At 47.0% G+C, this 60,948-nt stretch overlaps 1 protein-coding gene across 2 annotated transcripts; it reads left to right on the top strand.

Annotated features, from left to right (window-relative positions):
* Window positions 1-4,044: 4,044 nt before the first annotated feature.
* On the top strand, window positions 4,045-40,195 carry LOC120909324 (zinc finger protein 135-like). 2 transcript variants are annotated; one of them, XM_040321071.1, is made up of 5 exons: window positions 4,045-4,130; window positions 10,422-10,585; window positions 16,746-16,898; window positions 19,745-19,835; window positions 36,872-40,195. In XM_040321071.1, the coding sequence occupies exons 2-5, from the start codon at window positions 10,505-10,507 to the stop codon at window positions 39,298-39,300; spliced, it is 2,754 nt and encodes a 917-aa protein (XP_040177005.1). In that variant the 5' UTR covers window positions 4,045-4,130; window positions 10,422-10,504; the 3' UTR covers window positions 39,301-40,195. The 2 variants fall into 2 exon arrangements, with proteins under 2 accessions (XP_040177005.1, XP_040177004.1); XM_040321070.1 differs by having other exon boundaries at window positions 36,869-40,195.
* The last annotated feature ends 20,753 nt before the right edge of the window (window positions 40,196-60,948 follow it).

The raw sequence follows: 60,948 nt of genomic DNA, 5'->3' as shown, positions 1-60,948 counted from the left end.
ATGGAGGACGTGCAGGACACCGCCGCTGACCCGCTGAGAGACAGGTAAGTGCTGGGCAGCATTTAATGGGGCACAGTAGCGGCAATTGATGGGCACACTGGCAGCATTTGATGAGGCACAGTAGCGGCAATTGATGGGCACACTGGCAGCATTTGATGGGGCACAGTAGCGGCAATTGATGGGCACACTGGCAGCATTTGATGGGGCACAGTAGCGGAAATTGATGGGCACACTGGCAGCATTTGATGGGGCACAGTAGCGGAAATTGATGGGCACACTGACAGCATTTGATGAGGCACAGTAGCGGCAATTGATGGGCACACTGGTAGCATTTGATGGGGCACAGTAGCGGCAATTGATGGGCACACTGGCAGCATTTGATGGGGCACAGTAGCGGAAATTGATGGGCACACTTGCAGCATTTGATGGGGCACAGTAGTGGCAATTGATGGGCAAACTGGCAGCATTTCATGGGGCACAGTAGCGGCAATTGATGGGCACACTGGCAGCATTTGATGGGGCACAGTAGCGGCAATTGATGGCCACACTGGCAGCATTTGATGGGGCACAGTAGCGGTAATTGATGGGCACACTGACAGCATTTGATGGGGCACAGTAGCGGCAATTGATGGGCACACTGGCAGCATTTGATGGGGCACAGTAGCGGAAATTGATGGCCACACAGGCAGCATTTGATGGGGCACAGTAGCGGCAATTGATGGGCACACTGGCAGCATTTGATGGGGCACAGTAGCGGAAATTGATGGGCACACTGGCAGCATTTGATGGGGCACAGTAGCGGAAATTGATGGGCACACTGACAGCATTTGATGAGGCACAGTAGCGGCAATTGATGGGCACACTGGCAGCATTTGATGGGGCACAGTAGCGGCAATTGATGGGCACACTGACAGCATTTGATGGGCACAGTAGCGGCAATTGATGGGCACACTGGCAGCATTTGATGGGGCACAGTAGTGGCAATTGATGGGCACACTGGAATTAAATGATGGGCACAGTGTCAGCAATTGATGGGCACACTGGCAGCAACTGATGGGCACAGTAGCGGCAATTGATGGGCACACTGGCAGCAATTGAAGGGGACACTGGCAGCAATTGATGGGTACAGTAGCTGCGTTTTATGGCACAGTGGCGGCAATTTATGGGCACAGTGGCTGCGCTTAATGGGCACAGTGGCTGCGCTTTATGGGCACAGTGGCTGCGTTTGATGGCACAGTAGTTGCGTTTGATGGGCACGGTGGTTGCGCTTGATGGGCACAATAGTTGCGCTTGATGGGCACAGTGGCTACACTTAATGGCCACAGTGGCTGAGCTTGATGGGCACAGTGGCGGCAATTGATGGGCACAGTAGCTGCATTTGATGGGCACGGTGGTTGCGCTTGATAGGCACAATAGTTGCGCTTGATGGGCACAGTGGCTACGCTTAATGGCCACAGTGGCTGAGCTTGATGGGCACAGTGGCGGCAATTGATGGGCACAGTAGTTGCGTTTGATGGGCACGGTGGTTGCGCTTGATGGGCACAATAGTTGCGCTTGATGGGCACAGTGGCTACGCTTAATGGCCACAGTGGCTGAGCTTGATGGGCACAGTGGCGGCAATTGATGGGCACAGTAGTTGCGTTTGATGGGCACGGTGGTTGCGCTTGATGGGCACAATAGTTGCGCTTGATGGGCACAGTGGCTACGCTTAATGGCCACAGTGGCTGAGCTTGATGGGTACAGTGGCTGCAATTGATGTTTTTTTTTTTTCAGTTTGTTTGCCCCCCAAAAAAATTCCAATATTGAATGAGATCACACCAAGTCTGAGTTGCCTCTAAAATGAGGTCATGTTACTGACCGAACAGCGCTATAAAACGTTTCCACTTACAGCTCAGCCCGTACCCTTTGCAGCCCTTTGGACTTTAGCTGAATTATTATTTGCATATAAAGTTTTTTTATTACGACGCATGGCTGTGGCGTGGAAATATTTTGGCTCTTACGTGGCCGGGTGTGCAACGTATCTCAGGAGTAGTGGACCAGTCCTGTTCATTGTGCAACACTTGGCTGTGTAAAGAATGCAATAAATGGCTGGTTATGGACCGCGCCAACTTTACTAGAGTGGCAATGAGAAAAACAAACAACCTTCCACCTGCTTGGAGCCGAGAAATTCCACTGATGTCAGCATCTGACTTGTCATCACTACTTCTTAGAAAGGAGCTATTTAAAGCGGGAGTTCACCCAAAAATCAACTTTCTGCAGTTAGATCCAGCATACTGCTGACATCTGCAGTATGCTGGTCTTTTTTTTTTTTGGTACTTATCGTTTTAGCCGTATTTCTTCTATGGCTCCGAGTGGGGATTACGGCTGCATTCACACCTGAACGCGGCGTATTGTACCGCGATTTGCTGCGACAAATTGGCCACTAGTGAGGCTGCATTGCTGGGCACTGGTGAGGCTGCATTGCTGGGCAGTGGTGAGGCTGCATTTCTGGGCACGGGTGAGGGTCCATTGCTGGGCACGGGTGATGCTGCATTGCTGGGCACAGGTGATGCTGCATTGCTGGTCACAGGTGAGGCTGCATTGCTGGGCACAGGTGAGGCTGCATTGCTGGCCACTGGTGAGGCTCCATTGCTGGGCACAGGTGAGGCTGCATTGCTGTGCACTGGCGAGGCTGAATTGCTGGGCACTGCTGAGCCCTGCATGATTCTTTATGTAGTGCACTCCTGAGCCCTGGGGCTCTCTGTGGACCCTGATGTAATGAAGCCGGTCCTGGGGAACCTGATGTAAGTAGGGAGGCTCTCTGGGAGCTCTGATGTAAAGGAGGGCTCTCTAGGGAGCCTGATGTAAAGAAGGGGGCTCTGTGGACCCTGATGTAAGTAGGGAGGCTCTCTGGGGACTCTGATGTAAGATGGGGGGTCTCTGGGGACTCTGATGTAATCAAGGGGGCTCTGTGGACCCTGATGTAAGTAGGGAGGCTCTCTGGGAACTCTGATGTAAGATGGGGGGTCTCTGGGGACTCTGATGTAATCAAGGGGGCTCTGTGGACCCTGATGTAAGTAGGGAGGCTCTCTGGGAACTCTGATGTAAGATGGGGGGTCTCTGGGGACTCTGATGTAATCAAGGGGGCTCTGTGGACCCTGATGTAAGTAGGGAGGCTCTCTGGGAACTCTGATGTAAAGGAGGGCTCTCTAGGGAGCCTGATGTATATCAGTCATCCAATCATAGCAGGTGGTGGACAGCACCGTGACCCGAGACAGGTAAGTGCTGGGCGGGGGATGCACACTGGCAGCAATTGATGGGGCACAGTAGCGGCAATTGATGGGGCACACTGGCGGCAATTGATGGGGCACACTGGCGGCAAGTGATGGGGCACACTGGCAGCAATTGATGGGCACACTGGCAGCAATTCATGGGGCACACTGGCAGCAATTCATGGGCACAGTGGTGGCAGTTAATGGGCACAGTGGCAGCAATTGATGAGCACACTGGCAGCAATTGATGGGCACAGTGGTGGCAATTGATGGGCACACTGGCAACATTTGATGGGTACAGGAGTTGCATTTGATGGGCACAGTGGCAACAATTTATGGGCACAGTGACTGCGTTTGATGGGCACAGTGGCTGCGTTTGATGGCACAGTGGCAGCAATTTATGGGCACAGTGGCTGCGTTTGATGGGCACAGTGGCTGCAATTGATGTGTTTTTTTTTTTTTTTCAGTTTGTTTGCCCCCCCCCCTCCAAAAAAAAAAATTGAGCACCAGCTGCCACTGGTCAGTGGCACTTGTGTGATTATTCCTTCCTAATTACATATTTATTTATTACATTTTCTTATACACAAACTATTTACAGTATATATTATTATTATCAGAATTCATATTTGATTCTTCTACCCCCTGCAGCAGCTCAGTGATCTCCCTGTCCTCCCACCATCTGCCCCCACAAGCTCCTCCTCCCCCTGCAGAGCTGAGCGTCTCTTCGCCATAGCAACGAGGATGTGACGTCACGGGGCTCTGGATTCCCCGGACAAAACTACGTCTCCCGGCATCCCCCGCGATCCCCGGAGGCAGCTGGGCTGCTGCTGCTCCTCTGTGTGTCGGGGCCTTTGTGCGGAGGAGAACGGAGGAGGCCAGGTACACGGAGAGAGCTTACAGTGCTGGGACCGGGGATGGACAACCGCTGGAGGGAGGAGGGGGGCACCGGTCACCTTCATTGTGTGTCGCCACAGGGGGGCCTGTCTGCTATTATCTCCTTTACTGTTATTAGACAGGGTGGGCAGCTCCTCCCTTCACTCAGCCTGTCACCTTCCAAACACCTGCATTTATTACATTTCTGACAATATATATATATATATATATAATGGATATATATAATGGATCCCCTCCCCCAAAATGTATATAGAACTTTAATATAAATCTAATTTGCTGAGTTTGGGTCTCCCATGGAGCATCCTTTGCTCCATAATTGCTGCCATTGTTCAGGTGACCCCACAATGGGTCATATTCCAGGCTATACTCAAGGGAAGCCATAGATGAAGGACAGTGATGGTTGGGGAGATGTCATCCTATGGCGAAGGATCTCCAATTGTTGGGGAGATGTCATCCTATGGTGATGGGTATGGGTGAAGGATCTCCAATGGTTGGGGAGATGTCATCCTATGGTGATGGATATGGGGTAAGGAGCTCCAATGATTGGGGAGATGTCATCCTATGGTGATGGATATGGGGAAGGATCTACAATGGTTGGGGAGATGTCATCCTATGGTGATGGATATGGGTGAAGGATCTCCACAAGTTGGGGAGATGTCATCCTATGGTGATGGGTATGGGGGAAGGAGCTCCAATGGTTGGGGAGATGTCATACTATGATGATGGATATGGGTGAAGGATCTCCAATGGTTTGGGAGTTTTCCTCCTATGCTGATGGATATGGGTGAAGGATCTCCAATGGTTGGGGAGATGTCATCCTATGGTGATGGATATGGGGGAAGGATCCACAATGGTTGGGGAGATGTCATCCTATGGTGATGGATATGGGTGAAGGATCTCCAATGGTTGGGCAGATGTCATCCTATGGTGATGGATATGGGGGAAGGATCTACAATGGTTGGGGAGATGTCATCCTATGGTGATGGATATGGGGGAAGGAGCTCCAATGGTTGGGGAGATGTCATCCTATGGTGATGGATATGGGTGAAGGATCTCCACAAGTTGGGGAGATGTCATCCTATGGTGAAGGATCTCCACAAGTTGGGGGGATGTCATCCTATGGTGAAGGATCTCCACAAGTTGGGGAGATGTCATCCTATGGTGATGGATATGGGGGAATGATCTCCAATGGTTGGAGAGATTTCATCCTATGGTGAAGGATCTCCACAAGTTGGGGAGATGTCATCCTATGGTGATGGATATGGGGGAATGATCTCCAATGGTTGGAGAGATTTCATCCTATGGTGATGGATATGGGGGAATGATCTCCAATGGTTGGGCAGATGTCATCCTATGGTGATGAATATGGGTGAAGGATCTCCAATGGTTAGGGAGATTTCATCCTATGGTGATGGGTATGGAGGAAGGATCTCCAATGGTTGGGGAGATGTCATCCTATGGTGATGGATATGGGGGAATGATCTCCAATGGTTGGAGAGATTTCATCCTATGGTGATGGGTATGGGGGAAGGATCTCCAATGGTTAGGGAGATTTCATCCTATGGGTATGGGTGAAGGATCTCCAATGGTTGGGGAGATGTCATCCTATGGTAATGGACATGGGGTAAGGTTTTCCACTGGTCGGAGAGACGTCATCCTATGATGATGGACATGCATATAGGGTCAAGATTTCCACTGGTTGGAGAGATGTCATCCTTTGCTGATGGTAATGGATATAGGGTAAGGATCTCCACTGGTCGGAGAGATGTGCTCTCATGGTGATGGTAATAGACATGGGGTCAGTATTTCAAAGAGATTTTATCCAATGGTGATGGATATGGGGGAAGGATCTCCACTGGTCAGAGAGATTTCATCCTATGGTGATGGATATGGGTGAAGGATCTCCAATGGTTGGGCAGATGTCATCCTATGGTGATGGCGATTGGATATGGGGAACGATCTCCACTGGTCAGCTAGATTTCATTCTATGTTGGTGAGATGTTATGGTGATGGATATGGGGGAAGGATCTCCACTGGTTGGAGAATGTCATCCTATGGTGATGGTAATGAATATAGGGACAGGATCTCCACTGGTTAGAGAGATTTCATCCTATGGTGAAGAATATAGGGGATGGATCTCCACAAGTTGGAGAGATGTCATCCCATGGTTATGGTGATGGATATGGGGGAGAGATGTCATCTTATGACGATGGTCATGGACATGGGGAAAGATTTTCCACTGGTCAGAGAGACCTCATTCTATGGTGGTGTACATGGATATGGGGTCAGAATATCTATTGGTTGGAGAGATATCATCCTATGGTGATGGATATGGGGGAAGTATCTCCACTGGTCAGATCCCATCCTATTGTGATGGATATGGGGGAAGGATCTCCACTGGTTAGAGCAGGGCTCGACAAATCCCGGTCGCCAGGTCGCCATGGCGACTAGAAATAGCGTCCTGGCGACTTGGCTTGGAAGGTGGCGCCATCTGGTGGTGAGCCGTTGGTATTGGTATTACAAGTTATTACCACCAGATGTGTGAGCTGGCGCCATCTGGTGGTGGCCGTTGGTATTACCAGTTAAGCATTACAAGTTAAGCAGCAATTCTAATGTCATTTTTCACTATTTTCACTGCCATCTTCTTCCCTCTAATTAGAACCCCCAAACATTATATATTTTTTTTATCCTAACACCCTAGAGAATAAAATGGTGATCGTTGCAATACTTTCTGTCATGCCGTATTTGCGCAGCGGTCTTACAAGCGCACTTTTTTGGGAAAAAATTACACTTTTTTTAATTAAAAAATAAGACAACAGTAAAGTTATCCCCATTTTTTTTTAATATTATGAAAGATAATGTTACGCCGAGTAAATTCATACCCAACATGTCACGCTTCAAAATTGCGTCTGCTCGTGGAATGCCGACAAACTTTTACCCTTTAAAATCTTCATAGGCGACGTTTAAAAAAAATCTACAGGTTGCATGTTTTGAGTTACAGAGAAGGACTAGGGCTAGAATTATTGCTCTCGCTCTACCGATCGCGGCGATACCTCACGTGTGGTTTGAACACCGTTTACATATGCGGGCGCTGCTCACGTATGTGTTCGCTTCTGCGCGCAAGCTCGTCGGGACGGGGCGCGTTTTCTGGCTCCTAACATTTTTAGCTGGCTCCGAGATTCCAAGCAAATTTGTCAACCCCCGTATTATACAGTACAGACCAAAAGTTTGGACACCCCTTCTCATTCAAAGAGTTTTCTTTATTTTCATGACTATGAAAATTGTAGATTCACACTAAAGGCATCAAAACTATGAATGAACACATGTGGAATTATACAGAACAGAAAAGTGAGAAACAACTGAAAATATATTTCATATTCTAGGTTCTTCAAAGTAGCCACCTTTTGCTTTGATTACTGCTTGGCACACTCTTGGCATTCTCTTGATGAGCTTCAAGAGGTAGTCACCTGGCGCAGCGCCCCATCACTCTCCTTCTTGGTCAAATAGCCCTTCCCCCGCCTGGAGGTGTGTTTGGGGTCATTGTCCTGTTGAAAAATAAATGATGGTCCAACTAAACGCAAACCGGATGGAATAGCATGCCGCTGCAAGATGCTGTGGTAGCCATGCTGGTTCAGTATGCCTTCAATTTTGAAAAAAAAAAAGTGTCACCAGCAAAGCACCCCCACACCATCACACCTCCTCCTCCATGCTTCACAGTGGAAACCAGGCATGTAGAGTCCATCCGTTCACCTTTTCTGCGTCGCACAAAGACACGGGGGTTGGAACCAAAGATCTCAAGTTTGGACTCATCAGACCAAAGCACAGATTTCCACTGGTCTAATGTCCATCCCTTGTGTTCTTTAGCCCAAACAAGTCTCTTCTGCTTGTTGCCTTTCTTTAGCAGTGGTTTCCTAGCAGATATTCTACCGTGAAGGCCTGATTCACACAGTCTCCTCTTACCAGTTCTAGAGATGTGTCTGCTGCAAAAGGTGGCTACTTTGAAGAGCACCCTGTCCAGACGAGCTCGCGCTCAGAAGCGAACGCATACGTAAACGGTGTTAAAATCACACAAGTGAGGTATCGCCGCGATCGTTAGAGCGAGAGCAATAATTCTAGCCCTAGACCTACTCTGTAGCTCAAAAAATGCAACCTATAGAATTTTTTAAACGCCGCCTATCGAGATTTTTAAGTGTAAAAGTTTGACGCCATTCCACAAGCGGACGCAATTTTTAAGCGTGACATGTTGGGTATCATTTTACTTGGCGTAACATTATCTTTCACAATATATAAAAAAAATTGGGCCAAATTTATTGTTGTCTTATTTTTTAATACAAAAAAGTGAATTTTCTCAAAAAAAGTGCGCTTGTAAGACCGCTGCGCGAATACAGTGTGACAAAAAGTATTGCAATGACCGCCATTTTATTCTCTAGGGTGTTAGAAAAAAATATATATAATGTTTGGGGGTTTTAAGTAATTTTCTAGCAAAAAAAAAATGTTTTAGTCTTGTAAACGCCGAATCTGAAAAACAGGCTTGGGGCTTAAGTGGTTAAAGAGAGGTTGATTTAAAAAAAAAAAAAAAACCTTTTCCCTAGGGATTGTATGCATGTTTCCTTGTCAATATATCTTTATTTGAGTGAGAAAGAATTATACAGGTACTGTATGCATGTTTCACATAGTTTAGGGATTCTCATCATAATGTAAAAGCTTCTCGTCAGTAGACATCCAAAAGCCCTGAGACTGCTGCTGGGCGCCAGAACCCCAGCAGACTCAGATCTGACACTCTGTAGTATTTTTATTTACTCCTTCCCTAGTAGTGACATAAAATGTAATATACTGTATAGTGGTGAGGAGAGGGGCAGAGGAGCTGGGCCAGCACAGACAATTCCAGAAGAGGACAGCTGTGATGTGGCAGGAGGGAGGGAAAAGTATGGATTTGCTATGGAGTTGACTTTTCCTGGAGTGGTTTATTCCTTTAGCAAGTTCAGTCTCGCATCACAGGTGAATAAAACACTTTAGGGAAGCGCTGTATTAATCGATACCTTTTCCCCCTGAAAATAGGAGGAAAATCGCGGGTGCGTGTTATACGCCGATGGCGTACCTTGGAGTAGAAGGAGGGGGATGAGCGTCGCCGGAATCGCCGAGCCGTCATGTCCTGTTTACTCGGCTCTGACGTCGCACACATGTCCCATCTCCGCCACCGGCATTGGACCAGTGTTCTGTCAATCACATGAGCTGGTCCAATGGCGATGGCGGAGGTGGGACTGTGTATGTGAGAGCTGAGTACTGAAAACAGAAGATGACGGCTCTGATTGAGGCTGCAGGTGGGCATCAGGCTGCATTGGATGGGTGCAGATCAGGCTACAGATGGGCACAGAGGCTGCATTGAGGCTGCACATGGGCATCAGGCTGAATTGGATGGGAGCAGATCAGGCTGCAGATGGGCACAGAGGCTGCATTGAGGCTGAACATGGGCATCAGGCTGCATTGGATGGGAGCAGATCAGGCTGCAGATGGGCACAGAGGCTGCAGGTGGGCATCAGGCTGCATTGGATGGGTGCAGATCAGGCTACATGGGCACAGAGGCTGCACATGGGCATCAGGCTGCATTGGATGGGAGCAGATCAGGCTGCAGATGGGCACAGAGGCTGCATTGAGGCTGCAGGTGGGCATCAGGCTGCATTGGATGGGAGCAGATCAGGCTGCAGATGGGCACAGGGGCTGCATTGAGGCTGCACATGGGCATCAGGCTGCATTGGATGGGAGCATATCAGGCTGCAGATGGGCACAGGGGCTGCATTGAAGGCTGCACATGGGCATCAGGCTGCATTGGATGGGTGGAGATCAGGCTGCAGATGGGCACAGAGGCTGCACATGGGCATCAGGCTGCATTGGATGGGAGCAGATCAGGCTGCAGATGGGCATCAGGCTGCATTGAATGGGAGCAGATCAGGCTGCAGATGGGCACAGAGGCTGCAGATGGGCACTAATCAGGCTGCATTGATTGGCACTGACCACTATTTTGCTTCAAAGTGGTTTATTTGAAAAAATAAATAAAAATGTTTCCTGAAACTTCCCTCTTAAATTGAAGGTGCGTGTTATACGTCGATAAATACGGTAATTTACATACTTGATCTTTCTGTGGATTTACCTACAATTTTCTTGCTGTTGACACTGCGTCTTTGAAAGTGTAATATGTTGGAGGAAACAAGATGGATATTTGCTCTTTAAAAAATTAATTTGTAGCTAACTTTTTTTTTTTTATCTGTGGGTTTTTAGCTAAAAGATATTGAAGGCCACCCACACAGCCCCGCGACTACACGGACACAAGTCCACATTTGGAAATTCCTGAAGACTTCCAGATGATGAACAAGGAGAAGAGTAACATGACTGAAAGGATCTTGAGTCTGGTTTTAGAGATACTGTATCTGCTTATAGAAGAGGTGAACGGCTAAAGCTGACAAGACACTATACATTCTGATTGTAGATCTACAGTGGGGGAAATTATTATTTGATCCCCTGCAGATTTAGTGAGTTTGCCCACTTACGAAGAAATGAAGGGTCTATCATTTTTATCATAGGTGTATTTTAAATGATAGTGACAGAATATCAACCTAAAATCCAGAAAAAACACGATACAAAGGTTTTATAAATTGAGGTGCAGGTCAGGGAGTAAAATAAGTATTTGATCCCAGAGCAAAACATGACTTAGTACTTGGTGGAGAAACCCTTGTTGGCATGCATGTTACTTGTAGTTGGTTACCAGGTTTGCACACAGCTCAGGAGGGATTTTGGTCCACTCTTCTTTACAGATCTTTTCTAAATCCTTAAGGGTTCTTGGCTGTCACTTGGCAACTCAAAGTTTCAGCTCCCTCCATCAATTTTCGATAGGATTAAGGTCTGGAGACTGGCTAGGCCACTCCATGGCCTTAATGTGCTTCTTCTAGAGCCACTCCTTTGTTGCCTTGGCGGTATGTTTTGAATTATTGTCATTAGGGTTGTCCCGGGACCGATACTAAGCATTTCCCCGAGTACTTGCACTCGGGGAAAATGCTCCGATACTTCACCCGATACCTGACTTTCCCTGTATCCTCCTCCAGTTCCCCCCATCCGTTCTGCTCTCCCCCTCCACGCTCCGTGTCCCCCCTCCATGCCACTGCTATGCTCCTGGGTTCTGCTCTCCCCCACCATGCTCTGTGTCCCCCCTTCTGTACCGCTGCTATCCTCCTTGGCTCTGCGCACCCCCTCCATGTTCCATGTCCCCCCTCCGTGCCGCTGCTATCCTCCTTGGCTCTGCGCTCCCCCTCCATGCTCCTTGTCCCCCCTCCGTGCCGCTGCTATCCTCCCCGGTTCTGCTCTCCCCCTCCGTGCCGCTGCTCTCCCCCTCTGTGCCGCTGCTGTCCCATTCCGTGCCGCTGTTGTCCCCCACTGTCCTGCTGCTGTCACCCTCCGTGCCGCTGCTCTCCCCCTCCGTGCCTCTGCTGTCCCATTCCGTGCCGCTGTTGTCTCCCACTGTCCCGCTGCTGTCACCCTCCGTGCCGCTGCTCTCCCCCACCATGCCTCTGCTGTCCCATTCCGTGCCGCTGTTGTCTCCCACTGTCCCGCTGCTGTCACCCTCCGTGCCGCTGCTCTCCCCCACCGTGCCGCTGCTCTCCCCCACCGTGCCGCTGCTCTCCCCCTCCGTGCCGCTGCTCTCCCCCTCCGTGCCGCTGCTGTCCCCCTCCGTGCCGCTGCTGTCCCCCTCCGTGCCGCTGCTGTCCCCCTCCGTGCCGCTGCTGTCCCCCTCCGTGCCGCTGCTGTCCCCCTCCGTGCCGCTGCTGTCCCCCTCCGTGCCGCTGCTGTCCCCCTCCGTGCCGCTGCTGTCCCCCTCCGTGCCGCTGCTGTCCCCCTCCGTGCCGCTGCTGTCCCCCTCCGTGCCGCTGCTGTCCCCCTCCGTGCCGCTGCTGTCCCCCTCCGTGCCGCTGCTGTCCCCCTCCGTGCCGCTGCTGTCCCCCTCCGTGCCGCTGCTGTCCCCCTTCGTGCCGCTGCTGTCCCCCTCCGTGCCGCTGCTGTCCCATTCCGTGCCGCTGTTGTCCCCCACTGTCCTGTTGCTCTCCCCCTTCGTGCCGCTGCTCTCCCCCTTCGTGCCGCTGCTCTCCCCCTTCGTGCCGCTGCTCTCCCCCTCCGTGCCGCTGCTTTCCCATTCCGTGCCTCTGCTGTCCCATTCCGTGCCTCTGCTGTCCCATTCCGTGCCGCTGCTTTCCCCCTCCGTGCCGCTGCTTTCCCCCTCCGTGCCGCTGCTTTCCCCCTCCGTGCCGCTGCTCTCCCCCACCGTGCCTCTGCTCTCCCCCACCGTGCCGCTGCTCTCCCCCTCCGTGCCGCTGCTGTCCCCCTCCGTGCCGCTGCTGTCCCCCTCCGTGCCGCTGCTGTCCCCCTCCGTGCCGCTGCTGTCCCCCTCCGTGCCGCTGCTGTCCCCCTCCGTGCCGCTGCTGTCCCCCTCCGTGCCGCTGCTGTCCCCCTCCGTGCCGCTGCTGTCCCCCTCCGTGCCGCTGCTGTCCCCCTCCGTGCCGCTGCTTTCCCCCTCCGTGCCGCTGCTGTCCCCCTCCGTGCCGCTGCTGTCCCCCTCCGTGCCGCTGCTGTCCCCCTCCGTGCCGCTGCTTTCCCCCTCCGTGCCGCTGCTGTCCCCCTCCGTGCCGCTGCTGTCCCCCTCCGTGCCGCTGCTGTCCCCCTCCGTGCCGCTGCTGTCCCCCTCCGTGCCGCTGCTGTCCCCCTCCGTGCCGCTGCTGTCCCATTCCGTGCCGCTGTTGTCCCCCACTGTCCTGCTGCTGTCCCCCTTCGTGCCGCTGCTCTCCCCCTCCGTGCCGCTGCTCTCCCCCTCCGTGCCGCTGCTTTCCCATTCCGTGCCTCTGCTGTCCCATTCCGTGCCTCTGCTGTCCCATTCCGTGCCGCTGCTTTCCCCCTCCGTGCCGCTGCTGTCCCCCTCCGTGCCGCTGCTGTCCCCCTCCGTGCCGCTGCTGTCCCCCTCCGTGCCGCTGCTGTCCCCCTCCGTGCCGCTGCTGTCCCATTCCGTGCCGCTGCTGTCCCATTCCGTGCCGCTGTTGTCCCCCACTGTCCTGCTGCTCTCCCCCTCCGTGCCGCTGCTCTCCCCCTCCGTGCCACTGCTTTCCCATTCCGTGCCTCTGCTGTCCCATTCCGTGCCTCTGCTGTCCCATTCCGTGCCTCTGCTGTCCCCCTCCGTGCCTCTGCTGTCCCCCTCCGTGCCGCTGCTGTCCCCCTCCGTGCCGCTGCTGTCCCCCTCCGTGCCGCTGCTGTCCCCCTCCGTGCCGCTGCTGTCCCCCTCCGTGCCGCTGCTGTCCCCCTCCGTGCCGCTGCTGTCCCCCTCCGTGCCGCTGCTGTCCCATTCCGTGCCGCTGCTGTCCCATTCCGTGCCGCTGCTGTCCCATTCCGTGCCGCTGTTGTCCCCCACTGTCCTGCTGCTGTCCCCCTTCGTGCCGCTGCTCTCCCCCTCCGTGCCGCTGCTCTCCCCCTCCGTGCCGCTGCTTTCCCATTCCGTGCCTCTGCTGTCCCATTCCGTGCCTCTGCTGTCCCATTCCGTGCCGCTGCTTTCCCCCTCCGTGCCGCTGCTTTCCCCCTCCGTGCCGCTGCTTTCCCCCTCCGTGCCGCTGCTTTCCCCCTCCGTGCCGCTGCTTTCCCCCTCCGTGCCGCTGCTGTCCCCCTCCGTGCCGCTGCTGTCCCCCTCCGTGCCGCTGCTGTCCCCCTCCGTGCCGCTGCTGTCCCCCTCCGTGCCGCTGCTGTCCCATTCCGTGCCGCTGCTGTCCCATTCCGTGCCGCTGTTGTCCCCCACTGTCCTGCTGCTCTCCCCCTCCGTGCCGCTGCTCTCCCCCTCCGTGCCGCTGCTCTCCCCCTCCGTGCCGCTGCTCTCCCCCTCCGTGCCGCTGCTCTCCCCCTCCGTGCCGCTGCTTTCCCCCTCCGTGCCGCTGCTTTCCCCCTCCGTGCCGCTGCTTTCCCCCTCCGTGCCGCTGCTTTCCCCCTCCGTGCCGCTGCTTTCCCCCTCCGTGCCGCTGCTTTCCCCCTCCGTGCCGCTGCTTTCCCCCTCCGTGCCGCTGCTTTCCCCCTCCGTGCCGCTGCTGTCCCCCTCCGTGCCGCTGCTGTCCCCCTTCGTGCCGCTGCTCTCCCCCTCCCTGCCGCTGCTCTCCCATTCCGTGCCTCTGCTGTCCCATTCCGTGCCGCTGCTCTCCACCTCCGTGCCGCTGCTTTCCCCCTCCGTGCCGCTGCTTTCCCCCTCCGTGCCGCTGCTTTCCCCCTCCGTGCCGCTGCTTTCCCCCTCAGTGCCGCTGCTCTCCCCCTCCGTGCCGCTGCTCTCCCCCTCCGTGCCGCTGCTCTCCCCCTCCGTGCCGCTGCTCTCCCCCTCCGTGCCGCTGCTTTCCCATTCCGTGCCTCTGCTGTCCCATTCCGTGCCGCTGCTCTCCCCCTCCGTGCCGCTGCTCTCCCCCTCCGTGCCGCTGCTCTCCCCCTCCGTGCCGCTGCTCTCCCCCTCCGTGCCGCTGCTCTCCCCCTCCGTGCCGCTGCTCTCCCCCTCCGTGCCGCTGCTCTCCCCCTCCGTGCCGCTGCTCTCCCCCTCCGTGCCGCTGCTCTCCCCCTCCGTGCCGCTGCTCTCCCCCTCCGTGCCGCTGCTCTCCCCCTCCGTGCCGCTGCTTTCCCCCTCCGTGCCGCTGCTTTCCCCCTCCGTGCCGCTGCTGTCCCATTCCGTGCCGCTGCTGTCCCATTCCGTGCCGCTGCTTTCCCCCTCCGTGCTGCTGCTTTCCCCCTCCGTGCCGCTGCTTTCCCCCTCCGTGCCGCTGCTTTCCCCCTCCGTGCCGCTGCTGTCCCCCTCCGTGCCGCTGCTGTCCCCCTCCGTGCCGCTGCTGTCCCCCTCCGTGCCGCTGCTGTCCCCCTCCGTGCCGCTGCTTTCCCCCTCCGTGCCGCTGCTTTCCCCCTCCGTGCCGCTGCTTTCCCCCTCCGTGCCGCTGCTCTCCCCCTCCATTCATTTTCAGTGCAGCTGAGAAAGGGACTGTCCTTATCTTCCCTTTGAGACAGAGAAAGGGACTACCAGAGGTCTGTTAAGACCCCTGATATCTCACCAAAGCCCCCCCAACAGGGCTGAAAGCATGCTTCAATTTTATGTGTCGTTTTTCAAAACGTCGTTTTTTACTTCACAGAAATTGACCGTGTGTAGCAAAAAACGTTGTTTTAAAAGACGTTTTTACACCCGTGCATGCCCAGAAGCTAGTTATGAAGCGAGCTTCAATGGAAAAAGTGGTGAGAACGTAACCTCGCTTTGCTAGAGCATTGTGAAAAAACGATGGTGTGTAGGCAACTTCGTCTTTGAAAATGTAAGTTTCAAAAACGTTGTTTTTTACTTCACAGAAAATGTCGTTTTTTTTCATCACATAAAGTGATGGTGTGTACGGGCATCATCCAAATTTTACAATACATGGCCCCATCCATTGGCCCCTCAATGTGGTAAAGTCAGCTTGTACCTTTATCAGAGAAACGGCCCCAAAGCATCATGTTTCCACCTCCATGCTTGACTGTAGGGATGGTGTTCTCGGGGTCCTAGTCAGCATTTCTCTTCCTCCAAACACGGCGAGTCCCCATCCTCAAGAAGGCACATGTACTGTCATGCCGATGAATATCTAAACGATTCAGAGAAGGATTGGGAGAAAGTGCTGTGGTCAGATAACACCAATATGGAGCTCTTTAGCTTTAACTCGACACGCCTTGACGTTTGATCCTGACCTTGATCCAAACACACAATTTTTTTTCTATTATTTAATCAATACATTTTTTTACACACGCTCTCTTTTTTTTTTTTTTTTTTTTTTGTGCAAGGATAGAGTGATATAATGTATCTCTCTCCTCCATTCACAGAAAAAGAAAACACAGGGCACAATAAACAATGCAATTTAAATGCATTTTTTGCTGTGAAAATGACAATGGTCCCAAAAATGTGTCAAAATTGTCCGAAGTGTCCGCCATAATGTCGCAGTCACGAAAAAAATTGCTGATCGCCGCCATTAGTAGTAAAAAAAATAAATAAAACTATCCCCTATTTTGTAAACACTATAAATTTTGCGCAAACCAATTGATAAACGCTTATTGCGATTTGTTTTACCAAAAATATGTATCGGCCTAAACTGAGGAAAAAAAATAAATTATATATGTTTTTGGGAATATTTATTATAGCAAAAAGTAAAAAATATTGCATTTTTTTCAAAATTGTCGCTCTATTTTTGTTTATAGCGCAAAAAATAAAAACCGCAGAGGTGATCAAATACCACTAAAAGAAAGCTCTATTTGTGGGGAAAAAAGGACGCCAATTTTGTTTGGGAGCCACGTTGCACGACCGCGCAATTGTCTGTTAAAGCGACGCAGTACCGAATTGTAAAAACCCCTTGGGTCATTTAGCAGCATATTGGTCCGGTCCTTAAGTGGCTAAAGGATCGGCTGAGTAGTGTCACCCCGACAGTGGGCTTTAGCCCACTATACATGGAGCACTGAACAGTAGAATGACTTGTTATATATAATGTTTCCCTCTATGTAGTCCTGTTTAGTTTTACAATTGCCATCTATTCCAATATATAGGATTATGTCATTGTGAAGGAGTCCGGAGGCCACGTGAAATACAGCAGTGCCACACAGAGACCATTGGTGGAGCCTTGCTCTCAGTCGCAGGGGAACAACATCAAAAAGATCCTTGAAGTTACCAATAAGATCACTGAGCTGCTTGCAGGAGAGGTAAGTGGTGCAGTGAATTCTGGGACATTATCCAGTAACGAAAGGGATGTGTCTAGATGGTGACTATTAGACATGTGCATTCTTTTTCGTCTGAATTTCGGGTATTTTCGTTATCGTTTTAACAAACGAAAACAAACGCGCAAAATCTGAAATCCGAAAGATCCGACATAAAAAATGCTTTATTTTCGATTTCATTGCTACAACAGTTCGATATACCATATTTTCCGGCGTATAAGACGACTCGGCGTATAAGACGACCCCCTAATTTTCCAGGAAAAATTTTGGTTTTGGGATATACTCGCCGTATAAGACTACCCCCTTCATACTAGTCTTTCTGGAAGCTGAGGGGTAGCCAGAACAACCGCTGACAGAAACAGGCTTTTTTCAAGCCTCACTATGCCATTACATGCCCCCACTGTGCCATTACATGCCCCCACTGTGCCATTACATGCCCCCACTGTGCAATTACATGCCCCCACTGTGCCATTACATGCCCCCACTGTGCCATTACATGCCCCCACTGTGCCATTACATGCCCCCACTGTGCCATTACATGCCCCCACTGTGCCATTACATGCCCCCACTGTGCCATTACATGCCCCCACTGTGCCATTACTTGCCCCCACAGTGCCATCACTTGCCCACACAGTGCCATCACTTGCCCCCACTCACGTTTTGCAGGCCGGTGACAGTCTCCGTCTGCTGCGAGCGTCCATGATTTCAAAGCCGCGCCGTCTTCTCAGCGTGTCCTGTGATTGGCGGAACACAAATTTTCCCAGTAGCGCCTCTGTTCTGTGTTCCGCCAATCACGGGTGCCTTCTCATCTCGTCCGAGGATGAGAAGGCATCCGTGATAGGCGGAACACAAATTAGAGGCGCTGCTGGGAAGTTTTGTGTTCCGCCAATCACAGGACAAGCTGAGAAGACGGCGCGGCTTTGAAATTATGAACGATCGCAGCTGCACGGAGACCGTACCCGGCGTATAAGACGACCCCCGACTTTGGATGCATTTTTTTGCATCCAAAAAGTCGTCTTATACGCCGCAAAATACGGTAGATAGAAGATTCGACATGACGCTGACAATAGCGATCTGTGTCTATCGAACCTGCGGTCGAATGTGCCTAACCTTAACTCTATTAGTCCAAGATTATTCTACATAGAGGGAAAAGATTTGACATTATAGAGACAGTGTTGGGGTAGACCATTCGACATGAACGACGAAGATTCGACGAAGCAGCGAAAAACATACAAACGTCGAATCTGTCATTGAAGGCTTATGGTGTCTGTCGAAAGTTCTAAGAAGATTCGACAAGCAGCTAAACTGTACGACGCCGCAATTGTACATTTCCGGTCAAATGCTCAACCCATAGGCTATAGAAGAATTTGAATGTTAGTTGACTAGTAATAATAATTAATATAATTATTGCTAGTCATACAACATTAGAATTCTTTTATAGCTTGTAGGCGAAACATTCGACCGGAAATGTACGATTGCGGCGTCGTTCAGTTTAGCTGCTTGTCGAATCTTCTTAGAACATTCAACAGACACCATAAGCCTTCAATGACAGATTCGACCTTAAAGCGGAGTTCCACCCAAAAGTGGAACTTGCGCTTAATCCACTCCTTGCCCCCTTACATGCCACATTTGGCATGTAATTTTTTTGGTGGGGGAGTGGGGGCTTCAGGAGGAGTGGGACTTCCTGTCCTGTCCACTTCCGCCGAGGGCCTGCTAAGGCAAATAGCCTAATCGCCTTTCTGCAGCCCCTCCCTGCAGGCGATCGCCTGGGACACGTGACAGGTCCCAGGTGATCGCCTGTCCAATTGGATTGCGCCGCTCGCGCATGCGAAGTGCCGTTTGCGCATGCGCAGTGGGTGCCCGGCCGTGAAGCCAAAAGCTGTCGCGGCCGGTTGCCCACACTTGGAATGAAGACGCCGGCCGGAGAGGGGGGGGGGAGAGGAGCGGAGCGAGAGGAGCGGAGCTCCGGTTCCGGCGCGTCGCTGGAACGTGGAGCAGGTGAGTGTATGTTTATGAAAAGCCAGCAGCTACACTTTTTGTAGCTGCTGACTTTTAATAAACATAAAAAATGACTGGAACACCCCTTTAATTCGGATTTTCGGACGAATGCATTTTATAACGAAACAAAATAAAAACTAATTTCGGGAGTAACTACCGTATTTATCGCGGTATAACGCGCTCCCGCGTATACCGCGCACCCCTAAAGTGGCCCCCAATCCTGTGGAAAAAAGTTTTTTGTACTTACAGTTTTGGTGTCTTGCGCGGCATCCATCGGCGGCCTCGTCGGGTCCGGCGTCCTTCTGCGGCTTCAGGTGTCCTCTTCGGCGGGTCCGTCTTCGGCGGGTCGGGTGTCCTCTTCGGCGGGTCGGGTGTCCTCTTCGGCGGGTCCGGCATCCTTCTGCGGCGTCCTCGCGTCCTCCCCGCTCGTTTCCCGCCACGAGTTTGAATACTGCGCCAGCATATACCGAGCGCAGTACATCGTGTATCTTCGGGCAGGCTCGGCAACTGTACGCTCAGGACGTCAGTGCGAGAGGCGCCGAGACTGCCGGAAGATACACGAGTGTACTGCGCTCGGTATATGCCGGCGCAGTATTCAAACTCGTGGCCGGAAAGCGGGTATCGGCGTATATCGCGCACCCACGATTTTGCCCTGATTTTCAGGGCAAAATAGTGCGCGGTATACGCCGATAAATACGGTAAATATATTTATTTTTCGGACTAAAACAAAATTCCGAAACAAAATATTTGTGTTCACATATCTAGTGACTATACAGGTATGATTGTGTGGCTCGGCTTCCACAAAGGTATTACAGTCTGCGTTTTATTTACAGGAATGGGAATATTTAGAAGAGCATGATGGCCTTGAGAAGCAGCTGGACATTGTGGAAAGCCGGAGGAAGAAACAACAGCCTAGTTCAGAAGGTAAGAGGGGACTTTGAGAAGAAAACGGGAAAAAATCTGTAAAATAAAGTTCCTAGACCTGTTTAACCGCTTGCAGACCACTAGGCGGCGCACTTGCCGCCCCATCTGTACTGTGATTCAATACAGCACAAGTCGGTCAACAGGTCCTGGGCCATTATTTATGACCGGGACCCGCTGATCGGTTTAGCACATTTTTATTTAGTTTTTCTCCCTACTTTAATCAGCCACATCAATTAAATAAATTAATAAAATCGGCACACATTACACATTGTTACGCACACAGTTAACCCTTTGATTCAAATTCCAGTATATATACCATCCTTTGGTTTGTGTGAAATTTATAGCATTTACAATCAATATACACTTATTAGGATGTGTTTTTTTTTTCTATATACTAAAGACATGTAAATACATTTTGACTAAGATTTATGAAGACGTGTTTTTTTTTTTTTTATATATATATATGTTCCTAGCAGACAGTAAAACATTTAGGGGTAGATTCAGGTAGGGAGCGCGTATTTGTGTGCGGGCGTAACGTATCCTATTAACGCAAAGCCTCCGCAACTTTGACAGGCAAGTGCAGTATTCACAAAGCAAAGTTGCGGCGGCGTAGCGTAAATAGGCCGGCGTAAGCCCGCCTAATTCAAATGTGGAACATGTGGGCGTGTTTTATGTTAATTTATTGTGACCCCACGTAAATGACGCTTTTTACGAACGACGCATGCGCCGTCCGTGAAAGTATCCCAGTGCGCATGCTCCAAATTAACCCGCAAAAAGCCAATGCTTTCGACGTGAACGTAAATGACGCACAGCTCTATTCGCGAACGACTTACGCAAACGACGTAATCGACGGAAAATTCGACGCTGGCCCGACGTCCATACTTAAAGTGGAGGTTCCCCCTAAAAAAAAATTCTAACAATACATTGAGAAGACTGATTAAACTGCGGGTATGCTGTGTTTTTTTTTTTTTTTTTCGTACATACCTTGTTATCGCCGTTTCATCCCTCGGCTTCCAGGTATGATTCTTGCTGGACCTAGTTGATTGACGTTCCTCCGACTGGCGCATACTGCGCGTCACGACTTTCCGACAGAAGCCGAACATCATTGCGCAGGCGTCGTATAGAGTCGGCTCTATACGGCGCCTAAGCAGCGACGTTCTGCTTCTTTCGGAAAGTCGTGATGTCAAGTATGCGTCGGTCGGAGGAACGTCAATCAACTAGGAACGCCCAGACCCGCAAATATCATACCCGAAAAAACAGCATACCCGCAGTGTAATCAGTCTTCTCAATGTATTTTTCAATTTTTTTTTTAGGGGGAACCTCCACTTTAACATTGGCTGCGCCTCATATAGCAGGGGTAACTTTACGCCGGAAAAAGCCGAACGCAAACGGCGTATCTGTACTGCGACGGTCGGTCGTACGTTCGTGAATAGGCGTATCTAGCTGATTTACATATTCTAGGCGTAAATCGGCGTACACGCCCCTAGCGGCCAGCGTAAATATGCATTTAAGATACGACGGCGTGGGAGACTTACGTTGGTCGTATCTTAGAAAAATTCCGGCGTATCTGATTCTTTGATGCCTCACACTCAGGCCTCGTACACACGACAGAGTTTCTCGGCAGAATTCGTCGAGAATCTCGGTGAAGAGCCGGATTCTGTCGAGAAACTCGGTCGTGTGTACATTTTTGGCCCGATGGAGCCGCCGAGGAACTCGTCGAGCAAATAGAGAGCAGGTTCTCTATTTTCTCGATGGCAGTGGATTTTGGCTCGACGGGTTCTTCATCGGGCTGTTTTTTAAACGAGAAACTCGGTCGTGTGTATGCTAAGAAACTTGTCAAAAACTTAGACACTGGAGACCAACATAGGTAAAACTAGCGTTTGGATTGGAGATAGCACATTCGTGTCGCTTCCAACATTATTTAATCGTTTATTTGCAGCGCTTTACACAATTTTTCCTAAGGGCACAAAACAGCAATATAATAATTTTTTTTTAACGATATTCACACAGAGTTCCTTAAAATTAGGTGGAACCTTTTTCTTACTGGACTCAATATTTTTTTTTTTTTTTATTGTCACCTTATTTTGGTCGTGTGTTTTAAATCCTGATTTTAATCACCTTATTTTTTAATTTTTAAAAAATGATAATCCTTTTATTTTTTGTAATGTCAAGTTCCCCCCATAGAAACCTTATTGCTTTGTCTTATCTCATGTGTCCCTTTCAAATTACACCTTATATCCAATTTTTACAAAATAAGAACCTGCCTTCTCACTTGCAAAATTGAAATGTAAAAAAATACAAGGACAAGTATGAACTGTAAAAAAAAAATGTACCATTTATTTTGGTAATCAAAAAAAAATTGATAGGCAAAAGTCAGCACTGGAGAGCTTGCTGCCATTTGTGCACAGCCAGGTGTGGCCTGATGTGACTCGTGATCAGTTGGAGGCCAAAATGGGGACTTGAGAGGATCATTCAGGAAGTCACGCATCAAGGTCTTGGACTCCCCGAGGTCAGAAACTGGAGCAGGGCAGGCAGATGTCACCAGGTTGTGGTACTACAGCAGCCTGAACTCTGGTACACCACATGGAAGTAAGGGAGTCACTTTCTTGATTTCTTCAAGGCCTTCCTTGGTGGCTTCCCTGCAGCCTGCTCTTTCACCTTCTCTGCAGCCTTCTCAGCAGCCTTCCTCTTATGCCTGGCTGGAGGTGGTGCCACAGGGGTAGTACTCATGCCAGGAGGAGGAGTAGACGAAGGTGGTGGAGGATGAGTAGCCGACGGTGGTGGAGGAGGAGGTGGAGGAGGAGGAGGAGCAGTAGAAGGAGGAGGAGCAGTAGAAGGAGGAGGAGTAGAAGGAGGAGGAGCAGTAGAAGGAGGAGTAGAAGGAGGAGGAGCAGTAGAAGGAGGAGGAGTAGAAGGAGGAGGAGCAGTAGAAGGAGGAGTAGAAGGAGGAGGAGCAGTAGAAGGAGGAGGAGTAGAAGGAGGAGGAGTAGAAGGAGGAGGAGTAGAAGGAGGAGGAGTAGAAGGAGGAGGAGCAGTAGAAGGAGGAGGAGCAGTAGAAGGAGGAGGAGTAGTAGAAGAAGAAGAGGAAGAAGAATGTTCAGATGGAGCAGGAGAAGAAGAGGAAGAAGAATGTTCAGATGGAGCAGGAGAAGAAGAGGAAGAAGAATGTTCAGATGGAGCAGGAGAAGAAGAGGAAGAAGAATGTTCAGAAGGAGCAGGAGAAGAAGAGGAAGAAGAAGGTGGGGGAGCTTGAGAAGGAGCAGGAGAAGAAGAAGGTGGGGGAGCTTGAGAAGGAGCATGAGAAGAAGAAGAAGGTGGGGGAGCTTGAGAAGGAGCAGGAGAAGAAGAAGGTGGGGGAGCTTGAGAAGGAGCATGAGAAAAAGAAGAAGAAGAAGGTGGGGGAGCTTGAGAAGGAGCATGAGAAGAAGAAGAAGGTGGGGGAGCTTGGGAGTTATGTGGTGTGTGAGGATGGGGATGGCGGCAAATCACAGTGTCCTCTGTGAGAAGACCCCTCACCCCCTGATTTGCCAGGGTGATGAGGAGGCCCTCAAAGAGGAGGCGTTGGTCTAATGTCATTTCTGACATTTTGGCCAAAACAACTGTGACAAATCCCTCCTGAGCAGTGGGAGGCTGTTGCAGGGTTGCATGGGCATCCCGAATGAGGGCTAGTGAGGCGTCACGCACCCTTGTATCCCTCACCTGCCTTCTCGGACGCAGACGAAGAGGAGACACCTGGCATCTCGTGCTTGGCCCAGCAACCTCGTGCAACCCACTTGGGCCTGCCACCTCATCCGCTCCACTTGGGCCTGCCACCACGTTACTGATACTTGGGCCTGCAGCCTCCTCCAAGCCACTCACCCTGTCCTCCTCCTGCCTGGCATTTTCCTGATCCTCCTGCTGCCTGGTCTCGTCCTGTGTATGGAAAAAAAGTAAAGTTTTACTATTTTTTAACATTTTTGGTTTATTTATTTAAGCTCCTGACTGTTGCATTTTTTTTGGTCACGACTTAGCTAAGCCAATCATTCTGACCCATGTTTTATGGTCAATCACACCACAAAAATTCATGGCCAATACTGACAAATTTTTGGAATAACACTTTTATATCTAATTTTTATTTACCTTTAATATCTTAATTTACATCTCTTTAACAACATTTGAACACCACATATTTGCACATTGAAAGTACTATATACCTGGCTCCAGCTGGGCAAATCTGGATCTTCATCCAGGATGGAAGGCTGCTGAGAGGGTTCTTCTGCAGAGGGAGCAGCAGGTTGGCTGGAGGGAAGGCTGGAGCTTCTGTGGCTTCTGGGGCGAAGGCTAGAAAGTGACTCCCTAACCTCCAGGTGTTCATCCAGGAAGCTCAGTTTGCTGTAGTACCACAACTTGGGTTGAAATACCTGCCCTGCTCCAGCTCCAGACCTCATCGAAGCCAAGACCTTGTTGCGTGCCTTCCTGTAGGTGCCTCTCAAGGTCCCAATTTTGACCTCCAACTGGTCAGTTGTCACATCAAACCCCACCTGTCTCCGCACAAGTGGGAGCAGGCTCTCCAGTGCAGTTTTGCGCAATTCTCTATTTCGAGAGATGGGGTCTTTGGTGGCCCACAGAACAGGAAGTTCTTGCCACCTATCAATAAAGATCTCCAAGAAGTCGGGTTGGTTAAAGCGATTCATCTTTTCCTGTCCAAAACCAAGGATAAAAAAATAATGTCACTACACAATCTAGAAAGTCAATTACTCTTTCTCACAAGCTAGCCCTTAAAGGGTCACTAATGGATAACTATATTTTTTGAGGAAATTACTGTTTACAGTGTCTAGAGACATACAAGTGCATACATATAATGTGCCTCTAGTTTCACTTTTGGTTTTAAATTTAGTTATTGTTTCTGTGAAGTAAAGAGACACACAGAACCCAAAAAAAATAAAAGCAGGGCATATTTTAATTTCAAAAATTAGTAGCATTGTTTTGGTTGATTTTTAGACACACAGCTTAGACCACAGTGACAAGCTCCCCTGATAAATTTGAGAGGGAGCAGAACCAGGAAGTGATGATTTATGCAAATGATTACAGCTGCTTAAAAGCAAAAAGGGACAATGAGGACATGAAATCAAGACTGATATAATGTAAAGTTAGTTATTTCTGCCCCAAACAATTTTGGCTTAGTGCTCCTTTAAATGTCTGTCTTTCCTGAATATGCCACTGCTGTCCCAAGTTCGAAGCATACCTACACGCTTGTCGTTCAAACGTCTTTCTTACGCAACCCGGTCGTATGGACGCTACATGTGTTCGAGCCTTATATACACTCCGCACACGACATCCGCCCATGCTTAAAAAAAATTGATGTTTCCCCCCCGCCCCTTATCTTCCGTCGCAAAAACGACAAGGTGGAATTGGCAGCAGATCATGTTGGGTCAGTTCCTAGGAACCAGATGACCAGTTGTGTCGAACTAATAAGCCAGATCTCATCCTCATTTGTGTATGAAACGTTAGTTAGATAAAAGCACTCCGATATAGTTTGGTCAAGACATAAAAGCGACCATTTGCATCATGTTTTAACCGACTTGTTTTTAGAAGACATCCTGATGAGAACCGAGATTGCCCACACAACAGTAGTTGGATCAAAATGCATAATCAAAGCGTTGTTTACGTACGACGGCACTATAGCGGACCATTACCTTCAAATTTCAAACTGGCTATGTTGTAATTTCTGAACCTAAGATGTAGGCCACAAAATCATTCAATCAAGAAAAACATGTAAAATGTAGTTACATACCGGTCTTTGACCCGATCGTTATCTCCGCCGTCTTCCACAAACTGTGAACGCCCCTTTTACTCACGTGGTAGCCCTTTATACACGCGCATGTGGGACTTTACGCACGTCTCCCCGCCCCTGACGTTCATGGTATCGTATTTTCCCCGCCCCTTTTCCATCTTTTTTTTGTTGGAAGCACATGTTGGAGAATATGGCAGCACGGCGAATCAGTTGTAAGGCCTCCAACATGACCTTTGAGGAAATGGTGGAGATGGTCCTCATCCTCAAAGCAGAGGACTACGATGGGAGGCATGGGCCATATAAGTACCCGAACAAGGTCAAGGCCGCAATAATGGAGAAGGTGAGGAGGAGTCTCCATCGCAAATTTGGAGTGAAAAGGTCCAAGGAGCAGATCCGGAAAAGGTGGTGTGACCTCAAAAAACGGGAGCCGGAACAAATGAAGAGGATCAGGAGAGTGATTAGAAGAAGTAAGTTTGTTATATATTTTGTAAGATTTGTTCCGCGCCATGTTTTTTTTATTTCAGGTTGTACTGTAATATTTTTTTAGGCACAATAATTTGTCGTCAAACTGGACGTCCATTCTGAACGACTAAATATTGTGTTTTAAATCCTACAAATTATGACATTTTTTGAAAATTGTGGTGAGATCAATCGTGAAAATTATGTAGATGTGCTATTAAAACCACAAATCTTTTTTTAATAATTAAATATACAGTAAAAGGAGAGTCTGCTCAGCAGTCGGTGACACATGTGGACTCATTTGCATAATTGTTGTCCCCTTTAATAACCCATTTTGGGCTTCACACAGAGCTGAGGTGATCCAGTGTATACTTTGTTGGCTTACATGTTTAAAAGTAGACCAAAGCTACAAGATTTGTCAGGATCTTTGTGAATGCCTTCAATCCTGTGTTTTGCCCTGAGGGGTTTTTCTAAACATCAATAGTCCCAGAAATTTTATAAAGTGAATCATATTCCTCTTTCAGGCCTATAAGCTCTAAAAATCCTGTTTCCATTTTCTTCATTCTCGTAGGGCGTCATGAAGCTTCAACACGGGAGCACCAAGTCAGCACGCAAGCCACACCCCCGAGGGATGGTGATGATGCGCAGCCTGCCACCACATCAGGTAAAGTAACATATAACTAACCCAGCTTCAGGTAATGTAGATGTAGGCCTGCCTAATTTAAATAAATTGTTTTGTCCCACATTTCAGGATCAGGTGGTGGCTTGGACAGGCATACAAAACAGATGCTGATCTCGGAAATATGGGCCTGCAGAGAAGAGGTGGAGGAGATATATTTGGCCAACAGAAAAAATAATGAAAGAGCAAGGAGGGTGGAAACTAAATTAAAAAATTTATTGGATGTATTGGGGAGAGTCTGAATCTTAAAAAAATACCCAAAAAAAATTTAAAGAGCAGATTTTGAAGTTTATTTAATAAAAAAAAAACCAAAAAAATAATAAAACCAGATTTTAGACTTTATTTAATAAAAAAAAAACCAAAAAAATAATAAAACCAGATTTTACACTTTATTTAATAAAAAAAAAAACAAAAAAATAATAAAACCAGATTTTACACTTTATTTAATAAAAAAAAAAAAAAAAAAATTACAAAAATGATTGTATATTGTATGAGAAAAATCACCCACAAAAATACAAAAATGATTGTATATTGTATGAGAAAAATGACCAAAAAAAATACAAAAATGATTGTATATTGTATGAGAAAAATCACCCACAAAAATACAAAAATGATTGTATATTGTATGAGAAAAATGACCAAAAAAAATACAAAAATGATTGTATATTGTATGAGAAAAATCACCCACAAAAATACAAAAATGATTGTATATTGTATGAGAAAAATGACCAAAAAAAAAACAAAAATGATTGTATATTGTATGAGAAAAATCACCCACAAAAATACAAAAATGATTGTATATTGTATGAGAAAAATGACCAAAAAAAATACAAAAATGATTGTATATTGTATGAGAAAAATCACCAAAAAATATACAAAAATGATTGTATATTGTATGAGAAAATATACCATAAATTTTTGTAGGGTATTTATGAAAAAATAAAAATACATAAATTAAGAAAATAAAGAGCTTTTGAACCTCAAAAAAGTGTGTGGTGTTTTTCATAAAATACGTAAAATTTTATATGTGTTTGGTTTGGGGGTCACCTGGGAAATGTTTGCTAGTTGATAATGAAAATACACTTAGTTACACTTAGTAAAGAACTCCAAACAACACAAGCAAGACATAACAAGTTTAGAAAAAAGATTAGGATTTATTTTTTTGAAAGCTACAATTATGGCAAATTTGATTGAGATGGTATTGCCCCCCTACCCATGAAATAGTCCATGTATTTGTCCCGGACTTCACGGGCACTCTGGGGGGGCAGTCCTGTGTGGCCAGCTTCAAGGCCCGCCAAAGTTTCTGCAGGGGTCAAATGTTGTGCCTCGGGCCCAACCAGGGCCATATAATTTGGAGATTGTCTCCGCAAAAAATTATGCAGAATGCAGCAGGCAAAAATAATTGTATTCCACTTATATTCCGCCATGTGGAGAGAGGTGAGGAAAAGGCGGAACCGGCTGGCCATGATGCCAAAAGCGTTCTCAACCACTCTACGTGCTCGGCCCAGCCGGAAATTAAAGACCCTCCTCTCTGGGGTGAGGGTGCGCTGAGGGTATGGCCTCATAAGATGGGGTCCCAGGGCAAACGCTTCATCAGCCAGGAAAACAAATGGCAGGCCTTCTACATTCTGGTCATCCGGTGGCAATGACAGATCATCATCCTGAAGGCGAAGCGCGAACTCCGTCTGCCTGAAGGCTCCCCCATCCGATACCCGTCCATTCATCCCGACATCCACAAAAAGGAATTCATACTGTGCTGACACCACCGCCATCAGCACAATACTGTTGAACCCCTTATAATTAAAGAACTGGGATCCTGAACGGGGTGGAGGCACGATGCGGACGTGCTTCCCGTCGATGGCTCCCCCGCAGTTGGGGAAGTTCCATCGGGTCTGGAAGTCCAAAGCCACAGACTGCCACTCCTGTGGTGTGGACGGAAGCTGGGGAAGAAAAAAAGAAAAAATTAGCCACATAACCTTGCAAGCAGATTATACAAAGACATTATAAGCATTATAACATTTCTGGGAACTAGCATATTATATCTAAATATATTTAGCCAATTAACACATTAAACACCCCCTCTGATGGGCCAATGCCCAAGTTTGGGGGAGGGCTAGATGAGTTTGGGAGTACTAAAAAAAATTAATTTTGATTATTGGTGAACATAGACTTTACAACACATTTTGGAGGGGAGGGCTAGATGAGTTTGGGAGTCCTAAAATTTAAATTAAAAAAAAAAAAATATTGGTGAACATAGACTTTACAACACATTTTGGAGGGGAGGGCTAGATGAGTTTGGGAGTCCTAAAATTTAAATTAAAAAAAAAAAATATTGGTGAACATAGACTTTACAACACATTTTGGAGGGGAGGGCTAGATGAGTTTGGGAGTCCTAAAATTTAACTAAAAATTAAAAAAATATTGGTGAACATAGACTTTACAACACATTTTTGAGGGGAGGGCTAGATGAGTTTGGGAGTACAAAAATAATATAATTATGATTATTGGTGAACATAGACTTTACAACACATTTTGGAGGGGAGGGCTAGATGAGTTTGGGAGTCCTAAAATTTAAATAAAAATTAAAAAAATATTGGTGAACATAGACTTTACAACACATTTTTGAGGGGAGGGCTAGATGAGTTTGGGAGTACAAAAATAATATAATTATGATTATTGGTGAACATAGACTTTACAACACATTTTGGAGGGGAGGGGGGGGACATTACAATGGATATAACACAATACATTGGGAAGTGACTAGACTAGGTAGGTTGGGGCCCAGGATAGCATGCTGGGGAGGTAAGTGATGGAAAATATGCATGTAGGCCAAAAAAGGGGCATCAAAGTTTACATCATGCATGGGGGCAAAGGGGACATTCACAGCATATTCCAGACATGGTAATTAGGGAAGGAAGAGATAACTACAAGACATTAGCATACATTATAGACATAAAATTTGATATTAAAGGACCAAACTTACCCTCATATATTCCTCCTGCAGAACCTGGATGATGGCAGAGCAGGTGTCAGGAATGATGAGGCCCAGAGCCTGGGGGGAGATGCCCGTGGAGAACTTTAAGTCCTGAAGGCTTCTCCCAGTTGCCAGATAACGGAGGGTGGCAACTAGCCTCTGCTCAGCACTGATGGCTTCCCGCATAACGGTGTCCTGCCTGGTAATATAGGGGGACACCAAAGCCAACAGGTGCTGAAAGACGGGATCAGACATCCTCAGGAAATTCCTGTAATCAACAGGATTATTTTCCTGAAGCTCCCGCAGCAAAGGCATGTGAGAGAATTGGTTCCTACGGAGCAACCAATTCTTGGTCCATGAACGTGTCCTCCTCCTGTTCATGAACTCCTCATTGTCTAGGTCATAAACAAACAGACCTATAGACAGAAGATGCTTAGCACGAAGTCGGCGACGACTAGGTGCCTGCAACATGGCTACAAGGCTAGTTACGAACGACAAATCAGAATTGCACTAAACAGACCGCAGTGAAGAACAGCAAGACCTATGAAGAACGACCCTGACAATGAAAAACGCGGGGACAGGACCGCAATGTAAAACAATACGACCTGACCGCACGTCTCGATTGCCTAGATACGACCCACACAAGTACAAACTGAACGGCAGAGATCAATCTGAAAGCACAAAGACTGAAAAGCACGAATCGTCACTCACCAAACTTTTACTAACACGCGTAAACACGGAATCAGCAAAAGGAGCCCCAAGGGTGGCGCCAACAAAATCAAACCTCCCCTTTATAGTCGCGTCATACGTCGTGAGCGTCATCGCGCCGGAGAACGACAAGATTTTGGTATGTTACGTGTGTACGCAAAGCAAGCCTGCCGAGCTTCTCGACAAGTTCAACAAGGAACTCGTCGAGGAACTCGACGGGCTTGGCACGTCGAGTTTCTCTGTCGTGTGTACGAGGCCTCAGAGATACGACGGCGTATCTGGAGATACACCGTCATATCTCCTACCTGAATCTGGCCCTTAGTGTTTATATTAATAATTTTTTTTTTTTTTTTCAGTCTTTTTTTTTTTTTTTTACATAATAAAAATAAAAAAAACCCCAGTGGTGACAAAATACTATCAAAAGAAAGATCTATTTGTGTGAAAAAAAAAATCATGTAAATTTGATTTGTGTACAGTGTTGCATGACCACGCAATTACCAGTTAAAGTAGCAGAGTGCGAAATGCCCTAGTCATGAAGGGCATGATCTTCCGTAGGTTTATTTTATTAATTTTTTCCCCAATTACATAGTGCCTGTGGTCAGTAGGAGGAAGAATAGTGACTCCTCATGGGTATTGGTGGGAGATATAGTACCCCATCGTTGGTGTCATTGGTAGAGTGCAAGGAATACTGCCTCATCATTGAGAGGAATAGTGCCTGGCTTGTTGGTGTCAGTGGGAGAAAAAGTGCTCCATTGTTGGTGTCAGTGAAAGGAATAATATATCTCATCATTGGTGTCAGTCGAATGAATAGTGTACCATGGTTGGTGTCATTAAAGGAATAAGTGCCCCCAAGGTTGGTGTCAATGGAAGGAATGATGTCTTTATGGTTTCAGTGGAAGGAATAGTTCCCCATTGTTGGTGTTAGTGGAAAGAATACTGCCCCATTGTTGGTATTCATGGAAATAATTGTGCCCCATTATTGGTGTCTGTGGAAAGGAATAGTGCTCAAATATTGGTGTCAATGGGAGGAATAGTTCCCCATTGTTGGTGTCGATGGCAGGAAACATGCCCCACTGTTGGTGTCGGTGTAAGGAATAATGTCCAAATTTTGGTGCCAGGGGAAGGAATAGTGTCCAAATGTTGGTGCCAGTGGAAGGAATAGTATCCAAATTTTGGTGCCAGTGGAAGGAATAGTGTCCAAATTTTGGTGCCAGTGGAAGGAATAGTGTCCGCATTTTGGTGCCAGTGGAAGGAATAGTGTCCAAATTTTGATGCCAGTGGAAGGAATAGTGTCCAAATGTTGGTGCCAGTGGAAGGAATAGTGTCCAAATTTTGGTGCCAGTGGAAGGAATAGTGTCCAAATTTTGGTGCCAGTGGAAGGAATAGTGTCCAAATGTTGGTGCCAGTGGAAGGAATAGTGTCCAAATGTTGGTGCCAGTGGAAGGAATAGTGTCCAAATTTTAGTGCCAGTGGAAGGAATAGTGTCCAAATGTTGGTGCCAGTGGAAGGAATAGTGTCCAAATGTTGGTGCCAGTGGAAGGAATAGTGTCCAAATGTTGGTGCCAGTGGAAGAAATAGTGTCTAAATTTTGGTGCCAGTGGAAGGAATAGTGTCCAAATCTTGGTGCCAGTGGAAGGAATAGTGTCCAAATTTTAGTGCCAGTGGAAGGAATAGTGTCCAAATGTTGGTGCCAGTGGAAGGAATAGTGTCCAAATGTTGGTGCCAGTGGAAGGAATAGTGTCCAAATGTTGGTGCCAGTGGAAGGAATAGTGTCCAAATTTTGGTGCCAGTGGAAGGAATAGTGTCCAAATTTTGGTGCCAGTGGAAGGAATAGTGTCCAAATGTTGGTGCCAGTGGAAGGAATAGTGTCCAAATCTTGGTGCCAGTGGAAGGAATAGTGTCCAAATGTTGGTGCCAGTGGAAGGAATAGTGTCCAAATGTTGGTGCCAGTGGAAGGAATAGTGTCCAAATTTTGGTGCCAGTGGAAGGAATAGTGCCCAAATTTTGGTGCCAGTGGAAGGAATAGTGTCCAAATTTTGGTGCCAGTGGAAGGAATGGTGTCCAAATGTTGGTGTCCGTGGAAGGAATTATGCCTCGTATCAGTAGAAGGAATAATCCTCCAAAGGCCAGTTAAAGGCAAACAAAGGGCCACAGTTTGGAGACCACTGCTTTAATGGCCTTCAACACCATTTTGTTAACAATTTGTTTCAAAATTCATATCTTCAGCTTTGGAGTCCCTTTTTCACTTTATTTTGTCTATTTTTCTTATGTTGGTCAGGAATTAAAAATCTGCTACTGCTACTATAATCCTAAGTAGGCCTTATAACTACAGTGAAGAAAATAATTATTTGATCCCCTGCAGATTTTGTTAGTTTGCCCACTTACAAAGAAATTAAGGGTCTATAAATTTTATCATAGGTGTATTTGAAATGATAGTGACAGAATATCAACCAAAATCCTGAAAACACACACGATACAAATGTTATAACATGAGGTGCAGTTCAGTGAGTAAAATAAGTATTTGATCCCCGAGCAAAACATGACTTAGTACTTGGTGGAGAAACCCTTGTTGGCAAGCATAGAGGTAATGCGTTTTTTGTAGTTGGTTGCAACACATCTCAAGAGGAATTTTGGTCCTCTCTTCTTTATAGATCTCAAAATCCTTAAGGTTTTTTGGCTGTCGCTTGACAATGCAAAGTTTTGTATCCCTCCATAAACTTGCTATAGGATTAAGGTCTGGAGACTGCCTAGGCCACTCCATGACCTTAATGTGCTACTTCTTGAGCCACTCCTTTGTTGCCTTGGCGGTATGTTTTGGGTCATTGTCGTGCTGGAAGGCCCATCCTTGACCCATCTTCAGGGTTCTGGCTGAGGGAAGAAGGTTCTCATCCAAGATTTTACAATACATGGCCCCGTCTGTTGGCCCCTCAATGCGGCAAAGTCGGCCTGTACCATTCGCAGAGAAACCATCCAAAAGCATAATGTTTCCACCTCTGTGCTTGACTGTAGCGAGGGTGTTCTTATGCCGCGTACACACGGTCGTTTTTCGGCATGAAAAAAAATGACATTTTTCAGCATGTCCAAAAAACAAAGTTTTTGCAACTTCATCATTAAAGACGATGTTGCCCACACACCATCGTTTTAAAAAAATGACGTACAACACGTACAACGGCACTTTGAAGGGGAAGTTCTATTCGCCTTTGGGCTGCTTTTAGCTGATTCCTTGTTAGTAAAAGACGATTCGCGCTTTTTTGTCTGTTACAGCGTGATGAATGTGCTTACTCCATTATGAACGGTAGTTTTACCAGAACGAGCGCTCCCGTTTAATAACTCGCTTCTGAGCATGCGCGGGTTTAAAACTTAGTTTTAGCCCACACACCATAATTTTTTAAAACCCGAAAAACTAAATTTTTTAAAACGACATTAAAAAATGCAGCATTTTCGATTTTTTTTTTTTTTGGTCGTTTTTCAGAAGCCGAAAAACGTTGTGAAGCCCACACACGATCATTTTAAATTACGTTTTTAAAAGCGTTGTTTTTTTCATGCCGAAACATGATCGTGTGTACGCGACATTAGAGTCATAGGGCCAGATTCAGAGAGAGATACGACGGTGTATCTCCTGATACACCGTCGTATCTCTGAGTTAGGCCGGTCGCATCTATGCTACTGATTCATAGAATCAGTTACGCATAGATATGCCTAAGATCCGACAGGTGTAACTGTGTTACACCGTCGGATCTTAACTGCAATTTAAAAATGGCCGCTGGGGGCGTTCTCGCTGATTTACGCCGAGAATATGTAAATTGGCGAGATACGCCAATTCACGAACGTACGCGGGCCCGACGCAGTGTTTTTACAACGTTTACATAAGGGTTTTCCCGGCGCATAGTTACCCCTGCTTCTATGAGGCGCAGCCAATGTTAAGTATGGCCGTCGTTCCGGCGTCAATTTTTTTTTTTTTTACGTCGTTTGCGTACGTCGACTCGCAAAACCGCTCGTCGCAAGTTACGCTCACGCCAAAACCAATGACGTCCTAGCGACGCCATTGGGAGCAATGCACGCCGGGAAAATTTGTGGACGGCGCATGCGCAGTTAAATCGGCGCAGGGACGCGCCTGATTTAAATGCTACACTCCCCCTAGCCGCGGAATTTGAATTCCGCGGGGGGATTCAAGATACGCCGCCGCAAGTTTGGAGGTAAGTGTTTAGTGAATTACCCACTTGCCACTAAAACTTGCGGCGGCAGATCTTAAATCAGATAGATTACGCGGATCTAAAGATCCGCTGATCTATCTGACTCTGGCCCATAGTCAGCATTTTTCTTCTTCCAAACACGGAGAGTCGAGTCAATGCCAAAGAGCTAAATTTTGGTCTCATCTGACCACAGCACTTTCTCCCAATCCTTCTCTGAATCATTTTAGATGTTCATGGCAAACTTCGGACCGGCTGTCAGACTTTGAAACCTATATAGGGCAATCGGTGCTTGTAAGGCCCCGTACACACGGCCGAGGAACTCGACGTGCCAAACACATCGAGTTCCTCGGCCAGTTCAGCCCTGAAGCCGCCGAGGAGCTCGGCGGGCCGAGTTCTCCCATAGAACAACGAGGAAATTGAGAACATGTTCTCTATTTCCTCGCCGAGGTCCTCGTCGGCTTCCTCGGCGAAATTGTACACACGGCCGGGTTTCTCGGCAGAATTCAGCCAGAAACTCGGTCGGAAGCTGAATTCTGCCGAGGAAACTGGTCGTGTGTACGGGGCCTAACTCTCCCACCGCACTGATCGCCCAGGTATCGGGTGAAGTATCGGAGCAATTGCCCAAGTACATGTACTTGGGCAAATGCTCGGTACCGATACTAGTATCGGTTTCGGGACAACCCTAGTGGAAACATTATGCCTTGGGTCTGTTTCTCTGTTAAAGGTACAGGCCGACTTTGCCGCATTGAGGGGTCAATGGATGGGGGCCATGTATTGTAAAATCCTGGATGAGAACCTTCTTTCCTCAGCCAGAACACTGAAGATGGGGTCTTCCAGGTCTAGCCAGTCTCCAGACCTCAATCCTATAGAACATTTATAGAGGGATCTGAAAACTTTGAGTTGCCAAGCGGCAGGCTTAAGAAACCATAAGGATTTAGAGAAGATCTGTAAAGAGTGGACCAAAATCTCTCCTGAGCTGTACCTGGTAACCAACTACAAGTAATGCCTTGCCTATATGCTTGCCAACAAGGGTTTCTCTACCAAGTACTAAGTCATGTTTTGCTCGGGGATCAAATACGTATTTTACTCACTGAAATGCAACTCAATTTATAAAACATTTGTATCATGTTTTTCTGGATTTTCGGTTGCCATTTAGTCTCTATCATTTAAAGCACACCTATGATAACATTCTAGACCAGGGGTGGCAAACACAAGGCCCGCAAGACCTTGCCATGTGGCCCGCGCAACGGGCTGTCCGTTGCCTCTAGTGATGCAACGGATCGTGACCGATCCGTGATCCGCGGAGCGCACCGTTGCCTCGGCTTAGGAAAGGCCGCGGCTTCGGCTTAGCTCCGGAGCGGTCGGCCATCTTGGTACACCTGGCTCCTATGATGGACGTCCTGGAGATCCAATCACAGGACCGCGTCCATCATAGGCGCCGCAGACTCCAGAAGGCGGCAATTACAAGCCTCCTCGACACCATGCACTAGGGAGCAGAATATGACAACACTAGTGCATGGGCGGGCTCTCCTCTCCTCCTTTTTGGCTGACTGGCTGCTGTGACACATGTCAGGTAGGTCCATGTTACATGTATGTCAGGTAGGTGAGGTCCATGTATGTCAGGTAGGCCATGTATGTCAGGTAGCCCATCCCATCATACCCCATCCCATCCCACTCCACCCCCACCATATGCCATCCTATACCACCCCATCCCGTCCCCATCCCATCCTACGGCATCCCATCCACCCCCATCCCATCCTACCCCATTCCATCCCATCTCATCCCACCCCACCCCACCCCACCCCATCTCATCCTACCCCACCCCATCCCATCCCAGGGTGGATGGAAGGAGGGTGCAGAGGTCAGATATTGCACACGGTCCATAGCATACTCCTGTATCCTGCATTTCGTACGCAGCAAACTCCTGAATCCTGCGCTCCATAAAACCAGTAATAAACAAATGCAGTGACAATTATTTATGATAATAGTGGACACGTAGTCTTACAGATACAACCGGCCCTTTGAGGGCATAATACTGCTAATGCGGCCCCCAATGAATTTAAGGGTCTAGAACAGGGATGGCAAACTCAATTTCTTTGTATGTGGGCAAACTTACAAAATCTGCAGGGGGGGGGGGGGGGGGGGGGACTACCGCTGATCATTTCTCTTTAACACTTTGCTAGCTTTATATCTTGATCTATGATTGATTTACCCTCTAACTCTTTTTCTATTTTAATTTCTCTGAAGCAGACTCCTCAACGAGCAGTAGCGAGTCTGCAGTGTTCCACCCAGCTTCTGTTCCTGTGTACATCAGCAAAGACCGAGGCATCATCACAGTCAGTCCTCACAACTCCTCCTTCAAAGTGGTCCAAAGCAGTTCAAAACCCACTATTGTCACAGCCACTGCCTCACCCACGGAAGGCTTTAAGCTCCCTGAAATTTACATTCACATTCCAACGGATCAGATCGACTATGAGCCCGTTCCTAACGACTTCTCATCTTATGCTCCAGAGAATTTTTCGAGTTTGGACCTCTGTAAGCCTGTGGTCCATAGCGATGAAATGTCCACATCTGGTGTCAGAGAAAAGCTTACACAGTTGGATTTTATGGCTGTTAAGGTCAAAGAAGAACCACAAGATTGGGATGAGGAACACCTTGGAGTGCAGAGGGAGGAGGAACAGATGGAGCACTTGCCTCACAGGTCAGAAAGCGAACCATCATTGTTTACAGAAAGTATTACGGAGTCCAATCATGGTTCATTTACTTCTACATACATAAAGCAGGAGCCAGCTTCATATGAAGAAAGGCAACTGACAAACTCTGATATTGCTTCATTGGCACACTACTCACAGGTACAAAAGCTGTCGGACCCCTCCACCAGTGAGAACTTTTCAAACACAAATGGCATGCTGACTAGCGGAAATTCACGTGTGCGGTATGTGTCTGCTCGCATCAAGGAAGAACCTGAAGATGGCATCACATGCGAAGATGATGTTTTAATGGATGCAGCTAACCGAGGCCTATCTCCTGCCTCTTCTTTCCTGGGAGCACACATTGAGGAGGTCTCCTACAAATATTATTTGGCACATTCCAGCAATGCCCAACCAGAAACGGACAATCCAGAGAAGCCCTTTTGTTGTTCAGAATGTGGCAAGTGCTTCAAGTACAGCAATCTTTTGATGCACCACGCCAAGTCCCATCAGAAAAAGCCTCTAATCTGCTGCGAATGTGGGAAACAGTATTCATGCAAGACAGAGTTTGAGATCCATCGGAGGATTCACACGGGCGAAAAACCGTTTGAGTGTTCAGAGTGTGGAAAGGGCTTCAGGAGGAAGTCGCATATGTTGCGTCATCGGCGAATTCACGGAGACAAGCAGCTCTTTCCGTGTCCAGAATGTACCAAGTGTTTCCACCGTCTAGATGTCCTCAATCAACACCGTAAAATACACAGGGCTAACCCACCAATCTGTGATATGGAAAGCCTGCACGCAAGTATTATGGACAACTCGATATCCAACAACGATGAAGATATGCCATCTCAAAACCAATCAGATTATGAGGAAAATGTTGGCTTTGCCTGTCCGGAATGTGGCAAGTGTTTTCACTCTTTGCATGTTCTCGAACAACATCGTAAAGTGCACCAAGCCAACACTACTAGTTCTGATGTGGAAGACACCGATGACATGAACCACGTGCTCGCAAATGGTCAAGAGGAGTCTCAAAATACAACCCATGAAGAAAACGTTGGCTTTGCTTGTTCAGAATGTGGGAAATGTTATAATGAGATGTCGCAACTAGAGAAACACCAACGAGTACACATGGGAGAAAAGCCATTCTCCTGCACTGAATGTGGCAAATCCTTCCGATTTGAGGCCCTTTTGGAGTTGCATTGGGGAAGCCACATTGCCACAATCTCTTGTCCTGAGTGTGGCAAGAACTTTGCCAGCCAGAGCCTTCTAAAATACCATCTGAAGGTCCATGCAGGGGCCAATGAGTGCATCTGCTCAGAGTGCGGAAAAGAATTTCCAAGCCGCTCACAACTCGTTGACCACTACCGGACTCATACTGGAGAGAAACCTTACATGTGCCCGGAATGCGGAAAGTACTTTAGGCGGAAGGCGCATGTGGTTAGGCATCGGAAGATTCACGCAGGAAATAAACCATACTCTTGCCTGGAATGTGGAAAGTGCTTTGAGAGCCAGGAATTTCTGAGCCGCCACACCAAAATGCACCGGCGGAAAAGGCCACACTCGTGTTCCCAGTGTGGCAAAAGTTACACTAAAAAGTCCCACCTTTCCCGCCACCAGCGTACCCATGCTAAAGAATCTCCATATACTTGTGGCGAGTGTGGCGAGTCCTTCCAATACCCCGCCCTCCTGAATCACCACTTAAAAGTCCACACTGGTCAAACCAACTACAACTGTCCTGTGTGTGACAAAAGCTTTGGCTCCCAGTTGGCAGTGTCCAGACACCAGAAGACCCACGCCAAGGAGAAGTCTTTTATTTGCATGGAATGCGGAAAGAGTTTTACCTTCTATTCCCACTTCATGAGACATCAAGCCACTCACACAGGAGAAAAACCTTACGAGTGCCAGGAGTGTGGAAAGCGGTTTACTCGTGATGCACACCTTGTCCGACATAAGCGAACCCACAATAGTGGAAGAGCTTCACAAGTTTGAGTTGACAGAAAAAAAAACTGGTTTAGATTACAAATTATTTATTACCTTTTTTTAGTTTTATGTTATATTATGTTTTATGTAGCATGAGATGCAATGATTTTGGTCATTTTTATGTATATTTGAAATCTCAAATAGGGACTTTGCTTCAAAGGGGACCTGTCACATATGAACAGTGGAGGACCAAACCAAAAATGGATAAATCCGTCCACTGGCAGCCAGCGACGTGCCACCTTTGGACAGACCAATAGAAATGATGAGAAAATTACCAATTAAAATGGGCAGCATCCTGTTGTTTCTATAGTCAGGTCTTGGAACTCTCAGTGTTCCCGTGGAATCTTTTAGCTCATGTCAAAATAAGGTTGTGTATGTTACTACGGGAACAGTGATCAACGATTGGAAGCCATACATAGTTTGTAGGTAGCCAAAAAGGATTATACTACGTTGTCATTTTTTTAGTTGTCTAGATGTTTTACTCTGATAGAATGTGAAGGTTTATTCTCGTCCCACAGTTACTTGTTACTTCCTCATCTCCTTCCTGTGCCGGAAAGCATCTACCCACAATTTCCTTTTGCTTAAGAAGCTGTGATAACTTTGAGATATTTAGGGGAACCTGTCAGGACAGTTACCCGCCAAGACGAAGCTTCCATTTCATCATTTCTAGAAGCAGCATTACATCCAGGGAAGGCTCAGCATGCTGTTCTCTGATAATGGTTCTGATTTCCTCCAGTATTTGGTGTACATTTTTATCTGTTCTTGTATTATGCAATTTAATTTATTTTTGCTTTTAGCATGGTATGTGGCTTAGAAGGCACCAATGTTTTGGATGCGAGTTGTCATCGCAATGGTACTTATGATGTGGTAGTCATTTGCCTGCGGTTAACTCTTGGGGTGGGGGGGGGGCGGTGGCTAGGTTCAAATTGAAAGGGTCATTTTGGGGGTTAAGTTAAAGTGGTTGTCAAGGTTAAAAGTCTTTGGCCCAGATTCAGGTAGTGGCGCGCACTGGAGCTACGCTTCATTCACGAAGCATTTGCTCCGTAATTTGCAGCGGCGTTTCGTAAAAGGGGCCGGCGTAAGCGTGCGTAATTTAAATGATCCCGTAGGGGGCGTGGATCATTTAAATTAGGCGCGTTCCCGCGCCGAACGTACTGCGCATGCTCCGTCGGGAAAATTTCTCTTTCGTTCATAGACGGACACAGCCTTCATTGACCTTAAGGTTATGCTTCTTCCTACCAGGAGACTCCTGGTAGGAAGAAGCATAACCCTAAGGTCAATGAAGGCTGTGTCCGTCTATGAACGAAAGAGAAATGGATTTTACGGTGAGTACAAAAATCCTTTTTTCCCCGACGTGCATTGTGGTAAATGACGTCGCAAGGACGTCATTGGCTTCAACGTGAACGCAAATGGCGTCCAGCGCCATTCACGAACGAGTTACGCAAACGACGCTAATTTTGAAAATCGCGACGCGGGAACGACGTCCATACTTACCATTGGCTGCGCCTCCTAATAGCAGGAGCAGCCTTACGGCGAAAACGACGTACGCAAACGACGTAAAAAACGAGCGCCGGCCGTGCGTACGTTTGTGAATTGGCGTTAGTATGCAATTTGCATACTCTACGCTGACAACTACGGGTGCGCCACCTAGCGGCCAGCGTCAGAATGCACCCTAAGATACGACGGCATAAGAGACTTATGCCAGTGGTATCTTAGGCTACAGTCGGTGTATCTAGCTTTCTGAATACAGAAAGTTGATACGCCGGCGCTACTTAGCAATTACGCTGCGTATCTATGGATACGCAGACGTAATTGCTTGCTGAATCTACCCCTTTAACTTTAACTTATTCTCTGCATTAAGGTACAAAAACCTTCCAAAATTAGCTGCCCCCCCCGGCCAAATGCTTACCCGAGCCCAAACTAAATCAAGTGCTGTGCCTGAGAGCAGTATCGCTGCTCTCTCTCTCCTCATTGGATATGGAGCAAATAGGTCCTGCTGCTGTTAATCAAATCCGTGATGGGGGGTGGGGCTGAGCCAGGCTCTGTGTATCTGTAGACACACACATCCTGGCTCGTAAGCAGGCCTGCATGTCTGTCCCACAGCAAGCACATGCTATGGGGGCAAACACTGAAGAGGAGGAGTGGACAGCGCCAGCAGGGAACCCGAGAGGAGGATGTTCGGGGCCACTCTGTGCCATACCATTGATTTTTTTGTAACACTTGTAAGTGTACGTAAACCCTTATTTAAAGTGGTTGCAAACCTAGAAAGTCAAATACAAATAGAACACTAAATCAAATAAAGAACAAGGGCACAAATCATTTGTGCATAGTATGGCAGGTAGAAAAACATCATGTCATCTGTAATCCTCAATACCCAGAGAGGGAGACCTTGGAGAATACGGAGAGGGAGACCTTGGAGAATACAGAGAGGGAGACCTTGGCGCAGGGGTTGACAAATTTGCTTGGAATCTAGGAGCCAGCTAAAAAAGTTAGGAGCCAGAAAACGCGCCCCGTCCCGACGAGCTTGCGCGCAGAAGCGAACACATACGTGAGCAGCGCCCGCATATGTAAACGGTGTTCAAACCACACGTGAGGTATCGCTGTGATTGGTAGAGCGAGAGCAATAATTCTAGCCCTAGACCTCCTCTGTAACTCAAAACATGCAACCTGTAGAATTTTTTAAACGTCGCCTATGGAGATTTTAAAGGGTAAAAGTTTGTCGCCATTCCACGAGCGGACGTAAATTTGAAGCGTGACATGTTGGGTATCAATTTACTCGGCGTAACATTATCTTTCATAATATTAAAAAAAATGGGGATAACTTTACTGTTGTCTTATTTTTTAATTAAAAAAAGTGTAATTTTTTCCCCAAAGACCTCTGAGCGTACAGAGAGGGAGACCTCTGAGCGTACAGAGAGGGAGACCTCTGAGCGTACAGAGAGGGAGACCTCTGAGCGTACAGAGAGGGAGACCTCTGAGCGTACAGAGAGGGAGACCTCTAAAGGAACAGAGAGGGAGACCTCGGAGCGTACAGAGAGGGAGACCTCGGAGCGTACAGAGAGGGAGACCTCGGAGCGTACAGAGAGGGAGACATCCATCAGAGAATACACAGAGAGGGAGACCTCGGAGCGTACAGAGAGGGAGACCTCGGAGCGTACAGAGAGGGAGACATCCATCAGAGAATACACAGAGAGGGAGACCTCGGAGCGTACAGAGAGGGAGACATCCATCAGAGAATACACAGAGAGGGAGACCTCGGAGGGTACGGAGAGGGAGACCTCGGAGGGTACGGAGAGGGAGACATCGGAGAATACACAGAGACACTATGCAAGCTTTAGTGCTATGCTATGCCCAGAGTGGCAAATTTCTGTGGGCAACCAAATAAGGATGACTTTGAGGGGTACACACAGTGTGAATTAAAATAGAACAACATTATCTACTAAACTGTGCAAAATAATGATTTTGTGGGGTTTTGGGTTTACAACCACTTTAAAAAACATGACATAATGCATCAATGACTACATTTTCCACAAGAAAATAATATTTTAAAAATTAAAATATTTTCCAATTTATTGTGTTGAGATCTTTTCAGGAAACCCACAGTTGAGTTTTCTTCATGTTGGAGGCGGACTATAGCAAGCCAGTGCCTTGCAACTAATAGAAGCGTTGTTGGCCTGCCTACACGCTCCTTCACTGGGATTGTGAATGTCATGCCCACGTCCTGTCGTTTCCGCATTACCACTGGGTGTGCGTGTCCCTAACCTCTTGTCTTGCCTCTCACACCGTCCCGCGAGAAACAGGCTCGCATCTGCGCTTTCATACAGTCCTGGCCAAAAATATTGGCACCTCTGCATTTCAGTCAGATAATGCACCACTTCGCCCAGAAGATTGTTGCAATTACAAACGTTTAGGCGTTCTCGTGTTTATTTCTTTTGTTTTTGTATTGGTATGAGACAAAAAAGTGAAGAAACAAAAAGCCAAATTTGACACATTCCCCAAAAATCCCAAAAATGGACAAGACAAAATTATTGCCAATTTCTCCAAATTGTAAGAAATAATTGCAATTCCAAGTTTGTGATGCTCCTGTAATCTGTAATTAAACTCGCCTGCAGGGGCGGACTGACAATTCATGGGGCCTCCGGGCAATTGGAGATTATAGGGCACCCGGGTAATTATGGGGCCACACAGTATACGCACACACATACCGTATACATACACAGTATACACACACAGGCCTAGATTCACGTACGGCCGCTCTACGTTGCGTGGGCGTAGCGTATCGTATTTACGCTAAGCCGCCGCAACTTAGAGAGGCAAGTGCTGTATTCACAAACCACTTGCGTCCTAAGTTACGGCGGCGTAGCGTAAATGGGCCGGCGTAAGCGCGCATAATTCAAAGTAGGCTGGTAGGGGGCGTGTTGTATTTAAATGAGGCTTGACCCCATGTAGATGCATGGCCGAACGAACGGCGCATGCTCAGTATCACGTCGTATTTACGCCCAAAGATACGTCGGCTCAATGCCTCTGACGTGAACGGAACCTACGCACAGCCCTATTCGCGTACGACTTACGCAAACGACGTAAAAAGATACGCTTGTTCCAACGTCCATACTTTGCATGGGCTGCGCCACCTAGAGACATGCTCTATCTTTACGCCGGCGTATGTCTTGCGTAAACGGCGTAACTAATTGCGACTGGCGTACGTACGATCGTGAATCGGTGTATCTTGCTCATTTACATATTCGGCGCGGAAATCAAGGAAATGCCACCTAGCGGCCAGCGTAATTATTGCAACACAAGATACGACGGCGTAGGAGACTTACGCCGCTCGTATCTTGGCCAAGTCTATGCGTAACTGATTCTATGAATCAGGCGCATAGATACGACGGCGGCCATTCGGACTATCTGGAGATATGCCATCGTAAGTCTTTGTGAATCTGGGCCGCAGTATACATACACAGTATACACACACCGTATCACACAGTATATATACACACAGAATACACACACTGAAGGAGTACTGGAGAGGCGGGACAGCTATAATCTTGGGATTTTTAAAAAAAGACACATTTTTACATAGTATCCCTTGTCCCTGGTTTACTGAGGCTGGCAACCCTGATGGGGCCCCCTAGTGGCATGGGGCCCTCCAGGGAGTGCCGGAATGGTCAGTCCGCCCCTGCTCACCTATATCAATTAACAGGTTCTGACAATACAGGAATCACACCGGCAACCAGTTAAAATGGTGAAAAAAGTACTCCACTTTTCTGTTGTGTGCCATACGGAGCATGAAGAAGACAAAACGCAGCAAAGAATTGTCTGAGGATTTGAGAACAAACATTGTGGAAAAGCATGGACAATCTCAAGGTTACAAGTCCATCTCCAGAGATCTTAATGTTCCCGTGTGCGCAATATTTTCAGGAAGTTTACAGCCCATGGCTTTGTAGCTAATCTCCTTTAGATCTGGGACGAAAGAGAAAAATTGAGCAAAGATTACAACGAAGGATTGTTGAAATGGTGGATAAAGTACCGTATTTATCAGGATATAGCGCGCTCCCGCGTATAGTGCGCACCCCTAAAGTTGCCCGAATTCCTGTGGAAAAAAGATGTTTTGTACTTACAGTTTTGGTGTCTTGCGCGGCGGCCTCGTCGGGTCGGGCGTCCGTCTGCGGCTTCGGGTGTCCTCTTCGTTGGGTGCGGCGTCCTCCCCGCTCGTTTCCCGCGCCGAGTTTGAATACTGCGCCGACATATACCGAGCGCAGTACACTCGTGTATCGTCGGGCAGGCTCGGCAACTCTCGCGCTGACGTCCTGTACGCTCAGGACGTCAGTACGAGAGGCGCCGAGACTGCCCGAAGATACACGAGTGTACTGCGCTTGGTATATGCCGGCGCAGTATTCAAACTCGTGGCGGGAAAGCGGGTATCGGCGTATATCGCGCACCCTCAGGGCAAAATAGTGCACGGTATACGCCGATAAATACGGTACCTCAAATTCAAGCTGACCTTCAGGCACAGGGTACAACTGCTTGAACTATACGTCACCTTATGAATGAAAAGGCACACTACGGTAGGAGACCCAGGAGGACCCCACTGCTGACACAGCAATATAAAAAAAAGCCAGATTGGAGTTTGCCAAAACGTACCGAGGAAACCAAAATCCTTTTGGGAGAATGTGCTGTGAAAGACAAAACATTAGAATGATGGGATTTACCAAAAAAGCTTCTATTTTGTTTACAGAAAGAGAATTGAGGCCTTTAAAGAAAAGACTACAGTGCCAACAGTCACATGGTGGAAGTTCACTGATGTTTTGGGGTTGCTTTGTGGTTTCAGGCACTGGATTCTTGACCGTGTGTATGGCATTATGAAATCTGAAGATTAACAAAATTCTGGGGTTCAACGTAGGGCCCGGTGTCAGAAAGTTTTGTTCTCTGTCAGAGGTCATGGATCCAACAGTGGGACATGTCAAAAAGCACCCAGAAATGGTTTAACCACTTAACGCAAACCGCTGTCATTGTACGTTGGTACTTTGATGCTAAATACCGTTGTTATGGCAACACCTATCTGCCATTTCCCCCGTATTTTCAACAGCAGCAGGCAGTTCTCTTTCAGATAAAAGTGGTCTCTGCGGTGGATTCGCGCTCTGGGTCGTCTCGCTGCTTAACGGAGCCGTCGGTAGCGACGGAGACGATCGTGTCCTCTCCCCTGACAGGCCCGGAGCCGAGTGAGGGAAAGATGGCCCCCACTCGGCTCCATAACATTGGATGGCGGAAGCGACGTCAAACGTCACTTCCGCACAATGTTCTTAAAGCAGAGTTCCACCCATATAAAAGTCAGCAGCTACAATTAATCGGACACTCACCTGTGCCAGGTTCCAGCGATGCGGGTGTACAAAAGCCTTGCTCGTCTCCCCTCTCCTCTTTGCGGCGCCGGCATCATAACTGTTGGCGTCCGGCTGTGGCTTCACACTGCGCATGCGCGAGGCTTGCCGCGTGCCGTGATTGGCCCGGGCAATCATCTGGGACCTGTAAAGTGTCCCAGATTATTGCTGAGAGGGAGGGGGGAGAGGTGAACTTCCTTCCGGAGCCACTGAAACCCTCTAAAAAGAGGGTCCCCCCCCCCAGGAAAATGGCATGTCAGGGGGTCCCCTGCTCTTAATGCGGAAGTTCCATTTTTGGGTGAAACACCGCCTTAAAGGGGATTTTTTATTTTATTTTTTTACCCCAGATCTCACATTTAAGAGGTCCTGTCATGCTTTTTTTCTATTACAAGGGATGTTTACATTCCTTGTAATAGGAATAAAAGTGACCCTTTTTTTTTTTTTTAAAGGACGGTGTAAAAATAAAAAGTAAAATAAATAAGAAAAGAAAAAAAAGTTGAAAGCGCCCGTCCCGCCGAGCTCGCGTGCAGAAGCCAACGCATACATAGTTCACGCCCGCATATGAAAGTGGCGTTCAAACCACACATTTGAGGCAGAGATATCTCTTCTCTGTAACTCAAAACATGCAACCTGTAGAACATTTTAAATGTCGCCTATGGAGATTTTTTATGGTCAAAGTTTGTCGCCATTCCACGAGCCGGCTTGTAAAACCGCTGTGCAAATATGGTGCGACAAAGTATTGCAATGCCCACTATTTTATTCTGTAGGGTCTGAAAAAAAATAGTGCTGTGCTACCAACTATGAAATTGAGGGTGCCAATAATTTTGTCCAGTCCATTTTTGGAGTTTTGCATGGAAGGTGTGAGATTTGGCTTTTTGTTTCTCCATTTTTTTTTTTTTTTTTTGTTTCGTATCAATACAAACAAAAGAAATAAACATGAGAATCCCTAAATATTTGTAATTGCTAAATTATTCTGGATGAAGTGGTGCATTATCTGATGGAAGAACATGAAAGGGGACAGGAAATGGGATAATAGCGATGCCTAAGCAATAGAAACCAATGATTTGTAATAAAACTTTATAAATCTTTTAAATACTAAAAGTATTTCTAACATACAGTACATTCATAGGTACATAAAAACAGAGCAGTAAAGCAAAAAAAGTGGAGTTACCCTTTAACCAGTTACTAACCGCCCTATAGACGATATACGTCTACAAGGCGGTTGCTTAACTCTGGGAGGACGTCCTCCCAGAATCGCCCACACACGGGAATGTCCGTGACCGCCAGGTCCGGAGATCACGGTAAATTGCCGCTGGTAGCGGTGATTTAGCATGTGATCGCTCCGTCCAATGATGACGCCGGTTCCTCCCTCCCCTCTCTGTACCAAACGGCACAGTGCGAGAGGAGAGGGGGGGGGGGGGAGCGCATGCAGCATGAGTGCTGTGGGCTGGATCTGTGACAAATGCAGTCACAGATCCAGCAAGCCATCCATCCCTGCTCAGCCATCCCTGCCCCATACTGTGCAATACCCCACAATACCCCACAATACTCTGCAATACCCTGCAACGTCGCCTATGGGGATTTTTAAGTAGCGAAGTTTGGCGCCATTCCACAAGCGTTTGCAATTTTGAAGGGTGACATGTTGGGTATCTATTTACTCGGCGTAACTTCATCTTTCACATTTATGAAAAAGAATGAAGAAAAAATACGAAATTTGCTAAATTTTATAACAGAAACAAAGAAAAATTCATTTTTTTTACAGAATTTTCAGTCTTTTTTCTCTTATAGCGCAAAAAATAAAAAACCCAACGGTGATTAAATACCACCAAAAGAAAGCTATTTGTGTGAAAAAAAGGAAGAAAATTTCATTTGGGTACAATGTTGTATGACTGAGTAATTGTCATTCAAATTGTGAGAGCACCAAAAGCTGAAAATTGGTCTGGGTATTAAGTGGGTTTACGTGCCTGGTGGTCAAGTGGTTAAGACCCATATCACATTTACAGTTTGCCAGCTCCAGAATCACAGAGGTACATCTGGCATTCTGTCTAATTAAGGACACTCCATCGGTGGTCCAAACACTGCAGAATATTAATCAGTAATAAGGGAGAAACGCAATAGGAGAAGGATTCAAGCTGGCCATACATTATACAATTTTCTTCTTCAATTTCCTTTTAGATTTACCTTTAACTATGTAGTACAAGGGCCTGCCTGAAATTGAAAGTATTTTGGTTTGACCTCAAATATGGTTTTGGTTAAGGCTTGCGCTATCATAAGTTGGCTTAAGCACGGGAGGGCTAAAATCCAAATCCCTAGCCACTTCCTGGGGGTTTTGATTTTTACATTGATGCAAAAGTGTTTTTTTTTTTTGTTTGTTTTTTTACACGCTCTGGGCCACTTTAGTAAAGCCGACTGTCTTTGTTTCTGTGATACAAGGCGCTGTGAAGTTGTCTATTACTTCTACCACTGCCACAGTTTGATGTCCCCGCCATGTTTACCGGGCTCCACTGTAACATCTGCGGGCCCAGTGGTATCATGGCGGGTGTCGCTAGGAAGGGTGGCGGGAGATCAGTGGACCTTTTGCCTGGTCCAGAAAGTGACATCATACACGTAATTTCCTGGTCTGTCACCAACAGCCCCCTATGTGGTAGCATATAGGTGACAGGTTCTCTTTATGGAGACACCCAGGGTCTGTCACCTAGGGGTCTATTGGTCCGCAAAATGAACTTTCACCTAAGTAGACAAATATTCTTGCACCGACTGGTTTTGGTAAATCTATAGGAAAATTGTATAATGTATGGCAAGCCTTAGGCTTCTTTCACATGGGTGGCCAGAGGGTGGTAAAAACAGGCTGTTGATCTGCTACCTACAAGCGTACACATTGCCGCAGCTACAATACTTTGCAGTGTGGCACTTTTAACGCCTGTCGGACTCCCATATAAGCAAATGTGGTGATGCCACAACCATGAGTCAAACTCTTAGCTCTGAGTTGTGGCGTGGTCCCAAAATGCAAAAAACACTGGCATCAGGAGGCAGCAGCATTCACACTAGTGCGTTGCGTTTTTGAGCTCCGTTTTCTTTGCCAAGTTCTCAATCAGCTGTTCAGCGGTTCCTTTGCGTTTTAGCTGTGGATTTGATGACCTTGGGGAGGGAAGGGAAGTCTCACTGCTGTTATTATGAGGGGGAACTCCAAATTTTTAATAAAAAAAAAAACAGCATGGGTTCCCCTCCATGAGCATACCAGGCCCTTAGGCCCTGTATGGATTTTAACGGAAACCCCTAAGCCGAAAAAACGGCGTGGGGGTCCCCCCAAAATCCATACCAGACCCTTATCTGAGCACGCAGCCGGGCCGGTCAGGAAAGGGGGTGGGGATGAGCGAACAGCCCCCTCTCCTGATCCGTACCAGGCCGCATGCCCTCAACATGGGGGGTGGGTGTTCTGGGGCAGGGGGGTGCCCTGCGGCACCCCAAAGCACCCTGTCTCCATGTTGATGAGGACAGGGCCTCTTCCCAACAACCCTGGCCGTTGGTTGTAGGGGTCTGTGGGCGAGGAGCTTATCAGAATCCGGGAGCCCCCTTTAATCCGGGGGCCCCCAGATCCCGGCCCTCCCCACCCTATGTGAATGAGTATGGGGTACATTGTACCCCTACCCATTCACCTGGTGGAAGAAAAATGTAAATGTTGTTTGTAAATTCCAACAACAATTGTCCAATGGAGCATACAGACGGTCGGATTATCCGACAAAACACATCCGTTGCACAATTGTTGTCGGAATATCCGATCGTGTGTACGGGCCTTAATACTACCACACAGGCATCAAAGATGAACCTTGGACCTTAGGGGAGGGAAGTTGCTTCAAGAACAGGGATCCTTTGTTGCTACAGCCAGAGGACAAACTTGGAATCCATTTATTTACCCATAAGAGAAATGAATAAAAAAAAAATGTGTATGCTTTAAAAGGAATAGGAAAATTTTAAATCTTGCTCACTCTGACTTATCTGTAATCTTTGAGTTGATGACTAAGCACTGAACCAGTGTGAAACGCGTAGGCTGCTCTTTTCCCGATTTTTGCTGTTTTCCTGTGGTGCATTTTCTATTTATTTTACCAATAAAGACAACTTAAGAAGTTTTTTTGATGTGCGGCTGTCCATCCTTTTGAAATTTCTACCATTTGCCTAGTGCATTGCCGGTGATCTGCCGAGCTGGTTCCGGCTATCGTGGAAGTTCCAGCGCAGGCACAATCTGATGTGCCGAGAAGGTTCCGGCTAACGGGAAAGTTCCTTCAAGGACTGCACAGGCGCAAACTTGCTGACAGAAATCTCTGAACCTCGGCCGGCATCCAGGGCGACGTGGATTTTCGAGGTAAGAGGGCCAGTCGGCCTCACGTCCTCGCTTCGTTCGGACGGCTCGCTCGGCCTCCTGGCTCTTTTTTTAACATCCTCCAATCCACGGGGATGTTAAAGAATGAGCCTGGATGCCGGGCGAGGTTCGGAGATTTCCGTCGGCAAGTTTGCGCCTGTGCAGTCCTTGAAGGAACTTCCCCATTAGGGGAACCTTAAGGACAAGTCACCGGCACCCTTGGAAGTTCCTGATTGCTTAGCAGACCCACCTGGAGCGGTGACTCCCTTCCCCAACCTTTGGGTTGAGGTTTCAGTGGGGTCTTAAATTGAATTGATTAACCTGCCTGAGTGAAGTGATATACTCCAGGCATGAATGGGGCATTTGACTTCCCCCACTGTACAGTGGTTGGGTGGTTGACCACCCAATAGCCAGGTTCCTCCACTGTCGGCCGAGTCCTCAGACCTGTGCAGGCTCCAGCTAACTTCTATGCCCTCTCAAGCTATTGGGAGGTTGGGTGTATGCAGGCTACTAGATGAGCATGTACTTTAAAAAGGGTGTGTGGCAGGTGCCTTCAGTGTTCTAAGGAACTCAAAAAGTAAAGATCCTCAGAAAGGAGGGACGGTAATACAACTCATGTGAATGGAGAGAGCGAGAGTGGTCCTACTTATCATGGGGGGGGGGGGATAAGGCCGCGTACACACGGTTGGACAAAACCGATGAGAACGGACTGAGGTTCAGTTTCATCGGTCCAAACCGACCGTGTGTATAGCCCATTGGTCTGTTGTCCTTCGGTCCAGAATTTTAAAACATGCTTTAAAATTGAACCGATGGCCCGCTGCCCGATCGGTCCAAACCGATGGTTAGTACAGAAAGCATCGGTTCAAAACCAGCGCATGCTCAGAATCAAGTCGACGCATGCTTGGAAGCATTGAATTTTGTTTTATTCAGCACGTCGTGTGTTTGACGTCACAGCGTTCTGACCCGATCGGTTTTTGGAATGATGGTGTGTACACACATCAGACCATCAGGCCACTTCAGCGGTGAACCGATGGAAATTGCACATCGGACCATTCTCATTGGTTTGGAACGACCGTGTGTACGCGGCCTAAGAGTAGCCAGCCAGCCTTCTCAGTGGTTTTCCTTTGTGATGGTCAGGCAACTTTATTTCATGTCTATGGGCAAGGAACTACAATTTGAGTATGTACTGTACGTATTATAATATTCCAGGTAACACTTATTTGTAGCAGATATGCAAAATCTGGATCAGGTCACTAAGGAAGAAATCCAAGGTTTTACAAAGGTACTTACCTTTTAATTTAATTTATTTTTCTTAATTTTCACAGTTGGATGGCTCAGTGGTACGAGCGCGATCCTTTTTTTTCTGCTTTATACTATTAAATATGTAACAGTATGTTCTTTGTACAACACAATGAATATGTTTCTTTTATACATTTGATGATGATGTAAAGCTATGTATAAATCTAAATATATATATAATATATATACACCTGTTGTTCAGTAGATCTGATCATGTGTATGACCCTTCGTTAATAAAATAAGATTGATGTCCAAGAAGTATTTTGTGCTGGTCTTGTTTTAGGCATAAATGTGACTTGTCACGAGAGAAATCCAGTAGATGCCATTGCCAAGCTCCTTTTTACCATTAAAGCTACCTTTTTAAGGTTTTTGTGGAAGTGCGGCTGTCCAATTTTCCTTTCTAATTTTTGCTCCATGCATTGCCTGCACCCACGTTTCTGAGAGGACATTGATTGCATAGTGCACTCACCTGGAGTTGCAGTTCCCCTTCTCTCCATGGAACACCTGTGCATCCCAGTGTGGGCCAACACATGTGAATGAGGTTTAATAGTAATTCCCAGCTTTGGTGTCAGTGGTCACAATAACAACCCCCTGCATTGGCCACAATAATAACCTCCTCCTATATTGGAGAAGATGTGGATGAAATTGCAAAAGTCCACTAGGGGTTAAGTTACTATACAGTGCCTTTGAAAAAGTATTCATACCCCTTGAAATTTTCCACAATTTGTCATGTTACATGTGAGTGAGTGAGTAACTTGTATAGCGCAACAATTGCGAACTAAATCGCCTCTAGGCGCTTCCCGTCCAGAGTCGTGCCGGTCCTTCAGAAGAGGTGGGTCTTTCGTTTTTTCCTAAAGGCCTGATGGTTTTCCTCCAAGCGGATGGTAGTGGGTAGAGCATTCCAAGGCCGTGGTCCTTGGACCGAAAATCTACGTTCTCCCTTCGATTTGTAGCACATCATTTTGAAGTGGAAGGAAAGTGATAAATGGTTTTCAGATTTTTTTTACAAATAAATATGTGAAAAGTGTGGTGTGCATTTTTATTCAGCCCCCTTTACTCTGATACCTGTAACTAAAATTTAATGGAACCAATTTCCTTCAGAAGTCACCTAATTAGTAAATGGAGTCCACCTGTGAGTAATTTAATCTCAGTATAAATACAGTTGTTGTTTGAAGCCCTCAGAGGTTTGTTAGAGAACCTTAGTGAACAAACCGTATCGTGACGGCCTAGGAACACACCAGACAGGTCAGGCATAAAGTTGTGAAGAAGGTTAAAAGCAGGATTAGGTTCTAAAAAAAAATATCCCAAGCTTTGAACATCTGATGGAACACTTTCCATTTTCAAATGAATTATTGAACAGAGTATTGTACAACTGCAAACCTACCAAGACCTGGCCGTCCACCTAAACTGACAGGCTGGACAAGGAGAGCATTAATCGGAGAAGCAGCCAAGAGGCCCATGGTAACTCTTGAGGATCTACAGAGCTCCACAGCTCAGGTGGGAGAATCTGTCCACAGGACAACTATTAGTTGTGCACTCCACAAATCTGCCCTTTATGGAAGAGTGGCAAGAAGAAGCCATTGTTGAAAGAAGGCATAAGAAGGCCCAATTGCAGTTTGCCATGTGGAGGACACATCAAACACGTGGAAGAAGCTGCTATGGTCAGATGAGATCTAAAACTTTTTGGCCTAAAAGCAAAACACTATCTGTGGTTGAAAACTAACACTACATATCACCCTGAACACACCATCCCCACTGTGAAACATGGTGGTGGTAGCATTATGGTGTGGTGATGCTTTTCTTTAGCAGGGACAGGGAAGCTGCTCAGAGTTGATGGGATGATGGATGGAGCCAAATACAGGGCAATCTTAGAAGAAAACCTGTTTGCTCCAGTCTCAAGTATTTTTTAGACTCAGAGGTTCATCTTCCAGCAGGAAAACAACCTTAAACATACAGCCAGAGCTACAATGGAATGAATTGTATCAAAGCATATTCATGTGTTAGAATGGCCCAGTCAAATTCAAGACCTAAATCCAATTGAGAATCTGGGGCAAGACTTAAAAATTGCAAAATAGCTCTGTCAGATTGGATGGAAAGCATCTGTGAACAGCAAAGAAGAATGGGCCAAACATGTCACTCTCTAGGGGCCAGATCCACGTAGATCGTCGTATTTCTAGGCAGGCGTAGCGTATCGTTTTTACGCTACGCCGCCGCTACTTTGAGAGGCAAGTGCTGTATTCACAAAGCACTTGCCTCTAAAGTTACGGCGGCGTAGCGTAAATCTGCCGGCGTAAGGGCGCGGAATTCAAATGTTAAAGATGTGGGCGTGTTTTATGTTAATTTTACTTGACCCGACGTAATTGACGTTTTTTCTGAATGGCGCATGCTCGAAATTAACCCGCAACAAGCCAATGCTTGAGACGTGAACGTCATTCTACGCAAAGCCCTATTCGCGAACGACTTACGCAAACGACGTAAAATTTTCAAAATTCGACGCGGGAACGACGGCCATACTTAACATAGGATACGCCTCATATAGCAGGGGTAACTATACGCCGAAAAAAGCCTTACGGAAACGACGTAAAAAAATGTGCCGGCCGGACGTACGTTCGTGGATCGCTGTATCTAGCTAATTTGCATTCTCAACGCGGAAATCGACGGAAAGGCCACCTAGCGGCCAGCGTAAATATGCACCTTAGATCCGACGGCGTACTAAGACGTACGCCAGTCGGATCTAGCACAGCTTCAGGCGTATCTTGTTTTGTGGATACAAAACAAAGATACGCCGGAGCAAACTAGCAGTTACGCGGTGTATCAATAGATACGCCAGCGTAACTGCTTCGTGGATCTGGCCCAGGATGTGCAAAGCTGGTAGAGACATCCCCAAAAAGACTCGCACCTGTAATTGCAGCGAAAAGTGGTTCTACTAAGTTTTTGAAAACCATTTATCATTTTCCTTCCACTTCACAATTATGTGCCACTTTGTTGGTCTAAATCCCAATAAAATACATTTACGTTTTTGGTTGTAACATGACAAAATGTGGAAAATTTCAAGGGGTATGAATACTTTTTCAAGGCACTGTACATTCAACAAACCGGCGAAACTATGGGAATCCACATTGCTCCCAGCTATGCCAATCTCACAATGGGATTATGGAAGCTCTGATATATATATGGAACATTAATCCCCATGCTGCCAACATCGTTATGGTTGTTATACTGTATAGATGACATGGTCATTGTTTGGGACGGTCCGTCTTCACCTGTAGTAGATTTTGTAGCCTGGTACAATCAGAATGACTTTAAATTCAAGGCCAAAAAAGGCACATGGCATCACAGACAAAGGCGAAAGATAATTCAGTCACTTGGAGGGTACTATGGTAGCCAATAATTATTTTAAGCCCACATCTGCGAATACTTACATTATACAAGTTGCCATCATCTCAGACGAGTGCAAAACATCCTAAAAAGTTAATTCTGCAGGCTAAGGCAAAATTGTACTAGGGATGAAGGCTATATACAATATAGTTTAATTCCAAAAAATTAATGAGCTGACAAAGAATACCCTACAGAATTAGTTGAAAAAGCGTACTCCCAGCAGCAGCACAAGGTAAGGGGGGTGCACTGTGATGTAAGGGAGGGTGGGGGGGGGGCTTGACATCTGATGTAAGGGAGGGTGGGGAGCGCTTGACATGATGTAAAGGGGGGGGGGGGGGTGTCCTGGACATCTGCTCAAGCTGTGAAGAGAAGTTGCAAACCAGCACTGAGTCTTAAGTTATTAGTAAAACCAGTAATAATCGAATGCAGAGGCAATCATTTAAAATAATAAAGAAGAATAAATACCGTAGTTGCATTTATATAGTCTTACAGATACAATGGGCCTTTGAAGGAAACCATAATGCTGATGAGGCTCACAATGGAAATGAGTTTGACACCCCTGCTAGAGGAAATGCTTGTTTCAATAATAAAAAATAAAATTCTGAAAAATCATAAAAATGTTTTGTTTATTGAAATTGCAAAATGTATTAATACATGGTTCAGACACAATAACTTTTTTTCTTACTAAACCACCTACCTCTACATCCGTTTAGTAATCACTACCACGTGATTTTAGAAATTCAAACAGAAAAGGAAAAAAACTTAAATAAAACTAGAATTGAATCTATGCCGTAGTCTAAGGGGGGTTCTGCTTACAGCTGCTACTTGTGTCTAATTTCTTGAAGCTGGAGCACATTGTCTCTTAAAACCTTATTCTGTGTGCAGAAAATCGACATGATTGTTCTGCTTTCTCATGATAAAGATGACAGGCTGCTGAGAAAACAAACCAATCACTCCGGGGGTAGAAGAGCTTCATCAGAAGAACCATTATGGTTGAACTTGATGGATTTTTTTCAACCTAACTATGTAACCATTGAAACTCATCAGCAAACGTACTGCACCACTTACAAAAGGAAAAAAAAATAGTGAATAGAATAATGCAGAGTTCAGGGGTGCAATGTGAATGAATCTACAGGCAAATTCCACCCAAAAGCAAAAATGAAAATTATATTTAGGCTCTGTTTTAAAATGGCACCATAAATCAGTGGTTGTCTCCTGTCCCAGCTGGGGTGCAGGCTAGGACTGCTGACTATTAGTGATAGCTGGCATCCAGCACTAGGTTCAGGAGCTGAAACAATTTTGTGATAGCTGGCATCCAGCAATACGTTCAAGAGCTTAAACCATTTCGGGATAGCTGGCATCCAGCACTAGGTTCAGGAGCTGAAACAATTTTGTGATAGCTGGTATCCAGCAATAGGTTAAGGAGCTGAAACCATTTCGGGATAGCTGGCATCCAGCACTAGGCTCAGGAGCTGAAACAATTTTGTGATAGCTGGTATCCAGCAATAGCTTCAGGAGCTGAAACCATTTCGGGATAGCTGCCATCTAGCACTAGGTTCAGGAGCTGAAACAATTTGGTGATAGCTGGCATCCAGCAATAGCTTCAGGAGCTAAAACCATTTCGGAATAGCTGGCATTCAGGCACTAGGTTCAGGAGCTGAAACTATTTTGTGATAGTTGGCATCCAGCAATAAATTCAGGAGCTGAAATAATTTCGGGATAGCTGGCATCCAGCACTAGGTTCAGGAGCTAAAACAATTTTGTGATAGCTGCCATCCAGCAATAGGTTCAGGAGCTGAAACCATTTCGGGATAGCTGGCATCCAGCACTAGGTTCAGGAGCTGAAACAATTTCGTGATAGCTGGTATCCAGCAATAGGTTTAGGAGCTAAAACCATTTCGGGATAGCTGGCATCCAGCACTAGGCTCAGGAGCTGAAACAATTTTGTGATAGCTGGTATCCAGCAATAGCTTGAGGAGCTGAAACCATTTCGGGATAGCTGGCATCCAGCACTAGGTTCAGGAGCTGAAACAATTTCGGGATAGCTGGCATCCAGCATTAGGTTCAGGAGCTAAAACAATCAGGGATTTTTAGCAATCACAAACCCATGAAAAATTTGCAGTCGTGCAAAACTGTGCCCTTGTTATCTTGACTTGATCTTATCTTAGAGTGACACTAAATGCTATCGTTATTCTCCAAAAATATTCCATACACATCCACTACTATTTTTTTATAAAACCGTTCCTTAAAATGTTTTTCTGCCACCTTGTAACATTCTCTACATGCCTCAGAACCTCTAATTTTCCCAGCTCACTTCCGTTTGTTTGGAACAAGCAGTGAAGAAAAATTATTTGGAGGATGCTGAGAGCAACAGAAGGTACTGAACACACACACTTAAATAGATTTTGTTACATTTAGTGCCATGATATGCTAACATATTACACAAACCGGTATTGTTTTTCCAGGTAAATATCTTGGGGGTGATCAAAATATTTTCCTGTAATTATTCCAAATTAAGGGCCAGATTCAGGTACATTTGCGGCGGTCTAACGTATCCCATTTACGTTACACCGCCGCAAGTTTTAAGCGCAAGTGCTTGATTCACAAAGCACTTGCCTGTAAACTTGCGGCGGCGTAGCGTAAATCCGTCCGGCGCAAGCCCGCCTAATTCAAATGGGGCGTGTATCATTTAAATTAGGCGCGTTCCCGCGCCGAACGTAATGGGCATGCTCCGTTTTGTTATTTCCCGCCGTGCTTTGCGCGAAATGACGTCGCACCGACGTAATCTTTCGAACGGCGACGTGCGTTACGTCCTTTCCTATTCATGGACGACTTACGAAAAAAAAAAAAAATTTAATTCGACGCGGGAACGACGCCCATACTTTAACATGGGCAGTCTAAATATAAGCCATGAAATAGCAGCCGTAACTATACGTCGGGAAAAGCCGACTAGCGACGACGTAAGAGAATGCGACGAACGCGCGTACCTTCGTGGATCGCCGTAAACAGCTAATTAGCATACCCGACGCGGAAAACGACGCAAACTACACCCAGCGGGCGCCAAAGTATTACACCTACGTTTCGAAGGCGTACGAAGCCGTACGCCTGTCGGATCGAAGCCTACAGCCGTCGTATCTTGGTTTGAGGATTCAGTAGATACGCCGGCGTATTTATTCTGTGAATCTGGCCCTAAGTTTTTCGACTTGCCTGTAAATATCTGTTCTATGAATACAGTACAGGACACAATGCTTATATTCATAGACCATGGGTTATATGCAGCCTACCTTCAGATGATTGGACACTGGGAAATATAAATTGTTAGTTCTCTCCCTAGCCCATGCTCATATAACCCCATCCATTCTGTGAGACTCCAATTTTCACAAATGCAATATGGAGTGACCACAGAAGGTGGGAGGCCTGTGTTCTTTACTGTAGTCCAAGATAAGAAATGTACGTAAGCCACATATCCCATTATCTTAATACAGTACAGGACACAGGGCTTGTATTCATCGACTATGAGATGTTCCAAAGTAATAAACTGAGGGGTGGGCAACAACATACCAAACAGAGCTGCTAAAATGCCCACAGAAAAAACAAGGGTGAAGAAACCCGAAAACATTTAGATAACAGTTGGCAGCACCTTGCAGTCAACATCAGATATCTTGTAAAACCTGAAGAATTTGGAGACAAAGGATCAAATGGTGGCCTTGCAAATCTAGTTTATAGAATAGATGCTCAGTGCTGGAAAGCTCAAGAGACACCAACTGACTTGGTATAATAAGCTCTAATAGGGAATGGAGGAACCTCTTTTTTAAGGGCGTAGGCTCTGAAACAAAGCCGTATGATGCACCTGGCAATGGCGGAGTGGGATTCAGGTTGTTCCTTACCAGAGACCAATGGTAGGACACTCAGACTCAGTTTTGCAAACAGAAGCCATGGCTTCCAGGTGGACCCTAAAACCACCCAGGCAGTGTAGGGAAACTTCCTTGGCGTTGTAGAGTAGGACAGAAGTTAGGGGAGATGCTATCCTCATTAAGGTGTTCTTGAGTCCACTATGGGAGACCTCACATGTAGGGTTGCCTTTCTTGTGGCCATTATATCTGTTAGAAAGTCTTGGTACCAAGACCACCAAGCCTTATTTACCCAAAGGGATATCCTAAACGGCTCATGGGGGAGATACTTGGGGCCAATTGCTTGAAAAAGTCTGATAGAATAAAGTCCGAAATAAGAACAGTGTATTCCCTTGGACTCAGTTGTCTGTCCTCACAGTGGGCAGGAAGTAGATTTTCGAACTCTGAGAAAGCTGGACACAACTAAGTCAGAGTTAACTCTATCCTTCAGAACCTGGGTATCGATAGCCATGCTAGTAAAGCCAGCAACTGAGAAGCAGTGTGGAGTAGGGGGCCTTGTGCCTCTAAATCTGATCTCTTTTGAGTATGTTTCTCTACGACGTCCGTCTGGCCAGATTCAGTGTGATGAGGATCTACAGAACCCTTTCAATCTCATTCTTTGACTGCTATAAAAGGCAAGATAAACTTCTCAAAGCAAACAAGGAAAGTCATATATCAGCCTTTTAAAATTGTCTGTTGTTGAAACTGGAGGCTGGGGTGTCCACATCTGTTTCCCCCACCTTTGACAGAGATTCTAGAAGGCAGAGTCTTGCTTCCTCTGAGAACCAGATTCCCTGGACAGTTAGGGAGTAAACTCTCCCCTAAGTCGTTAAGGCTGGCATCCCTTGTTACCACTTTCCAGGGCATGGGATGGAATGACTTTCAACTCCAGGGGAGAGTTGGAGATCTACTAGGCAAGGGAAAGGTTTGCTTAGCTGGATAGATGCATTAGATGTTGAGTTGAAGTGACTTGGAGTGAAACTGGGAAAAGGGAACTGTGTCAAAAACGACTACTTTTAGACCTAGAAACCTTATGCAGAGGCAAACTGGAAGTCTCTTACGCCGTCGGATCTTAACTGCATTTTTTTTTGACCGCTAGGTGGCGCTTCCGTCGAATTCCGCGTCAAGTATGCAAATTAGCTAGATACGCGAATTCCCGAACGTATACGCGGCCGACGCAGTAAAGTTACGACGTTTACGTTAGGCTTTTCCCGGCGTAAAGTTGCCCCTGCTATATGAGGCGCAGCCAATGTTAAGTATGGCCGTCGTTCCCCCGTCGAAATCTGAAAAAGTTACGTCGTTTGCGTAAGTCGTCCGTGAATGGGGCTGGACGTCATTTACGTTCACGTCGAAACCAATGACGTCCTTGCGGCGTACTTTGGAGCAATGCACACTGGGAAATTCCACGGACGGCGCATGCGCCGTTCCGCAAAAACGTCAATCACGTCGGGTGACAGTAGTTTTGCATAAAACACGCCCCCCTGATCCAAATTTGAATTAGGCGGGCTTACGCCGGCCGATTTACGCTACGCCGCCTCAACTACGGAGCAAGTGCTTTGAGAATACAGCACTTGCCCGTGTAAGTTGCGGAGGCGTAACGTAAATCAGATACGTTACGCCCGCACAATTTTACGCGGCTCTACGTGAATCCGGGCCTAAGTCTGGATGGTAAAAAAAAAAAGTTTAAAATTGCCTATGGTGCCAAAAATGTTAGAGGAATCTGGAGTTATTCACATTATTGCGTTAGTCCATGTTCTTCTTGTCTCTAGCTATGCATTCTGCATTGTGTGCTAGGCACCTTGAAGTGTCTATTAGCCAAGAGCCAGTCCAAAATACAGGGAAACCCTGACTTACCTCA

The sequence above is a fragment of the Rana temporaria genome, chromosome 8 (assembly GCF_905171775.1).
Source record: "Rana temporaria chromosome 8, aRanTem1.1, whole genome shotgun sequence".
In the NCBI taxonomy this organism is placed as follows: Eukaryota; Metazoa; Chordata; class Amphibia; order Anura; family Ranidae; genus Rana; species Rana temporaria.
The sequence above is the reverse complement of the archived record's forward strand: the minus strand, read 5'-3'. Positions and strand labels throughout refer to the sequence as shown.

Bases quoted from the DNA above. Each gene is read 5' to 3' on its own strand.
- LOC120909324 (XM_040321070.1), top strand. From the start codon at position 10,505: ATGATGAACAAGGAGAAGAGTAACATGACTGAAAGGATCTTGAGTCTG. The intron at 10,586-16,745 runs GTGAACGGCTAA...TCCAATATATAG, and splicing joins TGTATCTGCTTATAGAAGAG to GATTATGTCATTGTGAAGGA. The intron at 19,836-36,868 runs GTAAGAGGGGAC...ATTTCTCTGAAG, and splicing joins ACAACAGCCTAGTTCAGAAG to CAGACTCCTCAACGAGCAGT.